Genomic DNA, 65,020 nt, shown 5'->3' on the forward strand with positions numbered 1-65,020 from the left:
TGAGGTTCCTTACAGCTAATGCCTCTTTTTGTAACAAATAGTCTTAAATATGGGATTCTACCAGGGCTTCATGACACAAGATAGAGGTGAGAAATACTTTCCAGATGTTGTTTTACACTAAAGCCCAGCTGAAGCATACTCAAAATGGATGATCAGCTTGCATGACAATCCTGAAGTTATATATGGATTTTTCCCACTTCATGGATGATCCTGAGGTTAGATGGAAACTAGAAAAATGAAAACTTTAGCATTCTACCATAACAAGCAATACACAAATGGATAGGACATAAACTGAAAAACAGATGATGGTTTTAATTTCACCCAGGTGAACAAACAACACACAAAAGGAGAAGACTTCAAATAAAAAAATGTCATGATGAATAGGATTAATATGATCAGATAACACTGATTTACATTTGACCTCAAATGCTATAACGTGAGTTTGTATGTCTTTTTGAAGGATTGTCAACATTATTGTGAACTATGAAAAGAACTTTTGTGTTTTTCTTAGGTAGACTTTAAAATCATTTTGAGAAAAGAAGTTTTAAAAACTCCCCCTAGTTTAACAAAACCAGTTACAATTTGAAAGTTAAATTATAGACATTTTAAGAAAGAAATTATTTACCTGATGAATGTGTTGACAGTCTGTGTAGCTGAATGGATGAGCTCCAGAAAAGCAATATTGAGCCTTGGGTACTTTTTTATTGACATGTAATATTGTAGCAAAAATGTCAGTGCTATTAACAACAGTCATTAGCTGAATACATTAAAAAATGACAATTGACAATGAACATTAATAAATACACAAAGAAGTAAAACAAAATAACAAAAAATAGATTTCCAAAATTCCAGTGAAATACATTCATATGCCTTTAAGTCCATCATTATGGTGTGACTGAGTGACAGTTTATCTGCAGATGATGAGGTTGTGGGATGTGATGCATCTGAAATACACAACTGAGTTTAGAATTACAGTGTGTCCATTTGTTTATGTAAAAAAAATTATGTTCACGAAGGCCAAAAGTTGCAAAAATGGACAGTATATGTGAGCCCTTCACAATCTTAAAAGAAAAACAATGATATAAAGTCATGGGATAGCTTTATAAAACCAAGTAATAATTAAAAAAATTCTAACAGTATGGATTATAAATTCAATATCTCTGTTACTTACTTAGTGGAGAAGAGGAGAGAAGTATCCTCAGCTTAAAAGAGCTGCTCACACTTACATGCGACCAAAAAACTAAAAAGAGAAAAGAACATGTTTGTTTGGAAACCAGTTAAAATTTGTATTTAAATTTAAGCATGAAATCATTTACCTGTTGAGAGTGTGTTGACAGTCTGTGTAGTTGTATCACTGAACTCCAGAAAATCAGTAATGAGGTGCTTTGACAGTTACAGATTTGAAAAAAAAAAGGGCGGGAATACAGAACCCTAAACTATAACACAAAGAACCATTTCAGCATAAAAGGGTTCTTCAGGATGCTATGGTTCTAAATATAACCGTTACTACAAGTAAAGAACCTTTAAAGAACTATCTTTTTTTTTAGAGTGTACAACTCTCCCCAATAGTGTGGTAGGTTGTAACAACAGCACTTTTAGTATTTGTATTTGTATTTAAATTGATTTTTGTAATTTAGTCAGTGTTCAGGGATGAGCAACCATTTTAAATTGAAGCAGACATATATGGATATTACATTGAGGTTATATCTTTCGGTGTGTTAAACAACAAAAGATTAGAAAATAGTTTTGCTTTCGGTCATCTGTGTGTGACAAATTGAAAGTAATATGATAAGATCTTTTGTTGTTTCAGATTCTAAAACAGATCATTCAATAAAACATGAGTGCCTATTGGTTCAGTGAAACCACAAACCCTGACTTGACAATACATAAGACATGCAATTCTGAGAGAGAAATGCATTTTTACTCAGCACACCAGACGATCATGGAGTCAAGAACGTTGTGTCTGCTGATGCTCTACTGCTGTATCAACATCTGCAACCTTTATCCACTCATTCATCCCAGTAATGGACTCAATGAGTGTCATAAAAACTCATCTTTACCAGCGCTGGAGGTTCTACCAGGAGGAGGCTGGGATAACCTGCGCAACATAGACATGGGCCGGGTGATGAATCTGAGTTATTCTCAGTGTCAGACCACAGAAGACGGTGTCTATCTCATTCCAGATGAAATCTTTGTCATTCCACAGAAAGTGAGCGGAGTGGAAACAAACTCTGAGATCATCATGTCATGGATGGAACAGACAAGCTCCACTTCAAGCTCTATTAATGCAGATGTGTCCTTTCTTCTGGTGCTCAATGGGAAATTCTCCAAAGAAAATCAGCGTATTAAAACTCACCAAGTGAAGGAGAGTTCTGCAACAGCACGAGTTCAAGTAAGTCAAAACAACAGTCTAACAACATTTACATGAAACAGCAGTCTGGAATTTTAAACAGTTTAAATTACAGAAAGTCATTACAAAAAATTTTGATGAGTCTAATATGTACTATTTTTACTAAGATAATAATAATGATAATAATATCCAATGTTACATAATATTTTCTCAGTCTTTTTGTTATGAATGTACAGAAAAGATTAATCCAGAAGACCTAAACTTTTTCATTATGATTTAACTTCAGCATTTATATACAATTTTTTTAGGCCACAAAATTAGGGTTGGGAATTGAAAATCAATTCCAATTCTAGAATTGGATACTTAAGGTCTTGTTGTAAAATTACAATTTCAATTCCACCTATCAATTCCTGTGTGCACATCTTTTATTTTTAGGTGGAGATAGGGGCTGTTAAAAATGTATTTGTCTTTAAATCATTCATTCAAGCGATTCATTCAAAATCACTGATTCATCCAATGAAACAAGTAAATCTTGAGTGAGTCATTGAATCATTCCATTCAAAATTCCATGAGATTTTGTTTAGTTGTCTAATATTTTTAATAATTAGAATTGTGAGAGAACTACAACCTCCATAAAAAAAAAAAAAGAAAAAAAAAGAAAAAAAGTTTCATCTTTTTCATCTTTTGAAAAAAATTCATCCAGAATCATGCAACTCTATTTTGCACATAGAAATCTCTTAATCCAGTCCAGTTTTTATGTAGCCGGCTGATTTTTGTTCATGGTATTCAGCAGCAATTAAATGTTTTGCAAAAAGAGACACAGCATAAATATGTTTGATATCTAAATGTTTGATTTTTTTTTAACCACATTGGAATCGAAACAGGGTATCTGTAAAAATCGCAATCGATAAGCGGAATCAGAATCAGAATTGGAATTGATCAAATTCAAACAATACCTAATCCTACACAAAATATATGTGACCCTGGCCGTGAAAACCCAGTTAAAGTAATTTTTTGTGATTTACTGTTTTCTACATAAAATCATCATTCATAAGGTGAGGAACATTCTGTGAAAATGTAACCCTGATATCTTTAATATTGACTCCATGAATACTGATGTCAAAGCTTGAAATCATACTGAAATTAATAGTTGAAGTCAAACTTTAATGCTTGTTATCCCATAATTAGATTTTGAGACTTTAGCCTGGATTTCACAGACAGGATCACATATTTGATGTGTAAACGTGTGTATGTTTGCCCTACTTTAAAATAGACCATTTTTTATAAAGTTTATCTGTCTTTTTTGCTTTATTTTTGTTTCTAGGTCCGTAACCATCTATATACAGTAAAGGCATATCCCGACTTCCCTTTTGACATGCGCTTTGCTCAACAGGCAGAGGAAATCGCAGATGCTATTAAGAACAATCAAACACGTCTAGCAACATATCTGTCAGAGAAACTCATACTTGATTATGGTACCCATGTCATCACAAGTGTTGATGCTGGTGCCACTTTGGTGCAAGAGGAGTATTTAAAAATGTCTTTTGTCACAAAGAATCAGTTACAATTGTCTTCTGTATCTTCATCAGCAGGTCTTTCCTTCTTTGAAAAACTTAAATTTGATTTTGGCGGTAATGTTTTGCAAAAAAACTCTCAAATCAGTGGTTATCAGGGTAACATCACATATTCCTTAATTCAGAGCCAAGGAGGGGCTTTATTCTACCCAGGCATCACTCTGCAGAAGTGGCAAGAGAGTACGCTCAATAATCTGGTGGCTATTGACCGCTCCGGGCTGCCGATTCACTATTTTCTGAATCCATCAACATTCCCAGACCTCCCAGTACCAGTTGTAAATAAATTAGCTTTGTTAGTTTCTCAGGCTGCAGAGCAATATTATAAAGTAAATTCCATTCCTGGTTGTGTAAATCCAGATTCCAAAAATTTCAACTTTCAGGCAAATGTAGATGATGCATCTTGTGAGGGTCCAGTCACCAATCTTATCTTTGGAGGCATTTACCAACGATGCACTGCATTAACATCAGATGGAAATGCTATCTGTGATGAAACAGCACAAACAAACCCAGCTACTGGTGTTTATTCTTGTCCTTTACAGTACATCACCACCCTGTTACGCTCTGAGACAGTAGAAAGAGGTTATACTCGTTATGAGTGCCAAAAAAACTGTCGTTCATGTGGTTTCTTATGGATGTCTACTTGTTGTGACCAAAAATGTGCCAATGTTTACTATGTCCATCGTGCAAACGTGGACACTTACTGGTGTTCCTCAACTCAGAAAAACTCTTTAAACTCTGGATACCTCTTTGGAGGGCTACATGGACCATCTTTGCAAAATCCATTTACCAAATCTTATAGCTGTCCTCCAAATTTCTTTGTCCAAAAATTTTTGTCTAGTGGTTTGGTGGTTTGTCTGAGCAATGATTATGTCACAGCAACAAAATCCTCTGTGCCTTTTGGTGGTTTCTTCAGCTGCCAATCTGGCAACCCTCTCTCAAATGGTCAATCTCGCTGTCCACCTCAGTTCAGCCAACATCTTGCTGCTGTTAGTGATGGCTGTCAGATACTGTACTGTGTCCAGTCCGGTGTATTCAGTGGTGGTCAGTTGAAACCTGTCCACCTCCCACCATTCACAAGCCCACCGGTGATTGGCATGACTGCCACCAACTCTGTAGCTGTAATGACAGAAGGTAATGTTTCCTGGGTGAGAGTTGGACAAACAAGGACATGGCAACTGGCAAATCCTGTTGAAATTAATCAAATGTTTGGGAGGTCTGGAGGAGAAAAGGCTGGTGTAACCTATAGTCTGATAGCTTTAATTGCTCTTGTGGTATCAGTTGTTTAATAAAGAGGTTTTCTCAGCTTCAGGTTCAAGTGTGAACAAACTTGACAGTGTATTAAAGAGTCAGAAAGAACAAAAGAATGTAAATGCAGAATTGTAATCAAATTACACAGGGATTAACACATAGTGATGCGTATAAAGGATGTTTTTAGTTTAAAAAGAAAAACAAAACACTCCCCATTGTTTTTACCGTTTTTTTTTCTTGTAATCATTATCATTATCATAATCAAATTATAGCAGGTATGGTGGTGGTAGTACTATATTATTTGTAAAGTTAACCAACTACATATATATCAAATAATCAAAACACATTTTCTCTCTGAGAAAAAAATATTTTATTTACATTACAATGATTTAAACTTTGTATTGATTTAAACAGAATGCATAAAAACATGAGTCAGTAACGTGCGATTTGTTTTGAATGGCTTAATATTCCTGATCTGTATTTTTAAAATCTTTAAAATAAAAATCTTTATTGTGTGCATTTTCTAAAGCCATCATTATTGATGTTTTACACTCAAAAGCTGATACAATCCCTATAGAAATGTTAATAATAATAATACTAATAATTACCATTATTATTATTAGTAGTAGTAGTAGTAGTATATTAGTATTATTGTTGTTGTTGTTGACAATTATATACTGTAAGCTAGTATTTCTGTGATATGATATGATATGATATGATATGATATACAGTGGTGGCCAAAAAAATTATTAGAAATTAGAACAATAGTATTTTCACCAGCTAAAAAATATATATATTTTTTTAGACCTACCCGCAAAGCTACCTGAAAAACTATGTGAAAGTGCACCTAGGGCAAAACTTGCTTAAAACACAAAGGATGGTCACACCAAATGTTGATTTAATTTAGTTAATAGAAGTTAAGTGACAAAGAAAATCTATTTATGACATTATTTTTGACATCATCCTCATTTTACAGCATTTTTACACGAGTGCCTAAAACTTTTAACAGTACTGTAGCTTTGCAGGTAGGTTTCTTGAAGCATCTTGGAGACGTTGCCACAGTTCTTCTGGATTTAGTCTGTATCAGTTTGTTCTGTTTCTTCATGTCATTCCAGACAGACTGGATGATGAGATCAGATCTCTGTGTGGTGCACTGGCTGTTGTCAGACTCCTTGTGCAAACAAAAATCTCACTGGATTATTACAATTAATGACAAAATGAATGTTTGGAAATGTAAACTGATATACTGACACACTACAGCAAAAGACAAAAATAACTGACTGAACATTTTTATCTGGTGAAAATACTAGTGTTCTAATCATTTTGACCACCACTGTATGGGCATACAGGATATAGATACAGTTCAATCAACCTTAAAATCAATCCAGAACCTGGCAAAATGGTTATCTTCATTTAAAATAGGTTTCAAGACTCTCAAGTTCTACTTTCCTCCTTCTGTTAACTTTTTTCCCTGTAAAATGTTTTTAATGTTCACTGTTTTGCATTAAATCATATTGGGATGTTTGTTAAAGCTGCAGTCCGTAAGTTTTGCCTCTTTGTCGCCATCTCTGTTTGAAAACCTGGAATTGCAGTTACTTGCGGAATTATCTTGCTTGCATTGGGTTGTGAGTCAGCACGGCTACAGCGGGATGAATCTAATGTTTTGAGGTGATTGTTAACTGTACTTCGCAATCACAGATTCTAGCCTACGTCTTGGAATGTATGACCCAAATAAGAATTTTCACCAGATATTGTCATCTGAACAAGTAACAGTCTGCCACGTTTGTTCTGACCAGCTGAAGAAAAAAGCATTACCATAAATCACGCTACCAATGGTGATTTAATCTAATGATTGGTTAGCTCATATCACATCAAACCGTGCAAATTATTATTATTGTTATACTTTATTCTGAAATAAATTTCTGTACAGTCTAATCTAATTGTCATGCCATTCAAATTTCATATTAAGAAATTCTTTTAACCCAAAATGCAAACTATGCTCCCTTCGAACTGGTTTTCTTTAAAATAAAAATCTTGTGTAATCTCTGTTATCTGTAAATTTAAAAGCACATTTAAAACTAGAACATAATTTAATTTCATTCACGTGTGTTTCATAAACACATAATCCTTTCTGGATTACAGTCCGCCATCGAAATGATACATTTAATTAATCTAGCTGCTGTGAGAAAAGGCTATAAATGAGCCGCCACCGGCAGGATCCTCACATAGAGTAGCCGGGAAAACTTCTTTATGTTTACTGACGTACGAGGCTGAATCCAGCTTCTTATTCGCAGCTTCTTATTGATGCTATCTGTTCCACCTTAAAAACGCGACGCTTCCACGTTTCAAACTCAATTTAGGGACCGTCTCTATTTGTGTCTCTTTTTCAGAAACTAACAATAAACTATTTTAAAATGTAAATAACACTGAGATAAGAGCGAAAACGGGCTGTCAACATTAAATCTAATTACATTATTTATTAATCATTAATTATTGAACGTGTCATCCTTTGAGTGCAGTAATGAATAATTTCTTTTTTAAATCTAGCCTCTAATGAAGACTTCATATGACCCAGCACCTGTGAATAGAGGACTCCAGATACAAAATGATGCCATTTTCATTGCTTTAAAATGCACACAAAATTTGCTTAAATGCATATATGGTATTTGTAAATATTATAATTTGTACTAGATTTAAACTATTCTTTCTGATACCCACTCCTATAAAGACTATTCTGGTTTTGTAACAGAAAAATGTGCATTTTCTGTAAATCTGAAACAATATGTGTTGTGAAATGCGTTATACAAATAAATTTGAATTAAACTGAATGAGCCATTGCATTGTCCATTATAATAAATAAATAAATGAAAATTATATATATATATATATATATATATATACACATATATATACATACAGTGCCCTCCAAACAGTAAAGACAAAATTGCTCTGTTGGCTGTGGAGTCAAGACATTTACAATTATGATTAAAAGATGAATATGAGACAAAACTACAGAATGTCACATTTTATTATTGGGTGATTCAACAAATAGATGTTTTACCAGCTAAGAAGTTCAGCACTTTTAGAGTTTCATCCCTCTCTCTGATGTGAGCATAAGTATTGGAACAGTTGCCTCACAGGTCTTTCTAAGTGATCAGCTGTGTCCTGTTGCATTAATTCTTCAGATATTAAAAGCAGGGAATGTGTCGTATCAGGTATATCCATTACTTCTGCATTCTGAATCTTGCATTCGATGATGACACACACAAACCAGGATGAAGATGAGGGAGCTGACTTTGAGAGAAAAGCAAGCAATTTGGATGCTAAAAGAAAAGAGTAAGTCAGTTAGAGCTATAGCAAAAACAAAGGACATGGAGAAATCAAGAGTTTGGAAACCACCAGTGACACCAGCTACCAACAATGACCTGATCGGCTGAGAAAACAACAGTAGTTGATGACAGACAAATCATAAAAGCTGTGAAAATGAACCATAAAAGACGTGTCTGTAAAATCACCAACAACTTCCGGAAAGCTGGGGTGATGCTCTGACAATCTACTGTCCTCAGGTGACTTTGACACAGAATTACAGATGCTACACAGCAAGATACAAACCTCTGACCAGCTCCAAAAATGGAAAGGCAAGATTAGAGTTTGCAAAAAAGCACAAAGGTGAGCCAGTCTAGGTCATCTATTATTCCATATGAATTTAGTAACTAGTTTTTTAAGCCGAGGGAATAAGGTGCTTGGAGGTGTTAGAGTGATATTTTGAAAGAGATATAAAAATGGAGGCAATATATATTCATTATATATTCATTTTTAAAATATTTATTCTTCCTATTACAGAGATAGGTAAAGCGGTCCATCGTTCAATTGACTTTGCTGCATTGTCAAAAACAGAATCATAATTTGTTTTAACAATATCTTCCACTTTAGGAGATATTTTGATACCCAAATATTTGAAGACACTGGATGTTCTAAACATGTTAACATTACTTTGAGGATTTTTTCTTTCTTCCTCATTAACCATCATGATAGATGACTTTGAGTTATTTGTCCAATATCCTGAAAGTTTCTCAAATACCTCAATAAGATGCAGTAGAGCAGGAATAGATGTATCTCTTCTTTAAAAATAATATAACATCATCTGCCCAAAGCGCTATTTTATATTCGAAACCGGAAATTGTTATACCTTCGATATCTCTATGTCTTCTAACTGCGGTTGCGTACGGTTCAATAGCTAAAAGAAAAAGCAGAGGAGCAGTTTCAGCCCTGTCTACATCCTCTAGAAACATTAAACGTACTCATTAAGCACACTTCCATTTTTGAGCTCAGATTATAAAAAGAAAAAATTATGTGTTATCATACTTGATGTCTTAAACAATTGATGTGTTTGTTACTAAATACCTCCTGTAATTTCAAGTCAATCAGATCATTGCACACTGAGATATGGGTCTCCATGTGTTCACACTGTCTGGCGGCCATTTTTAAAGCTGTCTGAAAACTTTTACCAGAAGAGGAGACCTTTAAATGTGCATTTTTTTTTTTTTTAGATGTTTAAGCCTTTATTTTGAGTAAGTTTCACTGCTTATTGTAAAATTAAGAGATTAATGTTCAGACTTTTGCATATTATAAACTGGACTGGATGTGAATTAATTACAGTTAGATCCAAAAGATAGTATTAGCAACACAGTGCAGATGCTACAGAACAACTGGTTTTACAGTGCTGTAATTTTTAAAGATTTCATATTGTTGCAAGGTGAGCTTAAAGGATGCACTACTGTGAAAATCACACAGCTTCAGTGTGGCATCACTTTAAGTTGAACTTTATAAAATGATTAATAACTTATTTTCAAAGCTTTGAGATGAGAAAATCTAGACATAACTATAGTTTATGCCCAAAGATGAAAGAGGCATGTCCTCCATTCAAAGAAAGAGTCATCAGAAACCTGTCGTATCTGTCCAGGGAAAAAGCGACTAAAGGCTAGAATACACTACAGGACTTTTAAAATTTGAACAGATTTTTAAAACACCAGGCATCAGACTTTGAAAATAGTCACAAAGGAAAACTGGGCATCATACACTATACGACTGAGGATCATACACTACCAGACTTTAAGTTCCTTCCGATCACAACAAACTCACACAGAAACGTGTGCATTTTTGCTAAGAGATGCGTGAAAAATGAAAACGTTTTTTCATTTTAGCGTTCTAAAATTGGCTGAAAATATCAAACATTTTGATCTCCTCTAACTAGATGGAATCATAGTCTGAAGCTAAAAAGTCTGTGACCATCGTACACTATGTGATTTTCTATTAGATATGTCAGTTCAAATCTACAGACTGATTTTGTACCTTCAAATAAAATATTTTTCAGTTATTCTTTAAAAAGGTTGTTTTAGTCCAGGTGATATGTGAAAATAATGTTCACTTTTTCATAAAAACATGAAACTTGGTACACTTGTATAGTTTGCGGCCCTAAACATTTTCAGAAATGGAACCGTCGCAAAAACACCTTGTGGTTGCCATAGCGACCATTTTACTTTCCGCCATAACCAAATTATGTATTTTGTGACATATCTCCTGAACCAAACAAGATAGCACAGAAAAGGTGATGTCTACCCCTATGTTATGATGGTCAAGGAATACAATGATACCATATACAACAACATAAACTGTTCAGGGGAAGAGTTAATGGTGAAATTAGCAATGTGAGAAGAAAATCACAGTATCTGAGCATCACAGTATCACAGCATTACAAAAGTCCATATTATGGCTATTATTTTTTCTTTCTTTGATAATTAACTAATATTTTATTCAATAATACATTAAAAGATTGTTTTCAATAATACTATCATATATTTGAGAGATATTAAAAAAATAATCTCAGGTAAGTGTATTTTTCCTTACCTCTCAGAGTCAGGTAGGCGGTAGTGTGTTTCCAATATAATATTCAATACAATGCTCTAACATCACACGCAGACGTCAACGCAATCAGGTGAACAATTAATGGTTAATTCAGTGACTTTATGAGAAGGATTACACTGAAATTTCAGAAGATGCAGAATGAAATTTCAAACATATTTCATGTAAACTTAATTTACAATCACTCTCTGGGGCCAGAGTTGTCTATTATGTTGTCCAAAAGGGGGAAGCCAGAGTCCTGAACGCTGGCAGGTACACGCGGGTGAACCGCTAATAAGATGTAACGGGTGGAATAGAATTTATGTGTAGGGTGCGGTGCGAGTGTGGGCCAGGTGGTGACAAGCACGGGCGGGTTGCAGGTCCAGTAACCAAGACTATTTCGACTCGGTCCAGTACACGCTGAGCAATGTAGCCAATCGCGCTGCCACTGATTGACAGCTGTAGTGATTATATTTAAGGGAGCACTCTTTGCTTGCTTTCTGTATTTAATCTATTCACAATTTGAATAAAAGTTTTAATAAATGAGTTTTGTCTTCCTCATGCCAGGAGATTTAATGCAGGTGCGTTAAATAATTTAATGCAGGTGCAGGTTCGGGTCCCAGTTTTTATGTCAAATGGGTCAGGTATGGGATTAAATTAGTGTTGCTGTCAGATAATGTATCAGGTGTTCTGTTAATTACTGCGATTGTGGGAAGATCATTTCACCAGCCAGGAAAGGTGAACGAAAATGCCTCTCTATGATGTTACCACAAGGCATTGCTTACTTACAGATCTCAGACTTCTGGAGGGGATATAGATTTGTAAGAGTGAGGAGGAAGTAGGAGGGTGCTGAGGCTGTGGCTGTTCTGTACGCAAACATCAATGTCTTGAACTTGATGCAAGCCGCAATCGGGAGCCAGTGCAAGGAGATAAAGAGTGGTATGAAGTGGGCCATTTTGGGCTCATGGAAGACCAATCGTGCCGCTGCATTCTGAAACATTTTTTGAGGTTTGATTGTGCATGATGGAAGTCCAGCTAATAGTCCAGCCTAGAAATGACAAGGACCTGGGCAAGAACTTGTGCAGCATGCTCTGTTTGGAAGGGCCTGATCCTCCTGATGTAGTGCAATGCAAACTTGCATGATTGAGCTGTCTTTACAACATGGCCATCAAAGAATCATTTTTGATGAACCTAGCAGGATGATGAAATCATGCTGTAGAGTCGGAGTGGCAGGGAAGACAAGAAGCTCAGTCTTTGTCAGGTTGAGCTGCAGGTGATGTTCTTTCACCCATGCCGAGATGTTTGTTAGGCAGCCTGAGATCTGTGCAGCTACTATTGGGTTGTCTGGTTGAAATGAATGATAGAGCTGTGTGTCATCAGCATAGCAATGGTAGAAGAAACCATGTGCCTGTATGATGGGTCCCAGTGATGTAGTGTGTATGGAGAAGATGAGGGATCCAAGAACTGATCCCTGTGGCCAGTTGATGTCCTTTGGATACCTCTCCTCCCCAGGAAACCCTGAAAGACCTACCTGTGAGATAAGATTCAAACCAGTGGAGTGCAGATCAGGTGATGGTAGACAGGATAATCTGATGATTCACAGTGTCAAAAGTGGCAGATAGATCCAGCAGAATAAGAACTGATGATTTGGAATCAGCTTTCGCTATCTGCAGGGCTACAGTGACCAACAGCAAAGCAGTCTTAGTTGAATGGCTGCTGCTGAAACCTGATTGGTTAAAGTTCAGTTGGTCATTCTCTTGAAATAATGACCTAAATTAATTTTAGGTGTAAATCAAATTAACACAAACAATTTACATTGCTAAGTCCCTTCCAATTAATAGGTTACCAAACAATACTTAAAGTGCAGGCCTGCCGTCTTTGATAGCATATCTTAAAATAAATCCTTGCAACAGGTCAGGTATGAAAATTCAGGTAGCCTTAAAAAAGCCATGTCTGCCTAAATATTAACTGCTATGAGGACAATAATTACGGTACTAGAACAAAAGTCATGGTACTAGTGTTCTTAAACTTCAAGTTGGTCACTAAAGCTAAGATGAAACTTACATTCACTTACCTTGGTATAGCTGAACAAGATTGCTGGCATTCCTCTGGAGGCACAGGCTCTAATGTCAGGGTTACTACTGTCTCTTTCAGCTTACATACAAACTGGTTGAATTTGGCTTGCTTCTTAAAAGATCCTTGAAACAAGTACGCAACCGTAGTCTCTGTGAGGCCACAGTCAACTGTTTCACCATCCACATCATTATCTGAGAGAAAGCAAACAGAGGGATATGAAACAGCTGTGCACTTGACTAAAAAACAATCCAAACAAACTGAAAAAATTTGACCAGCATATAATAGCAACAACATTAGCTTTGTGGCCAAAGCCCTCGCTAGGTTCTCATATGTTAAACTAAAATGTGTCATAAAAAAGCAAATTCATTTAAGAATAGGCGCAGACCCAGAAAGAGAGAGAGAGAGAGAGAGAGAGAGACTGACAACAGGAGCAGATGGTGGAGGCTAGCAATAAAGTTAAGACAGTGAACACGTGGTGTGTGCGACCGAGACGGTGTTGATACATTAGCGTGTGTTAATTTACCCCACAGTCAGTGAATAATGTACACCTGAAACCCAAGCTAAGCTCCTGTGTCTTGCTAACCAGCTAACATACTGACCAAGTTGAGAGTGATAACCCTGATGCTAGCGACAACTGCGGCCCAAGCTCACCTGGGCTTTCAGATAGGATGCAATGTGCGCGGCGCTCACACCGCGACAACGGCACCACTGCAAAACCCTTGAGCTTATGCACAAGCCCAGTCATAGTTGATATTGTACCTTAGCCTTTAAAAGAAATGGTACATATATGTACCTTTTAATGCTTGGGAACATATATGTACCATTTTGACCATCAAAAAGGTACATATATGTACCTTGAGGTCCAATAATAAGCCCTATGGGGTACGTTAGTGTAGATTGTACCTTGGGGGACAGAAATGGACTCCTACTGTACCCCTATTTCTGACAGTGTACTTTCCCGCCAAGCCAAACGAAATACCTCTAGTTTAGTTTTCCTCCAGCTGCGCTCCATTTTCCGGGCTGCTCTCTTTAGGGCGCGAGTGTGCTCATTATACCACGGTATTGGACTCTTATCCTTAATCTTCCTTAAGCGTAAAGGAGCAACCGTATCTAAAGTGCTGGAAAAGAGAGAGTCCATAGTTCCTGTTACATCATCAAGTTGTTCTGAGCTATTGGATATGCTGAGGAACTGACATAAATCAGGAAGATTATTTATAAAGCAGTCTTTTGTGGTAGAGGTAATGGTTCTACCATATTTGTAACAAGGAGTTGGCTTTACAGCTTTAGCTATATGGAATATACAGGAAGAGATCAGATGTGCTAATACATTAGCCACATTTAAATCTAGACTCAAAACTCATCTGTTTAGCTGTGCATTTGTTGAATGAGCACTGTGCTACTCCAAACTGATTATATAAAATGTATAATAAAATCACCAAAATAAGTCTTCGTGTTAAGAATGAATAGTACACAAACACATTTCCAAAACTGTAAAATGTTATTAAAAATAAAGCATTCATGAATTATTTCATGACAAACATTTTACTGTCTTAAGTGCACTCATTTATTTAGCCTATAAATTAAAATAATAATAATAACTATTATTTTATTATTGTTGTTGTTGTTATATATTTAGGTTACATGCATTTAGAAGAAGCTTTTATTCAAAACGACTTACAAAAGAGTAACAAATGACTCCAAAGTCACTCACAATGCCAGGTTTATTATGCAATAATAATCAAGTGCTAAGATGATCACAAATTAAACAAGATTTTGACGCACATTTTTCTTATTAAATCGTTGTATTCCAACTCGTGTCCGTTACAATTTGCTGTAGGCCTATTCCACATAATAATATGCAATAAAACAATATACAATATGATTCGTTAACACGTAGGCTACATAGGAGCATGCTGCATGAATCCGTGAGTACAGTTTACAAACCCGTGGGAACGGATTGCGAAAGCGTGCGCACGGATTCAAAATTCGTGGGTACGGTTTATTAATCCGTGGGCACGATTTGTTAAACCGAGGGAACAGTTTAAGAATTCGTGAGTACGGTTTATAAACTGAGGGAACGGATTGCAAACCCGTCGGCACGGATTGTTGTTTTTTTCTCCAACAGGTGACTTCCCGGGCTCCGTAGCTTTCTATTTGAATACATGTTAAAATGTAATTTATTCCTGTGAAAACAGCAGAGTAGAATTTTTGTTCTGGTTTCTTTGACGAATAAGAAGTTCAAGAACAGCATTTGTCGGAAACAGAAACTTTTGTAACATTATAAATGTCTTTATCATCACTTTTTTTCAATTTAAAGCATCCTTGCTAAATTAAAGTATTAATTTATGTAATCCCCCACCCCCCAAAAAACAAATTATACTGACTCCAAGCTTTTAAATAGTGCATATTGTTACAAAAGCTTTTTATTTTAGATAAATGCTTATCTTTGAATCTTTCTATTCATCAAAGAATCCTGAAAAAAAATGTACTCAACTGTATTAAATATTGATAATATTAATAAAAAAATGTTTCTTGAACAGCAAATCAGCATATTAGAATAGTTTCTGAAGGATCATGTGACACAGAAGACTGGAGTAATGATGCTGAAAATTTAGCTTTGATCACAGAAATAAATTACATTTTAACACATTAACATAGAAAGTAGTTATTTTAAATAGTAAAAATATTTCACAATATTACTGCTTTTGCTGTATTTTGGATCAAACTGTTGCATTATCATGTAGGCTATTTTACAAAAATAGCTCCTAGCACATAATTACATTTCTTAACTGAATAGTGTCACCTTTAAATTGTTCATGTTACCTTTAGTAATAACTATCCCTTTAAGTGATAGTTTTGTCACATAGGGAAAAGTACTGGCACAGCTTAATTATAACCACCCATGCCTTTTAAAGGGATAGTTCACCCAAAAATGAAAATTCTGTCATTTACTCACCCTCAAGTAGTTCCAAACCTGTATGAATGTCTTTGTTCTGCCCGAACACAAAGGAAGATATTCTGAAGAATGTAGGAAACAGATGGTACCCCAAAACAGCCTGGTTACAGACTTTCTTCAAAATATCTTCCTTTGTGTTCGGCAGAACAAAGAAATTCATACAGGTTTGGAACTACTTGAGGGTGAGTAAATGATGACGGAATTTTCATTTTTGGGTGAACTATCCCTTTAATGCTCTTGTAAATGTTTAGTAGTATTTTAAAATAAATGCCTATTCTCTGTTTTTTTCTTTACTGTTTTTAGGTATGAAGCTGAGGAGTCTGCACAGGCCTAGGAATATAATTTTATCCTGATCTATTCAAGTGTTTTTGTCTATTTTTGTTTAATATTTTGTTTTACCCAATAAAAAATGTGATTTAGAGATTGAGTTGAAGTCATTTTCTTCACAGTTGAAATATTTTATCATGTAATTTAAAATGTATTGAGCACCACATAAAATCAACAAATCAGGTCAGGTACAGGTTTCCAAAAAAAACATTTTAACTTAAAGGTGCTGTATGTAGGATTTTGACTCTACTAAAGCATAAAAATACCATAATACGTTTGCAGATATTTAAGAAACATGCTAAATTAACATGCTTGTTTATCTGAAAAACAATGCTACAGTCAGTTATTCTCCTTTGAAAATGTGCATTCCGGCCTGGAATGTCTGTGTTTGTTATGGTTTGTGAAACCCACCCACTGACAGTTTACCCAATTGTATTTCGGCACCGCGGGTTGCTAGTTCCTGGAAAACACAGCGTATTTAATTGTATTCATCGTCATGTGCGCTCCTTCCTGTTGATGTCGTTAATCTGGCAACCTGCGTGTGCGTCAAGTCTGAGGAGGAGGGGCCGGGTGAAAATAACCGTCTCCAATATTTTGAATTTGGACTGCAATACCTAGTTCAACCACTCGGTGTCAATTCTACATACAGCACCTTTAAGTGGTTTGAAAGATGATTTTGCATATTAACTTTATCCAGATGAATTTGGGACCCATGTGGGCCCATATAATGAAAATCAACATGGGCCCCACTTAGAGCCCACTATGGACCCATCATGTGCCCCTATGGGCTAACACATGGGGCCCAAGTGGAGCCGATGGACAAAAATGTATGGGTCCCATTTGGGTTGCCCATGTAGGGTCCAAGTGGCAGCCCATCAAAAAGCCACATGGGGCCCACGTGGAAATGTTGGCTGGGCAGACGGTCGGTTTAGCCAGTCTGTCTGCTTCCTGACCTTAGTCAGGTTAGTTAGTCAAATGCGAACTCTAAAGGTGCGTTCACACCAGACGCGAATGAAGCGTTAAGCACGAGTGATTTACATGTTAAGTCAATGCAAAGGCGCGAATAGACATCTTGCGGCGTGGTTGAGGCGGCGCAAATTGAGCGTTTCGGGCATTGAAAAATCTGAACTTTGGCGAAAATACGCGCCGCATTAACCAATCAGGAGCTTGCTCTAGTAGTGACGTGATTACGACGTAGCGAGGGAGGCAGAAATCCGAAACAACAGTGGAGGACAAAATCATCGTCGCTGTACGATACATCTTCGTACTTTTATAGAAACAGGAATAAAAAGGATCTTGCTTGGACTGTTACTTTGTGCACAACATAGTAAATCATAATTTATAGCCTATTTGTTACATAAAAATATTATTTCTATGTTAAGACTAGAATAGGCTACTTATGGCAAACGTACATTCATTCTAATTATATCCTATTGCAAATACACTCACAATAGTATAGTAAAAAATTGTTATTTGTGATTGGACCAGTGTAGTGAAATGAGAATGGAGCCGCCTGGCAGAAGCCCCTCCTTGACGCGAATTCGCGTCTGTTATGAAGTGAAATTCACGCGCGAATGAAGCGAGTAAACTCAAAATGTTCAAGCGTTCAACTACGCGCGAATAGCGTGATTTATTCACACAAGTCGCGTCTGGTGTGAACGCACAGTAAGACTATGTGTCATATTTCTAGAAAGAAGAGCGGCACCACCCCAGGAGGGGGGCCATCTCCACCATCTCTTTTCAACAGGTCAGGTCTGCCCCAAAAATTCTTCCAATTGTCTATAAAGCCTATGTTATTTTGTGGGCACCACTTAGACATCCAGCCATTGAGTGACGACAGTCTGCTATGAATCTCATCGCCACAATAAGCAGGGAGCGGACCAGAGCATATTACAGTGTCTGACATCGTACTTGCAAGTTCACACACCTCTTTAACATTATTTTTAGTCATCTCCGACTGGCGAGGTCGAACATCATTAGCGCCAACGTGGATAACAATCTTACTGAATTTACGTTTAGCATTAGTCAGCACTTTTAAATTTGCCAAGATGTCAAGCGCTCTGGCTCCTGGTAAACAATGGACTATGGTGGCTGGTGTCTCTATTTTCACGTTCCGTACAATAGAATCGCCAATAACTAGAGCACTTTCATCAGGTTTCTCAGTGGGTGCTTCACTGAGTGGGGAGAACCTGTTTGATGTTTTGATCGGAATGGAAGAGTGGTGTTTTGACCCACGACTAGGCCGCCTCACAGTCACCCAGTTGCCCTGCTGCACGGGCTCAACCGAAACCGAACAATGTACAGGACTCCCTGAGCTAGTCGCATCCAAAGCAGTATCTACAGCCCTCACATTCTTACTATCCTCAACTAAAGTTTGGATGCGTGTCTCTAGTTCTAAAACCTTCTCTGTCAGCCTAACTATTTCCCTGCGTTTATCACATGTGAATCCCTCGCTGTTGACAGAGACAGATAAACTGTACATGTGGCAAACAGTGCAAACAACAATAGCAGGAGAAGAAGCCATTACTCACCGTGATTGATGAATGATACCAATTTAACTTACCACTTACCACTGTTGTTTGATGAGCTCGTGAAAAACGGAGCGAGAAAAAAAAAGAAAAAAGAAAACAATAATAGGCGCGAATAGAAACGCAAATGGAACCGTGAGTTAACGGGCTAACAAGCTGCACTCGCGGTTTTAAAAGCGAACGATCAAATTAGTTAGATTAGTTTGAAAGATAACACCAGAAATATGGTGGGAATTAAGTTATGTATTATCACTTTAGACAAAAGGGAGTGAAAGTAAAGTAGAGATTCAATAAAAAGCGAAGGTACACGGAGCTACAATCACAAACCTCTCAGCAGCACAACAGACTGAAGCAATCGATCAGAGAGCAAGCAAGCTCAAGCTTTAGGGCCAAACCACTACCACATCTGGGCCTGTCAGACTACATGTCCGGAAAAGAGCTCCTACCATAACCAAAATTGTAAAAGCCTGGCCTGAAGGACTTCTGCAGGACTGCTTTGAGTCAAGAGACTGGGAGGTTTTTGAACACCAGAACCTGGAGCAGTACACAGCAGCGGTCCCGGGATACATCAAGCACTGCACAGACACTGTCAGTGTGGACAAATACACCCGGGTCTATCCCAACACAAAGTCCTGGATGACAAAAAAGGTGCTGCGCCTGCTCAGGGAAAGGGACACAGCCTTCAGGTCTGGCGATCGGGCGCTATATAGTGCTGCCAGAGCTGACCTGAAGAGAGGGATCAGAGAGGCTAAGGCTGGCTAGAGGAGGAGGATCGAGAACTGCTTCCAGAGTAACAATCCCAGGCAGGTGTGGCAGGGGGTCCAGCACATGACCAACTACAGACCCAGCAACCTCTCGGCCACTGACAGTGACACCTGAAGTGAAGACCTCCATAATCATCCCAATCCCGAAGAAGAACACCATCAGCTGTCTGAATGACTACCGTCCAGTTGCACTCACACCTATCATTACGAAGTGCTTTAAGAAGCTGGTCCGGACCTACATAGTCTCAACCCTCCCACCCAGATTCAATCCTTACCAGTTCACCAACAAAGCCAACAGGTCCATGGAGGACGCCATCGCCACAGCTCTCCACTCGGCTCTATTTGACCTGGAGCAGCAGGGGAGCTACATGCGGCTGCCCTTTGTGGACTTTAGCTCGGCATTTAACACCATCCTCCCACAGACTGGTGAACAAACTGTTAGACCTGGGAATATATCACTGGGAATATCCCATCTGCCTGTGGATTAAGGACTTTCTGTCCAATCGCCCGCAGAAGGTGAAGGTAGGCCGCCACTCCTCCTCATGCCTTATTCTCCCCAGGGCTGTGTGCTGAGTCCCCTTCTTTTCACCCATGACTGCACCCCCACCCACTCCAGCAACACCATCATCAAGTTCGCTGATGATACCACCGTGGTGGGGCTCATCTCTGGAGGTGGAGCAGTTGTCAGTGTGGTGTATAGAAAACAACCTGGCCCTGAACATTACCAAGACCAAGGAACTGATTATTGACTACAGGAGAAAGAAAACGGACATTCAGCCCCTGTTCATCAATGGGGACTGTGTGGAGAGGACCTCCACCTTCCGATTTCTGGGCGTTCACCTTGATGATGACCTAACCTGGAGCACCAACATCACCGCTACCATCAAGAAGGCACATCAGAGACTGTACTTTCTGAGAATTCTTGGGAAAAATCAGCTTACACAGAAACTGCTGGTGTCCTTCTACCACTGCTCCATAGAGAGCATCCTCACATACTGCATCTGTGTGTGGTTTTCCAGCTGCACAGTCGCAGAGAGGAAGGCGCTTCAGAGGGTTGTCAACATGGCCCAAAATATTATCGGTCGCCCCCTCCCCTCCCTGGAAGACCGGTAGTTCCCACTGTCTCAGGAAGGCACATAATATTCTCAGAGACCCATCTCACCCAGGGACACATTCACTTTGAACTGCTGCCCTCAGGCAGACGTTACAGATTAATGAAAACTCGGACTAACAGACTGAAAACCAGTTTCTACCCCAGAGTCATAAATGCACTGAACACAACAAAGATTTAAACACTTAGTAATTATCTACTGTACACTTACTGTGCAATAAGACGGGAACGTGCAATGACCGGCAGAAATGTGAATGTAACTTGTGAATGTTGAGTTGTTTTTTTTTGTTGTTTTTTTTTACCTTAAAGGTTTGCTTTTCTTCAATTTCATTGTACTTGTACAATGACAATAAAGATATTCATTCATTCATTTTAACAGTACTTAAGTATTTTACTTATACTAAATATAGGCTCAAAGATGCACTAGTCGAAGAGACATGCCAGTCAAAAACTGTAACGTTGTGGAGAAGCTGGGAAAACAGGCAGAGGCATGGATCTATGTGCAGGCATTTCATGGAAAAACTAGAACAAACAACAAACCAAAACCAAAGGGAACAATGCACAGAATGGCAGGCAAACAGACAACCATTATATTCAACAACTCACAAAGAACTAAAGAAACACTAGGGCTATATATATACAGGAGGCTAACAAGCTTAACAAGATAAGATACAAACTGACTACAAACACCACGGGAGACAGGAAGTGACATAAAAGTCCAAGAGAAGGCATAGAGAACATGTAACAAAAATATAGTACTTTCAGTGCCCTGTAGTTGGCGATATCACATCTTTTGTAGCAGAAATAAACTGCTGCAGAAAAGCTAGGTACCATGCAAAATGTAATGTGTAACTGCAACACTCATGTCAAATGTAGTGGAGTAAAGAGTACAGATACTCATTCAAAAATGTAGTGAAGTATAGAGTAAAAGTTGTTAATATCTTTGATACTCAGTACAACTACAAAGTATCTGAAAAGATACTCAAGTACAGTAATTAGATACATTTATTCCAATACTTTACACCTCTGCCTGATGGCTTCCAACGTTACTGGCATGACAAGGAGATCCCACTGGAGATGTTTTCTATGCGGCACAGTGGAGGAGGCTCCATCATGATCTGGGGTGCTTTTTCCTTCAATGGGAAAATGTAGCTTCATGTTGTGCAGGGGCGTCAAACAGCGGCTGGCTATGTGGACATGTTGCAGCGGGCATCCCTCTTGACTGAGGAACCTCATCTGTGTGGTAATGACTGGGTCTTTCAACAGGACAATGCTGCAGTTCACAACAACCGCCTGATGAAGGACTTCTTCCAGGAGAATAACGTCGCTCTTTTGGACCATCTTGCGTGTTCCCCTGATCTTTTTGGGTCTACCACTTGACTTTTTTTGTCCCATAACTCTCAGGATCTTTTAAGAAATTTAAGTCTTACTGCGTCCAACCTCGGCAGCGATGGCGCGTTGTGCGCACCCTTGCATGTGCGGCTCAACAATCCTGCCACGTTCAAAGACAGAAAGACTTTTGACCTTTGCCATCAGGAGGTCATGACAGTGTGACTGCCTGAAGGACAATGACATGAAAGCCATATTTTTGCGCAGATTTTTTAATGCTATGGTCTTAAACTTTTGATCAGCTGATGAACAGCCTGAAAATGAATTTGAGTTTCAATAAATTGCCTATTCTCTAGTTTTTTCAATTTTAGATATTTTTCTTAAACATATAAGTGCATGTGTGTGTATTTATATATACATAATAAATATACACAAAACACGCATATTTTGGATGCACTTACTTAGGTTTGACAGCACTACTTAAAACAAGGTAACAAATTAGTAAATCGTGCTTATAATTTACTTAAAGCGAAGTGACAAATTAGTAAGTCGTGGGAATTAATTCATGGCCATGATATAAATATTTTTTTCCTGCATGTTATGTCTGTGTCAGGATCATGGACCTGTTTTGCCCCTGTTTCTGTTTAGTGTTCCCTAATTTGGTCATGTTCCTGTCCTCGTTCAGTCTGATTAGTTAATTCCCTGCACCTGCGTTTAATTATCCTGTGTATTTAAGTTCCTGTCTGTGTGATTCTCCCCTGTCGGGTCTACTCGTTGTGTTGGTGCATTTGCTCCTGTTTCCCTGTTGGATTCTCCCCTGTGTTTCGTCAATAAAGACGGTTTGTGATACTTGTGACTCCTGTGTTCTCTCTGCAACGACCGAAATGTGACAGAAGACCCGACCTAAATAGTTACCTCCATGTGTCTACCCTCCGTTTTTGTTTCTCTTTTTACCCAGTGTCTTTTTTTCCCCGTTGTGTTCCATGGATCCCCTCTCCCATCCGGAATACTTCCTCCTCCTGCTGGAGCAGGGGGAGAGATTGCTCGAGGGCCGATTGCTGTTCCTGGTCCTCACTGCTCTAACCAGGTCGACGCGCTCTGTGCGTTCTATGACGCCAGTTTAAACATCTCGTGCAGAGCGCTGTCGTCCAAAGATGGTCCTCGAGCGAATTTCGCCACCTTTGTGGAGTGGACTCTGGCGAGAAACGGATCTCCGTTCCCAGCCTGTTCCCTGGAGAATCTCGCCAGTTCCACTTCCGACCCAGTGCCCAGCCCACCATCTCCCCATGGTGCGAAGCATCAGCCTGAGCCCACCGATGACAGAGAGCCTAATCCCGCTGCGATCAACGAGCCAGCGCAACGTTGAGCGACTGAGCGGAGGATCGCCCTGGAGATAGAGCCGAAACCAGGATCAGGGCTTTGATCCTGAAGGGCAGCCCTGAGAGCCTGGAGGCTCACGAATGCACACCCATCTGCCTGCTCCTGCCTTCTCCTCCGCTGTCATCTGGCAGCCCCTCTGCTCACCCTCAGCCCATCATCAATACAGTGCGAATTCCACGGGACTGCCATCCTGCAGCGTCGCCTTAATCGGAGTATCCCTCACCTCTGTCTCCAGCCTCCGAGGCCCGGACTCCGCCTCGGCCCGTAGACCCAGCGGCTCCACCTCGTCTCCTAGCTCCCTCGCCGCCACCATCACCCGTCGATCCACCAGCTCCACTGGGCTCCCTCGTCCCTCTGGCTCTGCCTTGGTCGGGCGTCGACCCGCCATCGCCTTAGGACTCCGCTCCTCCGGCTGCACCTCGTCACTCCGTCCTCCCGGCTCTGTTGGGCTCCTTCCTCCCACCAGCTCCACCTTGGTCCTCAGTCGCTCGGTCACCAGAGCCCTCAGCTCCACCCTGGCCCCCCGGATCCTCGGCATCCACCTGGCTCATTGGCTCTCTGTCTCCGCCTCGGGCTCCTCCAACACCTGCTCCTTTGGTTGGCCCACTGGAGTTGGCAGCCATTCCTCCTCCATGGCTCCTCCCTCCGTCGGCTCCACCATGGGCCACCGTTATGGCTGTGGCCTGGGTCCTGCTGTGCTCCTCCTGTTCTGGGCCCCTCCTGTCTCCTCCCTGGCTCCTTCCTCTTTCATTGCCTCCCTTGTCTCTGCCTGTCGTCCTCCTCCCGGAGATCCATCCTCCTCCTGACCCTCCTCCTTAGGTCCCACCTGTGCCCCCCCCTCTGTTGTTCTACGGCACGAGGACGCGCCTTCCGGGAGGGGGGCGATATATCAGGATCATGGACCTGTTCTGCCCCTGTTTCTGTTCAGTGTTCCCTAATTTGGTCATGTTTCTGTCCTGCACCTGCATTAAATTAATTATCCTGTGTATTTAAGTTCCTGTCTGTGTGATTCTCCCCTGTCGGGTCTACTCGTTGTGTTGGTGCATTTGCTCCTGTTTCCCTGTTGGATTCTCTCCTGTGTTTCTTCAATAAAGACGGTTTGTGATACTTGTGACTCCTGTGTTCTCTCTGCAACGACCGAAATGTGACAGTCTGAGGCTCTGTACCTATAATTTATGGTAATAATAATAATAAAAAAAAACAGGAATGAATCATATGATTATTTAATATATGAAACATTTGGGTAATACCACACCCTACCACTAAGATGGAGGACATTATGAGGTTCATCTTGTAAATTGTGACTTGTAGGTTTGATATAGTCATGTCCTGTTCCAGTTTCAGCTTCTCCTGTCCCACAAGGAGCATGCATGCCTCAGTCGAATCTCTGCTGATGAGCTTGATCACCTGCACTGTTCTGCAATGCAAAATCATTATCAGGAACTAAATTCCCTTCTTTATGGCAATCTCCATTTCCTTTTGATTATACTTACCTGGTTTGCCCCATTTGATGACAGCGGTCCTCTGCTTGTTTATCATTGAATGGATTGCAATCAATGTCATGCAGTATCACTGTGTTTGTAGAGGCGAGGTTGATTCCCTGCCCCCCAGCCCGAGTCGACAGGAGGAACACAAAGATCTCACAATTTGTATTGTATTTGTTGATGAGACCAATCCTAGAGAAGCTAAAATGTTTGAATAAGACTTAAGATTTGTTTAGAGAGGCAACAAACCTACAATTTTTTTTTCTTTTTGTGGGGGGCAACATAACATCACATAGCACAGTAGTGTGTACAGCAGTGTCTGAATTCATACATTTATGCTCACATATAGCTTGAACTTTCACCATGAGGGAGTCAACATTTTTTAGACATATGCATATGCATTGAATATTGAATGAAAACTGACTAACTAAACAAAGTATCAGCATAACTGACGGCATTTCATTACTTGCAAAAAAACAGTGAGGTCAGTCCTAAAGATCAAATAAAAAAAAATAAAAAATTGAGTGCAGTGCCACATATTTTGATCCCTATGTCCTGAATCTCATTAATCTTGAACTTGCACTTCTTCCTCATTCCCTTATGCAAAGTCTTGTGAGAACCCTCCCCCATTGCACAGCTGAAAAAAAAGATCAAAAACAAACGATTCACTGGATGACAAATAGGAAGAAGAAAAGGCCTAAAAGGAAGACATTCCTTGCCAAATGCCACGTTTCCACAAGGTGTGTCTTTTCAGCATTAGCAGAATGCCAGGAAGTGATATTACATCAATAGAATTTCATGAAGACAAAATATTTTTGAGAGAAGAACAGAGAAAAGGACTTTTATGAGGTATATCAATATTGTGGTGTAACAGCTTTAACAGAATGTTGCATTTGTGCCTGGTTACAACCTGGCGGGCGAAGGCTTTGATGTTGTCACGATGCGCCGTAAAGGTGCCTTTTTGATCAATGTCAAGTCACACATGGATAATGGCACATGTACAGTCTGCAAAAACCACTTTCAGGGAGGGCAGATGCAGAAACTTCCCTCGGTTGTGAGGGACTGGCGTTACTTCAGCCGCTATACACGTCAGCTTTCTAGTGCTCTTCATCATTCTGTTGACTCCCTAATGAAGAGTTCAACGTCTCACATCAATAAATGGGAAATTGACCTTAGCCTGGATGACATATGAAAAGTGATTTTGGAGGGAGCCGTTCAGATATTGCTCAATTTGCCCAATCTCAAAATGCAATGGATAAGGCAATATTTGCCCTCCATGAGCTCAGCTGCACATATTACAGGTAAGCCCATGAGTTCATGACTCCTTGATGTTTTGTGTTGCCATGGGCCCACAACAGACTGTGAAGACTGGACCATCTCTCAATATCGCTGAACATGTATACAACCTTTCTAGATGATTAGGATAATTGTAAAAAAGTATCAACATTGATCTATGTCCAATACCTAGAGTAATATATAATTTAGGTATTAACACACGATTATTCATGAACTCCTCTTGTGAAGTAATACCCAAATTATCCTACACATTCTTGGTACTATACCAAGATGAGACCATTGGGAAAGTCATCTTTAGCTCTGTATGTGTGAGGTGCAAAAAGTATTTGGACACTTAACCCTCAATCGTCATTCGGGACAAATTTGGGCAAAATCTTTTTTTTTTTTTAAATAGTTTCCTTAATCTGAGCAGTTCAAGACTTGGCTTGGTAAGTTTGCAACCTGTACACACACACACACACACACACAAAGAGGACGCGATTCAACAACGTTAAGTCGTAGGGGAAAAAAACTCCTTAATTTGTCATTCGTGCCCAAAAATGGGCACCCATAGGAAATGAATGGAAAATACTAAAATTCAAAGCATTTTTTCATTTTTTATTTGCCCAATAAAAATCAATAAATCCAACACAATGCAGATCAATGTTCCGATTGACATGCTCCCTACACAGTGTTCATTGCTCCCTACTCCCTGTGCAGGGGAAATCCATTGAAATTTACTTCTTCTGATTTTTTTTTTTTGTGCAACGCCACTGCCTGCAGCGTCTTCACAAACCGACGAAACTTACTAGAGAAGTGTGGTGTGACAAATGCATGCGTAAATAAATACAATTTAAATTCACGTCTTGTACACTTTAATGACCTTTAAATGAAACATATACGCTCGCTTCGAACTGGAATCATGGCGGAATATCCGGTGATGTCCACTTCGCAGGGCACTTAAGTTCGAATAGACCAAACGTCTGAAGCGATAAGAGATACACACAAAATGTGCAGAGCGGGGGTGCGAGGACTGGAATTGAGAATCGCTGGCCTACATACACATAAATGAAGTGAACTCACACACACACACACAAACGCACAGACCCAAAGCATTGAATGAGCCGATCCACCTTTTTCTTTAACGCGGAAGTAAGCCTATGGGTGAGACTTCCGGTTCATTAACCGCTATAGGTAAATAACAAGGAGAATAAAAAAAGTGAAAGTGAAAGTGAAAGTGAAGTGAAAAAAGTGAAAGTGAAAGTGAAGTGACATATGGCCAGGTATGGTGACCCGTACTCAGAATTTGTGCTCTGCATTTAACCCATCCAACCTGCACACACACAGCAGTGAACACACACACACTGTGAACACACACCCGGAGCAGTGGGCAGCCATTTATGCTGCGGCGCCCGGGGAGCAGTTGGGGGTTCGGTGCCTTGCTCAAGGGCACCTCAGTCGTGGTATTGAGGGTGGAGAGAGCGCTGGACATTCACTCCCCCCACCTACAATTCCTGCCGGCCCAACTCAAACTCGCAACCTTTGGATTACGAGTCCGACTCTCTAACCATTAGGCCACGACTTCCCCAGAATAACAACGTGTAGTAAACAGTAAAACTGTTTGCACTACAGTGTGTTCATAATTAAGATAATACATTAAAATAATATGAAAAGACACACCAATTTTCAATATCAAGCAGCAAAACTGGCCTGGGCTTTGTACAGCTAAAAATAACTGGACGCAGATGAGACCGGAAGCTAGACTCATAGAATTTACAATTGGCTGCGCTCATTTTTACGGCAAGAAAAATGTGGATTACACAGCAAGTTTTTTATGTTAATTTTGTCGAATGAAAACAGTCACTCACACATACAAAACCAAAGAATTGAATGAGCCATTGACTTTTTTTTTGTTTTGTGCCACTCAGCCACTGTGCGTGCACACACACACACACACACACACACACACACGAGCGCGCGCACACTTACTTCAAAGTCTGACTGCAAGATTTGTTGACGAAAATGTAAAAAAATAAAAATAAAATGTCTGGAACATGCAACTTGCTAGGTTTATTGTTTATTCTTACCTGTTTGGCACCATTTGGTTCCATTTTAATTTTTTGGATTATTGAAATTTGATGTTTTTTTGTTAGAAATAAATGATTACTCTGTCTCCTACTTTGTCTTTTCCTACAGAATGGTCAGATTTGTCTGTAAACATATTTGAATAGTCTCACCCAACACAAAATAATTATTATTATAATTTTCTTTTAACACTTTTAACTTGTGATAAAATCTAAAATTTAAGAGGTTAAGTTTATTACAACAATGGTTTATTGATTTCAGCCCATATGCAGCTGTTGAGTATACTACAGCCATATAGTGGCTATTGATATTTTTATATTTTTATACCATCATATGTCACCAAACTCACCAAAATTTTAGGTTTTGACTGTCTGAACTTACTGGAATGATTTTTTTTTTTTTTTTTTTTACTGAAGTATAAGAAATATTAAATATAACATAAAAAATATGGTACTTTTAGAGGTGTAAAAACCCCCCCCAAAAATCACAAAAAACTGCATACATTGCTAGTTTTTATTTTATCGAAGACAGTGATATGACATTTATTTATTTAATAAAAATTGGGATCACAGCTGAGGCCTTTGTGCCCAAATTTGTCCACGAATGACAAATTAAGGCCTGCTATACGAAGGATGCTTGAGGGTTAAAGCCACACTTAGGGTAAGTTTACACGACAACAATGTGATAAAAATGGAAAAGTTTTTCCTTTGCATTTTTCAAGAGGTCAAAAAATCCCCGTTCACACGGATCTGCAAAAACGCCTTTAAATGCTGTATTATGCATACCAGACCAGTAGTTGGCAATGATACTTTTAAAGAAACAACATGAAAATATTGTGATGGATCGGTGGCCCTCCCCCCTCATCATCATCACCACCCCGTCCCTTATTCGCCGCCCTTCACCAGGCTCCCGACTGGAGTGGGTGGATGAGAGGAGGGGCGTGGGATCAACGCGGGCTGGCGGCGTGTGATGAGGCACAGCTGGACTGAATGAAGCCTCATCACTGCCGCTGTTAAATGCCCAGCGCGCCTCTCCTCGAGAGACTGGTCTCTTCCCCCCGTGCATGCACGCTGGTGTCCTCGTGGGTCCAGGAAGTGTGCGTAGAGGGACATCGCGCCACCGGAGATGTGAGCTGCAGAACTCGCGGTCCGGGAGAACGCCGCACCCGTATTACGGCCGTCGGGCCAGGATGCCGGGCCGATCAAGTCCCGCCAAAGGCCGAGGAAGAAGAGGAAGAGCCGCCGCTTCCCTGGACCCTTCCCCTTTGGAACACTGCCCTCCTTCACGAGCCCCGCAGCACAACGAGGATATCAGATCTCCCCGTTTTGTTGGACACTTCTTCCCCTGGACACTTTATTTTAGTAATTTTGTTTAATAAAAGCCCCTCCGAGGCCTGACGCCACACCCACTGTGTCTGTCGTTGGCTCCTCCCGTCACAATATGTAATACACATGTGCATGACGTTACCATTTTCACAAATTTGCATTTTTGTGTTTCAGAGGAAGACTTGCAATTTGAAATACGTTTTCAAAAGTTTCAGTTCTCAGAGCCTCAAAACGCCATTGTCTTGTAAATAAATGGCCAAAATGCATAAAAAGTTTTCTTTAGTTGAAAATGGTGTTGTGTAAACACCCCCTCAGAAATGTCTGATTCAGGGGTGCAAACCCAGCTGCTGTAGGGCTGTGGCTCTCCAGGAACTGAGTTTGACATCTTTGGTTTAATAAATTGCATGGATAACAAAATGTCAAAACAAGTGGAATCTACAAACAATTAATGCAAATAAGTACTTTCCTCTTTCCTTTGACTAAATTGGGTAAAATAACACTGAAAACCAAACATAAGGAAGTTTTATTTAAAAAAAATCACACTTACAGAATGCTGACACATAACTACTTATTTTTCTACATTTGCAGTTACAGAGTTACAGACCACCCAGAGCTCAGCACTGAATTCTCAAAACATCTCCAGCAGCTTCCGACACAATATGATGTCAAAACAAAACCTAAGTACCGAAGGACTATAGATACTTACGGCACTCACTACATACGTCAAGTCCATCTGGGAGGGCGAGTGAGGCGGGTCACAGCTTTTCGAACTTGTCTTGCAACCCTGAAGGGCTTCTCAAAACTGATATCAAGAACTGTCTGAACATTGAGTTAAAGATGACTTTGGGGTTCCTTCCAGCTAATGCCTCGCTTTCCAAAAAATGCTCTCAAATCCTTAAAGATAACATAGACATGGGATTCTACCAGGGCTTCATGACACACAAGATAGAGGTGCTGGGAGGTGAGAAATACTTTCCAGACCTAGTTTTAAACCAAAGCCCAGCTGAAGCATACTCAAACTGGGTGAAGAGCTTGCATGACAATCCTGATGTTATATCATATGCAATTTTCCCTCTTCATCATCTGGTGGCTGATCCTGAGGTTAGTGCCAATCTGAAGAGTGCAATAACAGAGTATATAGAAGAAAACATGCTTTCTGTAAATCAAAAGGAGAATCGAGGATGCTCACAAACACCAAATCTAGACTAAAACTGCTGTCCTATACGAGCTGGCCGTGGCGAGTTAGTAGTGTTTGTGCTACGTGCCACAGGAATGAACGAAGATTACTTCTCAGCCACTGATGGTTTAGTGAAAATCTGGTACAATGGTGTATATATAAGGAGACTGAGGTGGTTATGAATGATAATTATCCAGAATGGAACACCATTTTTTATTTTGGATCAATTGAGCTTGGTCATGAACTCATATTTGAGGTTTGGGACAGTGATGTAAAATATGATGACTTTGTGGGGAGATGTGTGGTCAGACCTGAACATGGATTTCGTTCCCGCAGCTGTCCGTTACAGAGAGGCATCTTTCGTTTTGCCTACCACGCTTCTTGTGATCCTCACTTGACAGGCCCCTGGTGTAGAATATATTCACCACAAACTTAAGACCTACATTGTAAGGAATGTTTCTGCATATTACTTTTACATAATTAAATGTAGTGCATTTATGGAAAATAGGGTTACATTTGCAATACTCACATTTTCATTATTAATTAGGGGTCCAAGCAGTGAACGTACCTGAACCGTATGTATTTGTAAGGATTTTCTTATCAACAGAAATATGTATTAACTCTTATTGACTCTTGTAATAGAGTTTTTTTTTTTAAATTATTATTATTATTCATCTTCCGCCATGGAAGTCTATGGTAGCCCATAGCTCATATCACAAACCTTCTAATGCCACATCAGCTCAAAATTACATTTTTTTTAGGCTAATACTTTTGAGCCTTAAGGGCTAGGAATGAAATAATTTTTTTTCAAATTTCAAAATTATTCTTCAAAGTCTTTCTAGACCATTGCTCTTCTGTTCACAAAAAAAAAAAAAAAAATGACAGACCATGCTGACAAATCGTTATGGAATTCAGGTAGATTAGTCTTGAGGCAGTCTCTCCACAATGTTTTAGTGTATTGACACAGAACCTGGTAACTGTCATCATAATACGTCAAAAAGCAATTTTTCATAGACTCATAGAATTTACAAATGGCTGCACTCATTTTTACGGCAAGAAAAATGTGGACCTGATACATGCACAGTGCCACCTAGTTGTCAGGAAATATGAAAAATAGATATTTTTTACTCAATTTCTGAAGTGTTTGGCCAAAAAAAAAAAAAAAATATCACAAAACAAGATAACATTTATCTACATTTATATACCTACAGTATTTACAGGAATATTACAAGCCATTTTATTGTGTCACGTATCACAATATGAGCTGTACAAGCTAATAAAAACTGCAACTCAAATGTTTCATGTTCATTTACTTTGACAAGTAATCTTGTATTGCGAGCAGTGATAACACATCAAAAGCAAAAACATACAATTCCTTTATAAGACATCTGTTCTTCAGGGAACAGAAATTTGAGTGACTGGGGTGTGTACCTGTTTACTTACAAGATTAATAGACCACTATCAGAGACAAGTCATACTTCTCCAATACTTCCGTAGATCCTCTTCTTAATATTACTTATTCATCTTTGTCAAAAAAATATGCCCCAAAAACTTTCAAACTGCTGCATTTGATACCATCAACCACAACATACTTTTGAATAGTCTCAAAAATCATGTTGGCATTAGTGAAATTGCATTGACAAGATTCAAATCGTACTTATCCGAGCATCATCATTTTGTAGCAGTAAATGAAACTTATATTGATCACAATTTCAGTATGGCTCAATTTCTAAGACTTTGCTTTTCACCCTGTGCATGCTACCCTTGGGAAATAATATTATGATGATGATACTTAGTTCTGAATTTCTTCGCAGCCTGACGAATCAATTCACAAAAACAGAGGACATTGTTGACAAAAAAAATCTGAAGACTAGCAATTTCCTATAGAACACCCTCTAATACTTCTTGGCTGCTCTGTCAAGTCTACATTCTCAGTTCGGAACTTGGGTGTGCTATTTGAAAGCAATTTTTCATTAGAAAGCCACATTTCTAACATTTGTGAAACTGCATTTTTCAATTTTAAAAATACATTGCGACATATGCTCCCAATGTCAAATGCAGAACAGTTAATTAATGCTTTAACGATCTCAAGGCTGGATTATTGTAATGCTGTACTGGGTGGCTGCCCTGCAGGATTAAAGAACAAACTCCAGCTTATCCAAAACACAGCAGCTAGAATTCTTACAAGTAGGAAGTATGACAATATTTGCCCAGTTCTGTCAGCACTGCTCTGGCTCCCTTTTAAACATTGCATACATTTTTAAATCTTAATGCGAACATAAAAACTCAATGACTTAACTCCTCAGTACCTGATGTCCACTGCAATTTTAAAATTCTGGCCAGTTGAAAATACCTAGAATATCAAAATTGACTGCAAGTGGTAGATAGGATACTTCTCCTAGCATTGTTCAAAAGGCAGGCACACTCTGTAAATTTAACTCTAGATTAAAAAAAGAATTTCTCTTTAACCTGGCGTACACATAATATACTATCACATTTCAATAATTCAAATCCCTTAAAGAATTGCTAGGCTGCATAACTTGGGTCAACAGGAACTGGGAACATTTCCTGTAACATCCGATGTATTTGTTACATCATAAGTGGAGTTGCATCTATACTATTAGCTTGTCTCATTCTTTATATAAAGATATAAATCCACAATCTGATTTGTGAGATACCCTGGAATTAAATGTTTGTTTGTTTGTCTGGCTGCTGACTGAACCTTGAAAAAAAGTTCTTTCTTCTCCATTTCTGTCACCGATAGTGTTTGGGTTCCTTGCCACTGATGCCTTTTGGCTTGCTTAGATGGGGACACTTAATATTATTAATTTGACAGCACAGACACTATTGGCTGAGAACTGAACTGAGCTGGATGATGACATCATTGTTTTCGTCAAAGTTGCTTTATGGATGAATTAAACTCATTCTATATGTGAACTGTAAAGTTACTGAACTGAATCAACAATTAACTGGTTTCAACTTTATAATGACTGTTTACTGCTGTCTTTTTAGAGAATTTACTTGTTTGCCTGTTTATACTGCTTTGAAAACCTGTATTGTATAAAGCGCTATATAAATAAAGGTGACTTGATGCTAATCCGATGTTGATGAGTTTGAATCGAATTGGTGCGCAAATATTTTAAATGGCAGTAGTACTCAAACTTGCAATACTCAATCAAAAACCTAAATTAAGGAAATGACTATTATCTTTATTTAGAAAACAATACAAGGACACACACTATAAACAACAAAACTGTTACAGTACAAGTATAACCAGTTATTTGCAGCAGTGCCTTTAGTCTATAAGGTCACAAATCTAGAACCAACTCACCAGTCCTGTGTGGGCTAAACTGAGCTGGGCAGGTGAGGTACAGTCTTTCAGATGGCACGTATGACACAGATCTCCAGTGTGGAATATTAACATGAGTATTTCAGGTGATCCCTGAGTAACAAACTCCTCTACCACCAGTACATTGGTCCAAGATTTGTGTGCATTTAATAACTGACCTCTAACATTTGAACATGGGAAAAAGTGCTAGTCCTTAAATCCACATCAAATCAGTTTCAAGTTGCTGTGTTTGTACTTGACGAGTGGAGGGAAATGCACACGCAACTACCACTCTGACTTTACCATTCTTCAGGTTTCAAAGGCCCAGTGAGACTTTGAGCAGCTCTGCCATTTGTTCAGTCATAGCACCATCCTCTTCTGAATAGAGCAAGAAAAATAATTAAAGAGCCTTTAATATATAGTGAAAAACCAGATACATATAGTAAAACCACCACAATGAAAAAGTTTCTTATTTAATACATTAAAGTCACTGGATTATCCAAAAACAGGAATTAAACAATTACTTAATATAAACCATTTTTCATTGACATTGCAGCAAAATGAATTATACAGTACAGTGGTAAGATTGATTATACCACACACACTACTACTGGAAAGGAGGGGTATTTTGAGGTCTATCTTGTAAATTGTGACTTGTAGGTTTGATAGAGTTTGTGCGCGCTGACACTCACCTCCATCAGTGGTCATGTCCTGTTCCAGTTTCAGCTTCTCCTGTCCCACACGGAGCATGCAGGCCTCAATCGAATCTCTGCTGATGAGCTTGATCACCTGCACTGTTCTGTGATGCAAATACATTATCATGAAACAGATTTTCTTCTTTATGGCAATCTCAATTTCCTTTTGTTTATACTTGCCTGGTTTGCCCCATTCGATGACAGCGGTCCTCTGCTTGTTTATCATTGAATGGATTGCAATCAATGTCATGCAGTATCACTGTGTTTGCAGAGGCGAGGTTGATTCCCTGCCCCCCAGCCCGAGTCGACAGGAGGAACACAAAAATGTCAGGGTTTGTATTGTATTTGTCGATGAGACCAATCCTAGACAAGCAGAGAAGGTTGAATTAGATTTGTTCAGACAGGCAGCTTCCTACTTGAATCTGTTTAGTTGTTTGAGACTTGAAAAAAACTTTTGGGACGCAACATCACACAAGTGTAGTTTGTACTGTGCAGTAGTGTGTACAGTTGTGTCTGTATTTTTACATGCAGATCTTTTAAATGTGAAAACAGTGGATACTGAAATAAAATTTACTGCCTGAATGATTGGTCAATTGCATTTCGTTACTTGCAAAGTGACAGTGAGGACAGTCAGTCCTAAATAGGGTTGGGAATCGATTCCGATTCCAGAATTGGATACTTAAGGTCAGGAATCGGATACTTGTCAAATTTAAATTTCATGATTTGTGTTCATGGTATTCAACTCCAATAAATGGTTTGCAAAAAAGAGACACAGGATAAATGTTTGATATCATTATTTAATCACATTGGAATCGAAAATAATCAGAATCGATAAGCAGAATTGGAATCGGAATTGATAAAGTTAAAACGATACCCAACCCTAGTCCTAAATATCAAATCTGAATTGAGTGCAGTGCAAACAAAATGACATGAGGTACTGAAGAAGGCAATAAGTTAGTTATGTTCACCTCTCCGCCATGGGAGTAGAACCATCCAGTCGAACAAACTGATGGTCAAGGTGTTTGAGCAGAAACTCCACAATGTCCAGCACCATGGTGAACTGACTGAAAAGGACAACCCTATCACCCTTGAGGAAAAAGAAAGTTGTTTTAAATACATCAGCAACAACAAAACGCAAACTACATTTAAAATGACTCATCAGGAGACTGTAAAATAGCATCCAGACAAACCTTTTCTTTGAGCCTGGTGAGTATTTTGGTTAAAAGTGCAAACTTTCCAGAGTCTAAGAGGAGCCTGTTCTCCAGCTGAAAACTGCTGATGGAGCTGTACTGCTTACATAAATTATGCAGCTCAAAATCAGACATCACCTCCATGTCCTCCTGGATCAGTGCAGGGTCGGCATCAAAGTGTGTTGGCTCCTAACATAGCAGAACCATGTCAGCTCAGCAGTATACAATACAGCAGTGGTGCTCAAAAGGATAGTTAATCTGTTTTCATTTACTCACTGCAAGTTGTAACAAACTTGTATGAGTTTCTTTCTTCTGTTGATCCTAAGTTATTTTGAAGAATGCTGGTAACTAAACAGTTGCTTGTCTCTAATTGACTTCCATAGTAAGTGAGGGGGAAAATTGGAAGTAAAATCAGTGGGGATCACAAACTATTTGGTTACTCACATTCTTCAAAAACTATTCTTGTGTGATCAGAGGAAAAGAAACTCATACAGGTTTGGAACAACTTCAGGGCGAGTACATTTCACTTTCGGAACCAATAAGTTCCCAGGGCTGGATTCATGATAAACAATTTTGTTTTTAAATGCAGTTAAATCTTTATTATTCAGTCTCTTTTACACATTAATCTCCCAATCCTCACCTTAAGCATGGCTTTACTCATAGCAGCCAATTTGTCACTGGTGTAGTACTGGCGGTGCAGCAATGGATGATTAGCCATCTTTCTCAGCTGCATCATCACATTGCAAAGCTCCCGCTCTGAGGACAAAGAGGAGATAGGAATTGTGTGACTGACGATCAGAGTTAGAAAAATAGTTTTCAACATTCCCACTTTGTTTTTCAGATCCTCCAGCTTAGAAGGAACATTTTCTTGACAGCCCCTGTATAATATCAGATAAATCTGAATACAATAGGCTAACAAAAACCCCCCCAAAAACAGTGCAATACTCTTAAACAGCACGTTAGCATTAAAAAAAAAAAACATTTAACAGCACATACTGTCTCCATTCGGAGCCTTCTTGAGTCTTTTGAAAAGTCTGTCATACAGCTTCTGTTGGGCATCACTCATGGGACACATTTCAATGTTCTCCACTTTTGGTGGAAGCTGTTTCAACACCTAGAATAACATTTACAAAGTCACAATCAGGGTGGGCAAAAATATATACTGGTGATATAGGAATTTTCACTACAGAGGACTGAATGTAGATAAATTTACTTTGATGGATCAATATTTCTGCAAGATTTTCTCAGTAATGATCAGATCATAATCACAGTGAAAAAAGCATCTACCTCTCTCTTGACTCGTCTCAGAATGAATGGCTTCATGATAAGTTTGGCCTGTGCAATTCTTTCCTTGTGAAAACTGCTTTCTTCCTCTGATGACCTCTGAAACCAAGCAGATGGGCAGAAAGTGAGAGCATTCTGTCTAGGTATATAATGATTACTGTATCCTTAAATCAAATAAAATTTAGATACATTTTTTAAAAGATGGCACATATAGTATTATAATTAGAAGTAATGTGTGCACTGTCTGTACCGTAGAGAACATTTTGGAGATCTGTGAGGTGCTGCTGGAGAACATGGAGGGCATGATGAAGTTCAGGAGTGACATGAGCTCCAGCAGGTTGTTCTGTAAAGGTGTTCCTGTCAGCAACAATCTGTGCTCAGCCTGAAGATGACAGACAGAAATGTACAACCAAGAGGTATAGATAAATACAACTTTGCTACCCTTCTCTTCATTAGGAACTTCCCAAACTGACCCAAAAGAGACAGAATGGCAGTGAACAGCATTTCCTTAAATCATATTTGCAATGTTGTTTACAACACAGAAGACTGCTTGTACTGACATTGATGGCCATGAGGTGGCGGTAGCGTAGAGAGTTCATATTTTTCAGCATGTGACCCTCATCAAACACAGCATACTTCAGCCTCAGTTTGCGGAACAGACTGCGATCATGGTCATTCCCTATTGTGAGATTGTAACTAATACAGATGAAAGCAGAAAAATTAAAGACAAGTGTTAACACCACTGAATACAAGTGACTTTCATAAATACACAAGTTAGTACAATATATAAATACTGTAAAACAATGTACTTACGTGGATACTATGATGTTGAATTCAACTAAGCCACTGAGGATGTCTTGTCGCAAGTATCTGCGGTCTTCCACAGACCCTACAAGTATAAACACAAAAGAACAGAACGAGGAAAAAAAGGATTCTGTATTAATACGTATTATTTTGCTCTGGGTTCTAAGACCACACTGAAAATCTGGGGGGGGAGAGATTGAGTTTAAATCTGCTTGTTTGAAAACTAACTCACCATAGTAAATAAGAACTTTAAGACTGGGACACCAAAGACCCAGCTCACGAACCCAGTTATCTGCAAAGAGAGAAATGCATCATCTTGAGCAACACTATAGGGACAAGTTTGTATGCTACACTCTCACTGAAATAAGTGTCTCTTACCCAGTGTGGACGAGGGTACGGTAATAAGATGAGGGCCTTTGATTCCTTTTTCATACAAATGAGCCAGGAAAGAGATAGCCTGAATAGTTTTACCAAGCCCCTGTGGAGAGATCAAATCACTTATAACCAATATCTGTGATAATAGTCGTTTGCTTTAAAGGAATGAGTAACCTTCTTGGATTTCATGCCTTTGAACTCAATATGACAGTGACTCACCATTTCATCTGCCAGGATGCCACTCAGGTTGTGCTGGTGCAGAAGAATCAGCCACTTCAAGCCAATCAGCTGATATGGCTGGAGTTTGAAACTAAGAGAAGTCAAATACAAGAAGTAAAAAAAAAAAATTAATAAATTTAAAAAGCATAACTGGATATCCCAGGTAGAGCCCTGCACGGGCCTAAAATTTAGGCCCTAACCCGGCCCTGGCCCGACAGCTCACCAGAATTCTCGGCCCGAGTCCGACCCGAGCCCGTCTTTTTTCCCCCTTCTCCCAAAACAGCTAATCTACTACTTTTTCAGCTATTAAAATTGTTCAGTTTTGTATGAAATGGCAAAGTGATTGTATTTCGTTTCGTTATTTTATTAAGTTAATTTAGAGAATCGTTTGGAGCATTTTTTTTTATTCGTTAAATGTAAGTTTTTGTTTTTTAAAGTAACGACCAAGCGGCCAGCGGCAGACTGCGAGTTGATCATAGCCTATGTTTGATCAATTTAGCTTTCTCAAATCATCACAACTTCTCTAAAATTAAATCTATAATTATAAAACAGCTCCACAATGTTAGTTTAAATGCTTGACCTAGATAAATGTGCACTGATGCATATCCAGTAGTTTGTGCGAAGTAGAGAGTGGAAGCTGAAGCGCGCTTTACAGGACGTGCCAGAACGATCACTTGCATTGGAAACATTTCAAAATACGCTGTCATTTTTGCTCATAAAGGTAAGAGTAAATGGCTACATTGTTCGGAACTGTAAAGGGTCTACTTATCTAAAATCTACTATTTGTGTGCACTCACAATATCAACAAAATGTGCTTTTATGAAAAAAAAAAAAAAGAAAAAAAAAAAGTTGAGCAAGCGGAGCGCTTCTGAAAAACGGAAACACAGCATATAGCCTACTTGCCTCACTGACTTGATAAATATAGTATCTATAGAAAGCTTTGAATTACTACTTTAAAACAAAATAATTCGAATCGAAAACAAAAACTCTTTCATTATAAAATCCCTAAAGATGCATTTCTCTCTAAAGGCGCGTCCAGTGAGGAGATGGCGAGTCAGGATCATCATCAAATGCATGGCTGATCAAAAATGCAGCTTTTCCCGAAGCATTGGGAACTTTTTGTAACTCCACGCTCCAACTTCTCCCTGATGCTCTGCATGGTCACCTGTATGCTAATGTTTGCATATATGCATTGCGTATTGCTAAGGCGATGTATAATATTTATAATATAATCAGTATTTAATACAGTAGCCATGTGTGCTCTGCTAAGCTAAATTAGCCCGAGCCCGAGCCCGATCTGTAAAAAACAAAAAATGGCCAGAGCCCGGCCCGAATGGACTCAGCGTGTTGGGCTCCGTCAGGACGCGGCGGGCTTGCATACCTCTAATCCCAGGTGTGTATTATGAGAATAGATAAACTCACTTGCTGTTCAGGATTTTGGGTGGCTTGATGGAGCCCATGCCTGCTTCTATGACCTGGGTAACATCTTTAGTCATTTTCTGTGCAATCTTCTCACATCTTCCCATAAGGTCTCTAACCACCTGCCTCTCCTTAAGCACAACCTTGCAGCCATTTACCAGATCTATAGAAAGGCCATTATCCTTGAAGAACTGCTCTTTCTGAAAGGAAGAGAAACAAAATTAGGACTTCTCCAACTTGAATGGTAAATATAGCTAAATAGTACACTTCTGTACTAATTAGAGCTTGTGAACATTCCCCCCATCCCCCCCAAAAGGCTTTCCACCAGCATGGTTCACCCGCCTTGTCTACCGATAGCTAATGTCACTGAGAATACAATGCACAGAATGGTTTATAATGTCCTCATGTTGTTAGCAAAACATTTCAAACTAGTGTGACAGATTTTAACACCTCATTGTGGGCACCAATACAAACCTGCCAAATATGAATCACTGTCTTCACAGCCAAAAGAACTAATCCCCTTAGAGCACTTCAAAATTCATTCAACCACAACAACATAATTCAGAGTGACAATTAACATAGCAGCACAGAGTGCACACATTAGATTCTTACCACATCTTTCCAAGTGTTGAAAGGCCTCAGCGAAATGATCTTCTGGGCTTTTTTGATTGAGCAGCCAGATATTAGAGCAAGCTCATCTAGGGAAGCTTCTTGGAGAAACTGCATGATCTTGTCCTGGAGATTGCCCGAGATGCTGTCCTCATCCTCCGAGTCCAGATCATCAGAGATACTCTCAACATCACTGTCAATCTCCTCTCCTTCATCCTCAGAGGCACTAGCATCATTTAATGGCAATTCATCGTCCCTCTTCCGCTTAAAGGATGTGTTTTTGGTCATGCTTTTGCTGACTGCTGATTTTTGTGTTTTTGGAGTAGACACACTAGAGACTTTTGGCACAGGAGACGGTAACGCCGTCAGCCATCTTGATAGGCTAGACGAGCTGTCAGCCTTTTGAGAGCTCTTGTCCTTTTTTTCCCTGGAGTGAGATGATTTTGACTTTTGTTTTCTCTGATCTTCTGGAGAACTTGAATCTGAATTTAAAGTGATAAAGCATGGATGGCTTTAAGTCGGTTCATTTTCAAACTAAAATTTCTATGTGGACTAAACCTTCAACTGTGGCTGAAATGCAGTAATAATCACCTGTTGATGAAAACACAAGCAGTGAACCCAAGGCATTCTCATAGTCCCAGTCATGCTCTCTCAGGACATCCCTCAGCACCTATTAGAGAAATTGAAGACACTTAAACTCGCCAGAACATTGCAATGCTTTTGCATCAATATAACTTTAAACCATTTAAGCCTACCTCTTTTTCTATATCAGGCAGTTTCTTCTTCAGCTTCTTCAACAGAGCCTCTTGTCTCTCTCTGCTTGGCTCCTGACTCTCCTCCTCATCATCATCATCAGAATCTTCTTCCTCCTCCTCCTCCTCTTCAGATTCTGAATGCTAATTCAGGGTCAACAGCCATTTAAAAGTGAATTCACCACATTAAGGAGATGTTGGGATTAAAACATTGATTCACATGGCTCACTCACCACAATTTTTCTCCTCTTCATTGGCTGATCGTTATCATCATCTTCACTATGCCCTGCTTTGCCTTTCCGTCTGCCTGAATCTGCATATATAAAACAGTTTTGATTTGAATAAGTTACAATATTGTTTCTGAATTACAAATAATCTTATAATTAATTCGCACACAAAAGACCTTGGCAATAAAAATGCAAAGATGTCTGACTGCAGAATGCAGTGACTTGACTGACCAACAAGAATTGAGTATTACGGAGAATGGGTGAGTGTGTAAAATGCAGATGTTTATATATCTGCATATATTTGTCCATACAAATAATTTAAAAAAAGCCTTACCGTCATCTCCATAAATCATCAAACAATGTGCTATAGCTCCCTCCAGTGTGCTGGTGCTTTCAACTACCTGTCACAATATAAAGTGACACAACAGGATAAAATCCACAATGTTCACCCGGACCCATATTCACAAAACATCTTAAGGCTAAAAAGTAGCTCATAATGGGCATATCAATCCTAAATTTAGTACTCCTCAATTTTTGCTCTAAGACTATTTCACAAAGTGTTTTAGCGCTAAAACTAGCTCCTAAATCTGTGAAAGGTTAGGAGTAGTGAAGAGGACTCCGAAGTCACTAAGACCAAGCCACAAACTATTCCTAAAATGGCTGTTGCTGGCAATCTGCTTCTGAACGTAAACGTTTTAGAAACATTTGATGATAATGACCTTTTAAAAAGGTATCACCTTTGGTTTTGGAGGTTACCCCAACACCAAATTTTCCTTTGATTATATCCTTGTTTTCATTAACCAGTTGGGCAAGAAGTAACAGCTGTTCTTGTGTCCAGTTTTTTTTTTTACATTTGTATTACTATCAGCCATGATTATTCTGCCCTGTTATTTAAAAGGCTGCTTATATGCATATCTGCTAATTGTTTTTGAGAAGCATACATGTAAGAGGCTGACAATAAGCTGAACATATACTTGTTTAATTAGTGAGGCACTTAGGCTGCATTTTAAAATATTTATTTGAATGTGGCAATTAACATTTTTATTTTTAAACCTTTATTTGAATATGGCAACATAAAATCATGCTCTACAATATTTCTATGTATAAATCTCTCACAGCAAAAAATGACTTATCTTACTTAGTATTTTTTGTCGTTTCTAGTCAAAAACTAAATTAAGTGCATTTAGCTTAAAACAAGTAAAATTATCTGCCAGTGAGGTAAGCATTTTACTTACCCCACTGCCAGGTAATTTTACTTGTTTTAAGCAAAATGCACTTAATTTAGTTTTTTCCCCCTGGAAACAAGACTAAATATCTTAAGTCATTTTGCTTATCTAGTAAAAGTATCTTGATTTAAGAATTTGTAGATATTTTGACTAGAAACAAGACAAAAATACTAAGTAAGATAAGCCATTTTTTGCAGTGCTGACAGGGCCTGCCCCTCTCAGCCAATCACTGTGCATAGTTAGTAAGCATGCTGACACATCATCCATAGCAAAGAGGTCAACCCCGCCCTTACTCTTAGCTTAAGATTTCTCTCTAATTCCTTAATAAAAGTTTGTCTCAGCAGCTTTGTGAATTGGTTTTTAAGAGAAAACTCTTAGCTAAAAAACTCTTAGTGGTAAGATAAAATATTTTGTGAATATGGGCCTAGCTTTATTAAGTTGATATTACATCAGTGATGGACTCGTTACCTCCAGTAGATCTTTCTTGCTCTTCTGAGGGAATATTTCCAGTAGTTTAATTATTTTGTCCTCCATATCCTTGCTTATCTGGTTCTTGGACTCTGATGTTGTATCCCTGTGAAATAACTGCATGTTATCACTTATTACAGACTAGATAGTGAACACTTAAATAGTTAACAACTCTCATAATGTAATCGGCAAGCTTGAAATCTCTAGAAAAAGTGTGGAGCAGCAAATGTGTCCAAGAGAAGACACGCTATAGCCTCGCTTCTGACAAACTCATAGTCTCGCTTACTTGCTCATCCTGACAACTTTGTCATCTGCAGAAACATCCTCTAATGCATGTCTTGATGCCTTGCCTGATGCACATCGACCATCTGTCTTTCTTTGGTGGGCTGGAAACAGAAAATTCAAGACTGAATCAAGATATTTTGGCATACAACATCTTGTTGTGTCATACTACATCCTTGTAACATGACAACTGCTAATAGTATGCTATAAAAAGGGTCTGATATAGTGGTAAACAAAAATAGAGAGCAGATTATTTCGAGAATCAGCGTCAAGCCCAAAACAAAGGTGAGAAGAGAAAAATCTTCCCAGTGGCCACCCACACTAAGAACCTGAAAATGGGCTTAAAATTACAGCTACAGTACAATACAAACTCGCATTCCATCTCTTATCAACAATCACAGATAAAAAAAACATGCTGTCTAGGTAGAAAGCACACCAGGTTATGAGAAACATCCATTATGAAAGCTGAACAAAGCCCCGGCTGAGAAATGGCAGTTTTAACTTAACGTTACCCCGTTTATTCTCCTTATCCGAGTTGGATCCATCCGACGATTTACAGTGACTGTCTTCTGCGTTGTCCCTTTGGAAACGGAAACGGTCTAGATTGAAAAAGCTCATTTCAATATCAATATCAATGTTTTTTTTTTTTTTTTCCGTTAGGAGAATTCTCGGTCTCACGCCGTCTTACTGTACATCCGCCGGTGATGCTCGCCCACTTGATTGTGTTCGATAATAAAAGCTTCAGGACAGCCTCATAACCCAACCGATATCTGATAAAAAAAAATACAACAACGAACTACGTAAGTAATTTGGCTGTTAATTTAACGATATATTTCAGGTTTAAATGCTTTAGCGTTGAAGAATGACAATGCGGTAAATTCTGAATACAGCAAACAGCACGTTCCCGCCACCGACTGGTAATGCGTCATTTCCGGTTTTGAGCCAATAACAACACAGCACAGTTGCCAAGTCCGCGTATTATACGCGATTTTGGGCTTCTTTTTTGTAAAGTTGCGGGAAAAAATCCCTGGTCGCGGGTTGCGGTTTTTTGGGTTTATTTAAAAAATATATGGTTGCTTGTTAGAGAAATCTGACAAGCAACTTGGTTGTCAAAGATATTTATGTTCGCCGTATTCTCCAGTGCACTGATTGACACTCTGTCTGCTCGCAGCCAACCAGTGAAATAATATAAGTGCCGTAGCGTAATTTGCCAAATGTTCCGCCCCCTCATTGGAGAAAAACAGCGTGACGCTGTAATCCAAGCGATGATTGAAGTAGATGTAGAGGAGTGGGATGACTTTCTTTAGCCTAATTTTTATAATGTTTTTGTAATGTATTAATTATCACGGGCTGTAATAAAAAACAAGTATTCATATCCTAATACTGAGTAAATACATTTGGTTCGAATAGCCGGGTATGACAAGATCTCTTAAAATGTATTTCTTTTTTTAACATTTAAATTTAAAATCTTTTTTTGGGCTTGTTTTTGAAGCTGCGGTTGCTTATTTGTCTTGCGAGAGTTGGCAACTGTGCAACACAGCAAAACTTAATCTTTGAACACAGCGGCTTTTCCCCTTTACATTGTAAATCAGGATTATAAATATTAAACGTCACGATTTTACAGGTCCAATTATTTAAAATAGAAAGGAAGAAGTTTATAAAATATACTAATACTTTTAAAACAATGTGGGTTATTAAAATAATTTGGAGAAATGTTTCAAAGGCAGTAGTGCATGCACATACTCTAGTCTATCTGACCGTTCTTAATATATGCTATTGAATTTCTAGCAATATGTTAGCTTTTCAATACGATTATGGTGACAGAGGGAATTAATTACCTTGATAACAGCAATAATTATAGAATATAGATAGATAGATAGATAGATAGATACTTTTACAATTCCAACATTTTGACATTGCACGACATAAATTCTACATTAACATAATCACTCCATCCATCCACTAGGTGACACACTTGTATTACAAAGCTGCAGTTAAATCTCTTGCCTGTCCGTAAAGGGGCGACACTGAGTCTGTTTCGGTCTAAATGAGCATTAGAATACTCGAACAGACTGGCAACAGGTTCCCAAAACCCATTTGAGACACTTACGAAGCTTTTGTGAGATTTTTTCCCTGTTTTGTCGGAGACTGTGCATATAGATTTTTTCAAACATCACTTTCCTCTGCCATTTCTTAAACACAATTATTTTTATTTTTTTTGGTAAGGTAGAAAATATTTGATTTATAAACTAACAAACTTTGTTGCAATAGATTAAAGAAAGGATCATAATACCTCAAAATCACCCAGATTAGAGAACTAGCATGATTATAATCCACTGTTTACTAACTGTGTTACAAATTTCAAACATTTCAAAAACAGATCATATTTCATATCATGTCAGATCATATTTCATTCTGCAATTCCACAATGTAATTGGTTTCTTTAACATTGGGATTTGAGTTACTCATCTAGACAAAATGTTTAAAAGTTTTAAAAACCGCAGTGCAGGCACAGACTTGATCAACGTTAATATATTAGATTTTTAGCAAGATGCAAGCTTTCCAATAGAATTAATGGTGAACTCAGTGAGGGAATTATTATTTACCTAGATAAACAGTGGTATTTACAAGAAGAGTTGGCAACTATCCACATACTACTGTAGAATCAATGTCAAAAGTACATGTACGCAGTATGCAGTCCTGAATTGTGCTGAGTATTCCATGCCGCCACTCTGTCTCCCTTTCCTTGTCACTATGGAGATTCCTATAACTTACACTAGTGCCATGTACACAATGGGCACACTGACATTGAGTTTGATCAGACTCCTGACCCTAAACAGCAGGGAACTGAATCAGGGACCCCAGTTAGTTTTACTGCAGTCTCATGGCATAAATTCCATCCCAACATTAGCAAAGTAAAGATAGTTGCGACATTAAATATTGTACTACAATGAAAGTGTGTTGAAACGTTGTGATGTTTATGCAAACTTCAACTGTCAAAAGCTGTACAGAATGGAAATTAGAGATGGCCAAGCACCATCCGTTCTCATTCTCATCAGCTCACTGTGTCATTGGCTGACGTATACGTTACATTAAGTGCCTGACATCCCTATGGAAGTTTGAAGAATTGAGCTCAAGGTTGACCTACCATCCTTGTGGACTTGTCACTTTGTCTGTCACTATCCAGTCTCCATGGCTCCCTGCTTGTCCGAGACCCGACGGCGGCAGGGAGTACCTTATCACCGTGGCAACATGTCTGCGATTTGGCTCCTTCCCACCCCCTAAAACAAAATACCCGCCCTTTCCAAATGGCAAGATCATCACAAAATTAATTGCCATTGTCTTAATCCACATTCATTAGACATTATCCAAGAACTGTCAAACAAGGCTTGCGAATCTAGGATGGATGAAGGGCAGATTAATTATGTTGATTTATGTTTGGATAACTCTCACGTACGGTTGAGATGATGGTTGCCTTAGACATGTATGTATACGGTAGCCACCACAATCAATGGGCAGAAAAAGGAAAATGTAATATTACATTGCACTGATTAAAAAAGAAATTCATTGTCAATGGAGAAGAGTTTGTGGGCAATAAAAATGTTATTTTAAAATGTTTTACAATTTTTGGTTTTAAAACTGCATGCATTCTTGGCTCAATAAATTAGTTATTCTGAAAAGCTTTGACCACACTTCATATGAGAAAGCCCTCTAAACAGTAAAGTGTTTTTTTGATAGCATATAGTGAAGTTTGAAATGCCATCCTGTCAGGTCAATGCATCATATTTGTTAGGAATGGATTACCTTCGACTATGGGAAAACGTAGGCTTGAATGTACATGTGTGTTTGTGTGTGTGTGTCTACATGACAATGTCTCCCTGCGCCACAGCTAGAGGTCCCACCCTGGCGGGTGAGGTCCAGGGTGGTGCTGCTGGGTATTTTTAATTAAATCAGCCTACAATGAGGAAGATGGAAGTGGAGGGAAGTCAGGGGCGGGGGCATGGGGGCTGGGGTTAGTGAGGGGATCTGACCATCTCCAGGGTAAACACAGTGTGGGAAGAGAATGTGCTCCTCCTTGCTGTGTCTTCTCTTTGTGTCCCGCCACTTCTTATATACTGTGGGAATTCCCAAGGAATGAGAGGTGAGAGACACACATTTGATTTGAATCAAGTCATATCATATTGCTCTTTTGATGCATGTAACGATATGATATGATAATAATTATTCCCAGTTTATACTTTTGGAGTTCAAATCAGCTACTGAGCTATATTTGACTGAGCAGACTGTGATCATTCATTCATTTTGCATACTTAAGTATTGACTTGTTGATGCTAGCAACAAACAGCTAGAATGCTTTCTTTTATGACCAGTGATTCAGCAAGTTCTCAATGAATATGTAGAATAATGATAATAATAATAATAATAATAATAAAAAGAATATATTGTTCCGTATATGCATTAGGAATTTGTTGAATCACTGGTCAAAACAAAATGTTTAATATTTCAAATTTATTAAATCAATTTAAAGTACAAAATATGCTTTTGTGCATTGCATATAATTTTAGATATATTTATATATGCATATTATTATTATTATTGTAATTTTATAAAATTGCTGGTAAATATTTTGCCAGGTCCTATTTGTTAACATTAGTAAAAGCTTTACCTAACATTAACTAAGAATGACCAATATTTAAAAAAATTTTTATTAGTCTTTGTTATTAGTAAAATATAATTGTTAATTGTTCAAGCTAGTTCACTGAGCATTAATGTTAACAAAACAATATTTGATTAAAAAATGTATTACTAAATGTTGAAATTAACATCTTAATAAATGCTATTGAAGTATTGTTCATTGTTAGTTCATGTTAACTAATGTAATATACTAATGTCAACAAATTAAACCTCACTGTAAGGTTTTACAAAATTACTCGATATTAATTAAAATAATCATTGTTTGCTGCTTGATCATCGCAGTGTTATAGATGTTTGATAATGAAAAACAAGTTAAAAAAGGTAACCACCATATTCTTTGATATTAACCGCACAGGTACAGGAACTTAAAGCTCTTGGACAAGTAATGATGACATACAAAGCATCAAGGCTCTCGCTCTCATTATTTCCCACTGGAGGGGCGCTCTGAAGACTCGACTGGGACTTTGACGCAGGGAACACACCCCTGCTGGTTTGGACTGGTGGGGTCAGTCTGAGCTGGGACGGGCCCAGTGGGGAGGTGGTGACAGTCACAGTGGAGGAGGAGTAAGGAAGAAGGGCCCCACCATGGGAGTCGATGTCTGACATGACCCTTCCCAGCGTGGCCCCTGCAAGGTCTCCAGAGGCCATCATCAGGCTCTGGACCGGTCGGCATGATTCTCAGTCTTTTTGCCATGAGTTCTCCCTTTGTTCATTCACTTTGCAAGTGGACTTCATTGAAGTAGTGCTACTATGTTTCTGATGTTGTCTTGAGTTTAATGGGCAACAAGCCCATTTGATCAGTATCCAAGCACTGGACCAAGATCATTCCTCTTTTTATAATTATTAAAGCATTCAATATACAATTACATTTTGGAATGTGCACCCCCGTCTGTGTCTTTGTGTCCCACCAAGTCCTATAAAGTGTGAGAATTACCAAGAAATAAAAGGTGAGTGAGACACACTAATGCCTGTAGAGATGATTGCTTTTATGATAACGATAATTACTATTCCCAGCTAATAATCAGACCCACATGGATTGGAATATCACAAATTTATATGCATCCATAATCCTTTGCTCCTACTTTTTGCTAATGATGCGAGATACTCTCAGCTTAACAAAGATATGTTCTAAGCACATTTTTGCTAATGTTCTCAGCGAGTTAAGAAAATGTTATTTCTGAATGTTCTCTAAGTGTTTAAAATGTCTAGTTTTTATATAGAAACATTAATGGAAATGTAACTTTTGAATTTCTTTGAACGTTCTGAAACGAGTAGCAACATTTAAAATGTGTTTAAAGATTCCAGCTACCTGAAACATTCCGTGAATGATGTATAAAGTTTTTTGTGCTAAGGTTTGATAACATTATTAAGATAACTTTGAACAGACTTTTTATTAACATCATCGGAAGAACATTTTTTTATAACTTTGAGAGAAAGTTGCCTGAGAACACTCTGAGAATAGAAGTTAAAAAAAAAGTGAACACATGCAATTACATTCTGTAAATACATTCTTCAGATTTTCCCTGTGTATCCGTGCTAATGTTAATCATTTCACATTTAAAATCAACTTCAGAACTACATTTGACGGAGCAAATGAGGACTGACACTCAACAAACCACATTTATAAAAATATCTTGCATATACTTACTGAACACTTTTTGAAAACAGTTGGCGCAGCTGTATGAAGAGCTAAAATGATTTTCTTCCACTTATCCAACATCTGGACCAACACTTTTCAAGAACTCATACTTTCTTATAGTTAGGAGAAAAACAGGTTTTCTACATGATTTAGTTTACCTCAACATAACTTACATAACTTACATTCTATCTGCTATTTACCATCTGATTAGTCAAACAATTTCACTTAAGAACACTGATCTACACTCTTAAAAACAAAAGTTCCAAAAGGAGGTTTTAGAAAAAGGGCCATTCTTTAGTTCCCCAAAGAACCTTTCAGTGAACAGTTCTTAAAAAAAAAAAAACATTTTTTTTCTTAGTGTGAAGAACCTATCTAAAGAACATTTGTCCACTATAAAATAACCTTTTCTGGAATGGAAAGGTTCCGTGGATGTTAAAGATTCTTCATGGAACCATAGATGCCCATAAAGAACCTATATTTTAAAGAGTGTATCTTCCCAGTACAAGTATGTATATTCTGAATGGTCCTCAATGTGACCTGAACATGTGTATTGTGTTGTAGCTCTGTGATGTTTCCCTGGTTTTGAGGTGTGATATTCAGTCCTGCCCACAAACCTGCGAGAGGAAGCAGCCCAGACCCATTCTTTCTTTTATCTCTCATTGACACCGAGTGAAAAAAAAGAAAAGAAATTGATGGACATGACAGGACGTGCTCTTGTGTAACCTTAGCTTAAACCCCACCCCGTTTACCTTCATCCCATTAACCCTCCTCCCTGTCAGTGATCTGGTCAATCTCAAGGTGCGCTAGGATTCTCCATGAGCACTTCCACCTCGGATACCCTTCTTCCTCCTCATCTTCCTCTTGACCTTTCTAAGTGACTCTGCTTTTCTCTCCTACTCTTTCCATACCTTTCTCTTTCTCACTTTGCTTTCTAAACCAGGGGGCCGTCTGGGCTGCTCCCACAAAGCACCCACTGTGTCAACGGCAGCCTCTCTCCCTGCGTCCCCGTCCGCTACTGTGGGAGTAGCAGAGCGTGAATCAGAAAGGAGGAGCCACTTATCTCCAGCCTGCCCCCCTCCGCCTCACCTCCCGCTCCCCCTGCCTCTCAGGCACAAAGGCTGTGCCTCTTAACAGCGCACAATGATGCTGATCTAAAAGGTTACTTTGCTCCATTCCCCCTCCCCAGCACCATCATCCTCCCACTGCCTCCCCTCCGGTCACCGGCCCCGGCCCCTTCCAGCAGCACGCATGAAAAGAAAGTCTAATGGCCGCTTGTTAGCCACTCCAGTGGCTGCACTGATCCGGCTTATCTGCCCCATCGGTTGTACCCGAGATGTCTGCAAGAATGTCGGTGAGATTCAGGCCAGGGTCATGTTTTCATTCACCCAATCGGCCTCAGGGCTGATAAGACAATTTGTCAGAAAGTAATCAGAGAAGGGGGCTTCGGCCATTAAAGTTTACTGTGAGATGGAGACCTCGGAGAGGAGAGGTACCACACCTCGTATTTCTCCTCTTGCATTCTGAGTAGGCTACTTTGGGTCACAGAGTTCACAGGTTATTTTGGTTGCTTAGACATTGTGCCTTCATCTTCCTCCATTTTAGCTGATTTGTATTAATCATAATTATGACCACACAGTATGTTTACAGTGTATTACATTGTAACATGTTTATATCTACCAATGTCTTTATACAGTGAGTACACATATTTAATACACAGACAGAGAAAGTGTATCTTATTTTATACATACATATACACACATATATTACTTTTACTATTTGCACATACATTGAATTGATTTTGATAACTTTAATGTACTTGAATTGTGCACCAAACACTAGGAATATACAAGTATCAGATCAGGACTCGGTATCGGCAGATACACAATATCGGGGGCACAAAAAACCTGATCGGGACATCCCTAACTAATATTACATTATTTGACCCCAAACAAAGGCAGTTTATATATTAAAAGCATTGCAATGCTGAGTGAAAGTGAAAGCCTATATGAAGTCAATAATATGTGTCAAATGGATTTTTAACCAGGTGTTTATTATGTGGTTGTTGAAGAGAAAATAAGAGGAGAATTTGCTTTTATTACCGATATAGTGTTTTTACTGACTGCAAATAAAAACAATTATTAAACTAAAAGCATTACAATGTTGGGTACCAGTCATATGTCTATATGAACACCTATTTTGTGATAAAATAAATCTGTTATCAATAATACTGAAGAGGAAATAGGTTTGGTTAAATTGGTTATCCCAATTTTATAGGGACAATAGAAAACTTTGTAGCTTATTTACCACTAAAAACTGCAGATTAGTGTTAGTAATAATATGTACCCACAAGGAGATAGTTCACCCCAAAATGACTATGTCATTCCAGACCTGTATGACTTTCTTTCCTCTGCAGAACACAAAAAGAAGACATTTTGAAGAATGTTGGCAACCAAACAGATTTTCCAAAACAAAACACTGAGCCATTTTTCAAAATATCATCTTTTGTGTTTAAGTAAAATAGCCATAATATGTAGCACATTCTTTAAAATGGTTATTTTACAGCTGTAATATTCTTTCAAAAGCTTGCTGGATGTGTTCTTTATGCCTCTCCCTCTCACCTCCTCTTTGATCAGTATGCCTCCCCTGTGGTCACTTTCCTTCTCTGGTCCTTAATCCAATCCTGCCAAGTCCCCATAGTCACAGTGGACTTTTGAATTTTCTCTTTATACCCATGGAGTGCGCTCTTAATCGTTGGTTATTGCTCGCGATCAAATTTGTGGAGAGAGGGCAAGTCTTTAGTGATGTGATTTCGCGCACCCTAACCCAATCTGCTTCCAGAGCCTTTCTTTTACACTCTCCCTTTCATCTTGCCACAAAGCGATGGCATTTTAATTTTCATTCTCGTGTTACACTTTATTCGTTTAGAGGGCTGTTTTTTTCTCGCCTTCCACACAGATCCAGGTTGGTATTGATCACTGGAAATGACATTATTTTCCTCAAAGGAATTGTGTAGAGTATGTTTTTCTTTGAGATTCTTTTAAGGCAGACACGTCTCTGGTTAATCTGGGCTGTGGTGAAGAAAAGACAAGCTGGTAATAAGTGTTTATGGATGTGAGAATGCTTCAATATGTGATATTGACTGTGTGCAATGTTGTTCCATGAGTGTTTCTGGTGTACAATAATTTTAAAAAGCAGAAGCAGAATTGGTCTTTGATATTTTCAAAGTGTGAAACTATTTTATCAGTTGTTTATTCTTTAATGGATACAAATATTTTTTTACACAAGGGGAAAGACAAAGTGCTTCTAGATAGACAAGACTGCAGATTTTGCTTGATTATTTGTTTGTTGTTTTATTGGAATGGAAGTCTTGTTTGTTTAACAAAAGATTGTCAAAAATTCCCTTGTTTCATACAAAAAAATGTCTACATGATTAAAACGTAAGCTCTTTGAGATCTCAATTATGTGTGATAACGAAAGAAAGAAAAAAACTGACACTTATTTTTGCAGGTCTAGTCCCCTTTTTGAAGTTAAACTATTGGTTGTAAACATTACTACCAGCTTAGTCATTCTTCCCATGCCAGTCAGTCTACTAATTCAATCGTAGGTAAACAGTGATTGATCAGATCTTCCTTCAGCCGCATTCCCGAACATGGATGTCTGGCGTATAGCCTGTGGGATCGGAGAGGAGAGACGGGGGCAGAGACGGCATTAACAAGCTTAATGAAACATGTCAGTGTGTTATTTTCCGCCTCCTGCCTTAGTCACAGCGAGTCAAAGCCCTCCCGCCAGGAAAGCCCATTGTTAGGATGCTGGATTAGCTTTAAGTCCCGGGAGTCCTGCTCCTCTTCATCTCCATCCGTCACTGTCAACACCCAAAGAGTTTTCACACACACACGCACAATCATACATTTATCTCTTGACCTTGCTGACATGCATTGCCTCTGCTCTAGCATAACATATACACTCGTAGGTGGACGTTTGCCCATTAAGGCCAGCAGTGTGTTCTGTCAGGAGGTCAGTGGGTACGTCGTCTGTGGCAGCACCTCTCTGTCCGTAGACAGGAATGGAGGGGGTTACGGCCCATGAGGTCAAAGTTCTTGACATAGGTTTTAACACAGTGGGCACAGGCAGTAATTAACAAGCTGATTGACAGGAGTATGACGGCAACAGGGAAAGGAGAATAAGCTGTCGCACCGCTGCCACAACAGACAGACAGTTGGAAGGCCTAAGTTCATTTTGCTGTGGACAAGAGTGACCCTCTAGATTCTGACCCTCTGTCATGAATCGCGAATACAAATTAAAATTAATCCGCATCAGTTCAGTTTAAAGCATGGGATACTATGGTGTGGGTCTCTAGCTGTGTTTTTAATGACAAATAATCATATTTAATGGAACTGTATTTTCTCTTTAATTCGTATATGCACAGAAAGACTTTGTCAATATATGACAGACATTGGATAAGAAGTTTGGATTTAATAATATTCTCGAAGATCTAAAAAAAAAAGTCAAAGGATTACACAGACTAAAATAATTCTAAACTTTATAAACTATTCTCAATTTCTTAGTTTTTGTTTTGTAAAGGATTCTTCTGTATATCATTAATAAAATGATATTAAAACTGTCTATTAAAATATTAAATAAATAAAAAAATTGTATGAAATGCATAACATATGTGACCCTGGACCACAAAACCAGTCATAAGGTTAAATCTTTTTGAAATTAAGATTTATACATCATCTGAAAGTTGAATAAATAAGCTGATTGATGCCATTAATGAATATTTTGTTATGACAGGACAATATTTGGCCGAGATGCAACTATTTGAAAATCTGGAATCTGAGGGTGCAAAAAAAAAAAAAAAAGAAAAGAAATTTTTTTTGAGAAAATCGTCTTTAAATTTGTCCAAATGAAGTTCTTAGCAGTGCATATTACTAATCAAAAATAAAGTTTTAATATATTTATGGTAGGAAATTTACAAAATATCTTCATGGAACATGATCTTTACTTAATATCCTAATGATTTTTGGCATATTTTTGGCTAAACTCGTGCGACTTAAGAGTGGTCTTGCAGTCCAGGGTCACATATGGATAGATAATAATATAAAAAAAAATATTTAGATGCATAAACAAATATATAAATGCATAACTAAATACATAATTTTAATATTTCATTAAAAGAATGAATGAATGAATAAATAAATAAATAAATAAATAGAGAAGCAAACTTTACCTTTATGTTCTCTTGGACAATTAAAAAAAATTGTAAAATGTAAAATTAAATTATAAAAAAGTTAATGCACTTGCTGTCTGGTTTAAAGTGTGACACTACCCATAAGACTAGGGCACAGACTGTCTATCATCTTTACATCTAACAACCGCGAGAGGGTTTGCCTCTTCCCAAGAGGTAACATAGCTCTTTTATAGTTAACATGTTCACCTTTGAAGAATACACTTAAAAGGGGAAAATCAGAGGAATTAAATGGTGTGTCTCCCCCTTGCTTCTGAGGGGACATTTTCTACTGCGGCACAAAGGGACAGGGATCACATTGCAGCGCTGCATTCAGTGGGCCACTTTGTTTTCAAATGGTTTTGTTAGTTGTGACACTGCAGACATCCAACACCTTCCAAGAATCTGAACCGCAAAAAGCTCTTGTTCTCTGGCGGGTAACCCAGAAACAGACCCGGGGGGCTAAAGGCTGTGCTGTTCTGTGTCACAGTAAAAAGCTTCCCTCAGGTGATCTTCCTTCCCCTGTTCCTACCTCCAGGGCTGCGGAAGCGTTTAAGCAGCTTAACACAGGCGCTTAACACTTCCATCTGAAGAGAAGAGGATCTTAACACCTCCATCTCACGAGAAGAGCGTCTTACCACCTTCATCTGATGTGAAGAGGTGCTTGCTGTTTCTCATGTCCCACTCAAGCCTTCTTCTTGACCTCTGACATATCTGAAGACTTGAATGCAAGTGGACATAAACCAACTCAAAGGGACAGACCAAACTAAAATGAATCATGTAATCATCCTTGTGTTGTTCCAAACCTGTATGACTGACTTTGTTCTGTGGAATTTAAATGAGAAATGTGTTTTTGTCCATTCATAACGTTTGGTTACCAAAATGTTTCAAAATATCTTCTTTTTTTGTGTAGAAGAAAGAAAGCCATACAGGTTTTGAATGACATGAGCATAAATAATGACAGAATTTTCATTTTTGGTTGGACTATCCCTTTAAATGCTGACACTAGTGGAAATGGTTCTATTTGAATTTTTCTAATTTAAGACACTTTTCATGACAATTTATATTAACAAAGAGCTAAAACAAATTTGAGATTGTCATAGTATTTGGATCATCCCACCTTTTGCTTTAATGGCAGAAGAACTTGAGCTACAAGAACTATGCAAGTTAGTGTAAAATCTGATGATCATGTTCTTCTGCATGATTGATCTTGTGCTTCATGAGGAAGCATGACAAATGCCACAAATTCTTTAAAAAAGGTAATTAAAAATTCTTGAATATTTATCTTTTTAAAAAAAATAATTTTATATTAGTTTCCTTGTTTTAAACTGTCTTGCATGTATTATGAAAGCGGGTTGACTTTCCCCAAAACTAATTCATCAGTGATAACAGCTGCATAATTGAGTTTCAGAAGGTCAAAAACCTCCACAGAGCCAGAATGTTTCCAAGATTATACACTGGGCAGTGAAGGTATCTTTCCAGACAGACAGACAGACAGACAGACAGACAGACAGACAGAGAGTTTAGTGTGGGCTATGGATGCAAGCAGCAGAAAGACTATCCACTGCATTAACCTTCTCTGGTCCTGCCAGAACTCTTTCTGCACTCTTCTTTCAGCAAGACCCAAGGGAGGGTAACTCTGAGCCCGGCCCATTCTCCGTGAGAACTTTGATTTCCTATTAGGTTCCTGCAGCGGAGGGGGGACCCGCTCGTCTCACGTTCGATGGCAGGCTCTGCACAGGACAATGGCTAGCCTCGGCCTGGATACAGGCCCTTTTGTTAGCCGTGCCATTTTGTTTTCGCCCCTGTCTCCCTGGCAGAGCAGAGCCTTTACATCTCATGCTCTTCCCCAAAGTACACACTTTTGGATGGGGGGAGAACAGGGAGGGGGAAGAGCTAGACTGCTTGTCTGTACATCAAGACAGAAGACGAGCAATGCCACTGGTAAAGGTTTTGACACGCTGCTCATCATCACCTCATGAAGAAAGCTACAATGGTCAGTTTATCCAACATCTAAAATGATGTAGATCTTAGTTACTACCTGTAAAGGACACACACACACACACACACATATATATATATATATATATATATATATAGTAATCTCATAATGATCAAGAGATTTCTAAGAGGTTGATATTATATCTGTTTTTGTGCTGTTTTCCTGGGATTTTCCAGTCTAATACATTTAAGATTATTACATTTAAGTCTAATACTGATACAAGATTTTTCCTGCATGTCAGTTGTTTAACAATGTTTTTTGGGCCTGTTTGCATTGGCTTTCACTGTGTAGTGGTTAAAAGTTGGGAAATTTGTGACTAATTGAACTACAGAGTGTCATGCATCTCATGCAGAAACATGAAATAGGGTGAGAGGGAGAGAGAGGGAGAGGAAAAGAGACACTGATTGACAGGTGCAGTGAGGCAGCACTGATCTGTAGAGGGGGAAGCACCCTCAAGAGAACAGCAACTGGATGTGGATTGAGTCTGATGATGTGAAAACGAGGGATGTAGGGATAATCTGCAGGGAGGGAAGATGAGCTCAAGTATGAGAGACAGCGAGAACTTTTCCCATGCTTACCTGAACAAACAGCTCCACAACAATCAACACAGATCCATGTGATACTGTATCCACCGCCCATTATCTTCACGTCTTCAGGGCTGTAAAAAACAGCTGATTTATAATCAATGTTGGAAACAGTTGTGCTGCTTAATCATTTTTGGAACCTGTAATACTTTTTTCAGGATTTTTGATTAATAAAATGTTAAAGAATAGTGTTTATTCAAAATAGAAATTTCGTGTTACAATATACACTACTATTTAAAAGTCTGTGGTCAGTAAATTTGTCTTTCTTTTTTTAAGAAAATAAAAACATTAAGCAAGAATGTGTTAAATGGACAAAAATGATAGTAAAGACTTATATTGTTCTATTTTGAATAAATGCTGTTCTTTTTATATATAACTTTTTATTCATCGAAGAATCAAAGAAAACGGTATCACAGGTTCCAAAAAATATTAAGCAGCACTACAGTTTCAACACTGATAATAAATCAGCATAATATAATGATTTCTGAAGGATCATGTGACACTGAAGACTGGAGTAATGGTTGATGAAAACTCAGCACTGCATCACAAAGAATATTAAAATAGGAAACCAATATTAGAAATTGCAATAATATTTCACAATATTATTGTTTTGTCCTGTATTTATGATCATATAAATTCAGCCTTGATGAGCATAAGAAACTCCATAACCCCAAAAACCCATAAATCTTACTGATCCCAAACTTTTGAACTTTGTGTATATAGATATAGATAGATATAAAATATAGGTGGAAACATAATTTCATGCAGCTCTTATCCACATAATGACAGTTTAAAAACCCATCAATGTCAAGCTCCAGAAAGGAAAAAAAAAATTTTCCTCATGTTTTCATTTAGTTTACTAAAGTATTTCACAATAAAAAATGTTTCAATGCCGGTTTACACAAAATAGTGTCATACAATCAGACCAAGCTGTAGTGAAACTCCTTTGAAAGATACGGTCTATCTATGAATGTAAAAAAAAAAAATAAATAAAAAATATATATATATATATATATATATATATATATATATATATATTGTTTTGATTTGTTTATTATTTATTCATTTACTACTACTGTTTCTTTTGTAAAATCTTTTTATATTCTTTCATATTTTTCACAGACTCTATAGCACCCCCTTTAGGTTCCCCGGTAGTTCACAGACTGCTGTTTTAAAATCTGTGCTATGCATTGCTCTTATTGTAAGGCAAGGCAAGTTTATTTATATAGCACATTTCATACACAGTGGTAATTCAAAGTGCTTTACATAAAAGGAAGTAAAATTGTCATTAAAAAAATAATCACAACAATAAAAACAAGGAATTAAAATAATAATCACAACAATTAAAATGATATAAAAATTGATTTAAAATTGATTTAAAACAGTTAAGAATAGAAAATGATTGTACATAAAATACAGTGCAATCAGTTCAGACATAGCACAGTGCTCATTCAACAAATGCACAGCTAAACAGATGAGTTTTGAGTCTGGATTTAAATGTGGCTAATGTTTTAGCACATCTGATCTCATCTGGAAGCTGGTTCCAACTGCGGGCGGCATAATAGCTAAAAGCGGACTGCCCTTGTTTTGTGTGAACCCTTGGTATTTCTAACTGACTCGATCCTAATGATCTGAGTGGTCTGTTAGGTTTATATTCAGTGAGCATATCTGCAATGTATTTAGATTCTAGGCCATTGAGTGATTTATAAATGAGTAAAAGTACTTTAAAATCAATCCTAAATGTAACTGGAAGCCAGTGTAAGGACCTGAGGACTGGTGTGATATGCTCAGATTTTCTGGTTCTAGTCAGAATCCTGGCAGCAGCGTTCTGGATGAGCTGCAGCTGTCTAATGGTCTTCTTTGGAAGGTCGGTGAGGAGACCATTACAATAGTCCACCCTGCTGGTGATAAAGGCATGAACAAGTTTCTCCAAGTCTTGACTGGACATAAAACATCCGATTCTTGCAATGTTTTTGAGATGAAAGTATGCTGATTTAGTTACTGCTTTGACATGACTACTAAAACTAAGGTCTGTCTCCAGAATCACCCCAAGATTTTTGACTTGATTTTTAGTTGTATTGTACTTGTATTGGATTTTCCCTTTAAAAAAACATTCTAACAAAATTCTAATTTTGTGTTTCACATAAAAAACATAACAGCATACAGGTTTGGAATGATGGTGAGTAAATAATGGCAAGCCTCAAATCAGCAGAAGTCTCAAACTTCACTGTATAGTGGCTAAAAATAACACTAAGGTTTGCTGAGTAATGTTTTGGAGGAGGGGAATGGTGTGTGATGGTGCTCACAGGCTTGAGAAGCCTGCTGGCTGGTTAACTAAATACTCAGCTTCTTTTGTATCATGAGTGAACCTTGGCTGTATTAATGCAACAAGGAAGTTGCTCTGTAAGTGTTGGGCACAAACTACTTAGAAAGGGGTCACGTTTTCTAAGTACACCCTGTAGGCACTCCCTCACCTTGACTCCTGTGTCTCACACTCATATTGCAGGAATGCTAAAAAAACAAAAACAAAAAACAAAAAAAAAAGTACTGAGGTACAAGAGAACTATGTATAATATCACAGTGTTTTTAATTTAGCGGGTCAATCTGTGATCTTCGAACAAACTATACATTTCAAAGAAGGTATGCATGCTAAACTTAAATAGTAATTTTGACTGGAGGTCATTCAGCTCAGGTTTTACTCTCATTTTCTTGTAAAAGACCTAAACCTTGTGTCTGCTGACTCATTGGTGATTCAGACACCTCATTCTTTCTAAGAGACAAAAGAAAAAACATTTACACACACTCATTAGACATGACTCAGCCATTCTAACTATCTGTCTGTCTGTTTGTCTTCTACCTTTTCCATCCCTCTGCCCTGCCTGACACTGTTCGAATTGCAAAGTTGCTTTCCACAACTCTCCATTGTCAGAGGCTCCTCTCGGAGTGCTGAATAGATGAATGGAAATGGTGAGGAAAAAAAGAAAAGGGGTCGGACATGTATCCCTAATTGGGAGTGGGAGGGAGAAAAGGTGGGCGGGGGGCATGGTTGTCTCTGCGTACAGCTGAAAGCGATATCCTTGTCTCCCCCAGCTTGCCCCACTCCCCTCTGCTCCACCCACAGGATACCTGAGAGTGAGGGTCTCTGGGGAACTGGACTAGGGGAGGCTTTCAGCGGCCATGAAAGGAGAGCGGAATAAAACACAAGAAAACTCCTGACAATATACAGTATCCCTCCCTTGAGCATGGCTCACAGCTGAAACACTATCTGTGCAGCCACTGTACAATGGGGGCAAGAGTCCCTTAATAGATGCGTGGCCTTCACAGGTGAGTGGGTGGGACAGCCAGTGCTCTCCAAACCTGGCAGAGTTAAATGAGTTCAAGGCATTGAGAGAGATGAGAGGGGCAAGAGAGGTCCTGGTGCAGAACTTCAGTTTATTTGCTTTCCTTTAGGAAGAATTACAGATGTCATGGACACTGAATTGAAATGATTTACCCCACTTGTTTATCTCTTATCTTTTTTTACAGTTAACAAATTTTTACTTAAGTTTTAAAATTAATTCTTCCTATGAAAATAGTCCTACATGTAAATTTCAGATAATAATTGCATTAAATTATAACAGAGAACGGCTGATCAAATATTATATATATAATAGTAAATTATATTAAATATACATAGTACACACATACAGCATGTAAACATAAACTTTTATTTCAAATGCGATTGATCGCATTTTGAATGCAATTAATTAATTGCACACCAATTTTCACAAATTCACAAATAATTACAAAGAAACAGCAACTAATATTTGAATTAAGTGTGAAATTTTGTAGAAAGACTGAAAAAGTATTTACTTATAAATCATACTCTTTATTTACAAAAAAGAATCTTTAATTACAATCATTGCTGAGCATTTGGCTTATGCATAAAAATGATTTTATAGAGTTTCTATGATCGTGAAGTTCAGAATTGCATATCGGCTCTGTATTCAAAGATGTGGTTTACACCACAAATCCAATGCCTGCCCTTGTAATCTATATAAGTCAAAGCATTCACCACTAGTTTAAAAGAAAGAATTGCCCCTCGTGTTCTGAGGTGTGACTCAAAAAGTGCCACCAGCACTACGAGAGCCAATTTTTTGACCTCAACCATTCACTACCACAGCCTCTCGTTCATCGGAAGGGGAACGGCATGCTGGACGTAACCCAACCCATGAGGAAGTCGACAAAAAGAATAAATGCCCCTACAGTTTAGGTGTTTCCTATACATATGCACACACATCCATATCCTCACAATGAATGTAACTGATGCTCAAAAGGGCATTGAACGTCAATATAATTGGCCTCACCATTGTATACCTTTGAATGCGAAGGTTACCCAAGAAGCCTCATGTTGGTGTAGGTACGTCCACTTTGAACATTTTGCAGACACAAAAGGGCAGCCACAGGAGGAACAAAGATGTGAAGAATCACCACTGCCCTTTCAGTTTCTTTTTACGGCGTGCTGAAAGACATTGAGATGAGGTGGACAAGGTTAGCTAACAAACGGCTAATCCTTCCAGTTTTTTCTTCAGTTTATTTTAATGAACTAATGTGATATATAACATCACATATATGTTTAAAAAAGACTCAAAAAATGTATTCCAGGTTTACACATTAAGTTCAGTCCACAGCATTTGTGATGAATGCTGATTACCACAAAAATTTCAAGCAAAAAACTGGACTACAGTGAGGCATTTGCAATATGTGAACGGGGCCAATTCATAAACACAGTTTTAGCAAACTGTTTCAATAGTATTCAGCTTATTTTACAACACTGAAGGAAGCAATTTTTGTACAGATAAAATAACTGGTAGCAAACGGCACCGGAAGACTTGTATATTCACCATCACAAATGGCCGCAGCGTCTATTTTAAAATATGGTGGACGGACACAAGACATAAACAACAAGTGTGTTAGCTTAATTTTAATGCAAAAAAAAGAAGAAAAGAAGACAAAAATAACACCTTTATTCAAAGACAGTCCTCCGCCATTATTGAGAGCATCGTAACGCATGCGCATGTGTTCCTCTGCTTGTAAACAAGGCTCAGCTCATGTGTGTTCTACATCAGCAGCACCATGCACATGCTTTGTGATACTCTCCATAATGGCGCTAGGGTGCTGCAGAGAGAAGAATTGTTGAATAAAGTTGCTATTTTTGTTTTCTTTGTGCACAAAAAGTACTCTCATAGCTTCATAAAATTATGGATGAACCACTGATGTTACATGGACCATTTTAACAATGTCCTACCTTTCTGGACCTTGAGAGTGGTAGTTGCATGCTGTCTCAGAAAGCTCTCAGATTTCATCAAAAATTTGTGTTCCAAAGATGAACGAAGGCCCTACAGGTTTGGAACCACATGAGGGTGAGTAATGACAGAAGTTTCATTTTTGTTTGAATTATATTTTTAAAATGACCATATAAATGACAAGAACAACTTTGCAGCTCAAATAATTGAACAACTTTTAACAAAATAATTATGAAGTCGTTATTATGAAGTCGGGTGCATTCAAGTCACTTTGGTCGGAACAAGATGGCGATTTAACTTTTCTATACAATTCAACATTTTTTTTAACTCTACATCTACAAAATGATGAATGAAGAATGTGCATCATTGTGTTTTTTCTTTTTAAATTTAATTTATGAAGGTGATATAAACTGAATAATTAGGCTATATATTCTATTATAATTATACAATAATATAATATTTTGTATATGTAACTTATATAGTTTTATTTTAGATTTTCCCGTGTTTTCAAGAGCCGGTGTGAATAAATATATATTTAAATTCAAAGAGACACAATAGTCTGTGCATGCGGTGATGTTTTATCAGGTTTTTTTCACTCCATGCAGTGTAGGCTATGTTTCATTCATACTCGAAGCCGGAGGGCGCTCTCGTGCAGAAAGTTGTGAATTCCTAATATGGACAAAAGCTCAAAAGCTTCCCGCTATCGCTGTATGAAAACAGTTGTTTTCACAGAAAAACAGAAACGTTTGGAAACATGAAGTCATTAAACATACGATTGCGACAATACATGGTTTATATATGTTTTTCAAGTCATCTCCAGGTAATAAATAATGTACATGAACAATGCAGTGCTAACTGACATAGTATTTTTTTTATCACAGTATAGAAACTATTCTGCTTTAGGAGACCGGGTATGGTTGTAACACTTTTTGTTTCAGCATATGTAACTCGCAGAATATTTGAGCTAGAGTGCTCAAACTTTTATACAAAGCACCCACATTGGTTCACTACAAAAGGCACCAATTCAAACCTCTGCAAGAATATCACAGCCCTTATAAGTTGATGTTAAATACATGGAGTGCCTCTGTTACAATCTACCCAACTTCAGGGGTAGGTTGTAACACGTACTGGAGTAAGTTGTTAGACAAAAGAAGCAAAAACAGAAGCCACCTCATAAAGTTTGCTTCAAAAACAGGTTTATTGAAACAATCTAAAAGAACAATACAAAACAATGTCGCACTTTCTATGAATGATCACATCTCCAGTCCACTTTCTGTTCGATGCAGAAGTGTGTGCGTGTGTGTGTGTAAATTAGACTACTAGAACAAACCTCCTTAACAGTATATTGCTTACTGAACACTCAACTCCACTGTACCGAGGTAAAGAACACGTAGATCTTAGAAAAAACTGTGTAAATTTGTGTGTGAGATTGTGTTTATGTATGAATTTTCTCAATCAGATTCACAATGGTGTCAAACCAATGTTTTTAACCTTAGAGTGCAGGCTTGGTGGATCCAGAAACTGCATAGGGCACATTTTACCCACACTTCCTTTGGCTTTGAGCTGCCAAAAAAGCTCCATATAGACAACATGAAAGTGTTGTAAGTGGATGCTAAAATGTGTTACAACTTACCCCACCCGTCATCCAATGTTTAGTTAGCTGTATTAGCATAACGGTTTTAAATTAACAGTTTAAAAATGCATCACATTTTGCCTGAGAATCTACAATTTATTCTAATGTAAGTTATATGATTTGATCTGCAACAGATTAAGTACTAAGCAAAATATAGTTTTGGTCAAAAAAATCAGATTCTTACACG

The 65,020-nt window shown here is 38.4% G+C and overlaps 2 protein-coding genes and 1 pseudogene across 6 annotated transcripts; 2 read left to right on the forward strand and 1 right to left on the reverse strand.

The window, feature by feature from the left end:
• The first annotated feature begins 1,942 nt into the window (after nt 1–1,942).
• Nucleotides 1,943–5,438, forward strand: LOC131545204 (macrophage-expressed gene 1 protein-like). The gene is made up of 2 exons (XM_058783791.1): nt 1,943–2,392; nt 3,675–5,438. The coding sequence occupies exons 1-2, from the start codon at nt 1,943–1,945 to the stop codon at nt 5,208–5,210; spliced, it is 1,986 nt and encodes a 661-aa protein (XP_058639774.1). The 3' UTR covers nt 5,211–5,438.
• Nucleotides 5,439–25,750: 20,312 nt separating this feature from the next.
• LOC131546100 (perforin-1-like) lies at nt 25,751–31,326 on the forward strand (annotated as a pseudogene).
• Nucleotides 31,327–34,078: 2,752 nt separating this feature from the next.
• Nucleotides 34,079–44,733, reverse strand: smarcad1a (SWI/SNF-related, matrix-associated actin-dependent regulator of chromatin, subfamily a, containing DEAD/H box 1 a). Of its 5 annotated transcripts, none has more exons than XM_058785318.1 (24): nt 44,457–44,733; nt 44,281–44,348; nt 43,773–43,872; nt 43,487–43,592; nt 42,127–42,193; nt 41,799–41,878; nt 41,569–41,709; nt 41,405–41,483; nt 40,817–41,295; nt 40,208–40,404; nt 38,786–38,876; nt 38,570–38,669; nt 38,424–38,483; nt 38,201–38,276; nt 37,948–38,083; nt 37,638–37,769; nt 37,391–37,486; nt 37,100–37,217; nt 36,744–36,859; nt 36,104–36,292; nt 35,882–36,000; nt 35,094–35,276; nt 34,911–35,017; nt 34,079–34,596 (listed from the first exon to the last, which is right to left on the reverse strand). In XM_058785318.1, the coding sequence occupies exons 3-24, from the start codon at nt 43,778–43,780 to the stop codon at nt 34,535–34,537; spliced, it is 2,742 nt and encodes a 913-aa protein (XP_058641301.1). In that variant the 5' UTR covers nt 43,781–43,872; nt 44,281–44,348; nt 44,457–44,733; the 3' UTR covers nt 34,079–34,534. The 5 variants fall into 5 exon arrangements, with proteins under 5 accessions (XP_058641301.1, XP_058641299.1, XP_058641300.1 ...); XM_058785316.1 differs by having other exon boundaries at nt 44,281–44,367; XM_058785317.1 differs by having other exon boundaries at nt 44,447–44,733.
• Nucleotides 44,734–65,020: the final 20,287 nt, after the last annotated feature.

Source organism: Onychostoma macrolepis, chromosome 08, assembly GCF_012432095.1.
Source record: "Onychostoma macrolepis isolate SWU-2019 chromosome 08, ASM1243209v1, whole genome shotgun sequence".
Taxonomy (NCBI): Eukaryota; Metazoa; Chordata; class Actinopteri; order Cypriniformes; family Cyprinidae; genus Onychostoma; species Onychostoma macrolepis.

Excerpts from the sequence above, each read along its gene's own strand:
- smarcad1a (XM_058785315.1), bottom strand. The coding sequence starts at position 44,386 with ATGAGCTTTTTCAATCTAGACCGTTTCCGTTTCCAAAGGGACAACGCA. Across the intron at positions 41,484-41,568 it reads TGCCTGATATAGAAAAAGAG|GTGCTGAGGGATGTCCTGAG; the intron begins GTAGGCTTAAAT and ends TTTCTCTAATAG. Across the intron at positions 36,860-37,099 it reads GAAGGCTCCGAATGGAGACA|AGCGGGAGCTTTGCAATGTG; the intron begins GTATGTGCTGTT and ends CTTTGTCCTCAG.
- LOC131545204 (XM_058783791.1), top strand. The coding sequence starts at position 1,943 with ATGGAGTCAAGAACGTTGTGTCTGCTGATGCTCTACTGCTGTATCAAC. Across the intron at positions 2,393-3,674 it reads CTGCAACAGCACGAGTTCAA|GTCCGTAACCATCTATATAC; the intron begins GTAAGTCAAAAC and ends TTTTGTTTCTAG.